The following is a 72,089-nucleotide window of genomic DNA, read 5'->3' as shown; positions in this document are numbered from 1 at the left end:
GTGACCTCCTGCGCATCCCGAGCTCCTTCCTTCTATTCCTCCCCGCGGATCTGCAGCCTCCACCATGACAAAGGGGCAGACGAGCAAGCTCGAGGCGCGGAAGAAGAAGAAGAAGGAGACTCCTGCTCAGCAGCGGCAGCAAGCACTGCCGGCGGGTTGGATACAGGGGGATTTCCTCCCCTCCACGGTGACGAAGGAGGACATGCTGGAGCTGGTGGAGCAAGGCATGATCGAGCACAAGACGTGGAGGTTGCCGGCGGAGGGCGAGACGGAGCTGGCGCCCCAGGAAGGGGAGCGTGTCTTGCTGCTCAGTCACGTGCACCGAGGCTTCTCTCTGCCTCCTCATCCCTTCTTCAGAGGTATAATGAACCACTTCGGGGCGCAGCTCCACCATTTTCCTCCCAACGCAATAGCTCATCTCTCTGCGTTCGTCATGCTGTGCGAGTGTTTTATCGGCTGTCCTCCCCATTGGGGGCTCTTTAAGCACATCTTCTCTGCTAGATCTCAAACCATCAAAAGACTTAGCCAGTCGGACGACAAAACTCACCTCCTCCAGCTCTGCGGAGGCTTAGGCTTCCAAAAGAAAAGTAAAAGTAGCTATCCCGCTCTTCAGTTGTCCGAATCCGTTAGGAACTGGCAGTCGACTTGGTTCTACTGCCAGGACGTTGCTTGCCCAAAAGCCGCAACTGGACTGCCACCTTTTAGCCTAGACCGACCGGCTCCGCCTAGGCAGCTTGCGCTCACGAAGATGGAGAAGATCCAGATCCAGCCTCTAGTCGATGTGTTGGTAGAGGTCGTCCGAAAGGGGGTCACTGGCATAGACTTGCTGGAGATTTTTCCGGGTAGGCGTATCCAGCCTTTGCAAGCTCGACACCACGCCATGTGGCACTACACGGGGCCTGAGGACTCCACTCGGACTAACCCCGAGTGCGTGACCGGGGAGCTTGTGACGTCGTGGGTTCGCAACATCACAGGCGTCTGCGATAACCCCATAGGAGTCCGGCGAGTGAAGCCCTTCCGCGCGGACAACCCTCCTCCGAATGAGGTGAGTGTAACTTGTCGAGTACACACAATTGTCTTAGATTTATCGCTTTTTCTTGTATCACTGTCAGACGTCTGATGTTGTCGACTGTATCTCGTGCAGGCGTGGACCAACTGGTTTTCTACTGTCTCGAACGGGAATCCGTCTGAGGAAGAGGAAGGAAGCCAGGAGGGCAGCGTGGAGAGCATCGAGTACGTCTCCGACAGTGGGGAGACGGAGGAGGAGTCCGAAGAAGAAGAGGGGGAAGATGAGGAACAGAACTCGCCACCCCCACCACCAGAGCCTCGAACTAAACGCCGCCACGAACCCGTGGCTCCGTCGTTCCTCCAGCGGCCTCGAGTGCCCCGCCAGCTCCTCCAGTGGTTCCGAGTGCCTTGCCAGCTTCTCCCGTGGTTCCGAGTGCTCGGAGCACAAAGAGGACCAGGGTCTCTGCTGCTGAGCTCGCGGGCCAGCCCTCTAAGGTGGCCAAACCGAGTGGATCCAAGCCTCGGAAGGCTTTGCCGCGGATGAGGATCGCCGTTCCCGTCGCCTCAGCGTCAGTGTATTGTTCTTCTATCTTCTTCTAGTATTTGATTGAACTCATGCTTATTGGTCGAGTGAATTTTACTCGACAGAGCTGCCACCTCCGCCACTTCTCTGCCACGCCAGGGGGACGATCCCATGGATACGGACAATGTTGTCACATCCCAGCAAGGTATGTCGTGGCGACTCCGAGAGCTTACATTATTGTTTCACGAATTCTGTCTTTGGTCTTGTCCTTTTTCCTAGGGTCTCACGTCATTTGTTCGGGCTTCCTTCAGAGGTGATCCATGTGGAGGAGGGCGATCAGAAGAGGTCCGAGCAAGCTGCGGCGCCTGTCCTTGAGGCTGTTCCGTCTGTTACTACTCCCGCCATGGACGCGCCGCCAACCGAGACGATGTCGTCGACTGACACGACGCTCATCGTTGCTGAACCGACTGGAGCAGGACTTGGGATGCCCAAGGAGTCTCTTGTGGTGCCAGGTCCGTCGACCGTCCAGTTCAACGCCCAGCGCCTTCCGGAAGATCAGGTGGGAGCTGCCAAGGGGGCCATGGTGCATGCGGAGTTGATGGCGGGTGATGCCAAGAGAGCGTACGACTCCATCGCGTCTGTGTACAAGCGAAGTTTGGAACTCCGGGACGATATCCGAGTAAGTGGGCTAGTAAGTATTTGCTTTCCCCTTGTAACCCAGTGGGTGTTTAAGCAATATACTCGGATGCAGGATGATTATTAGTGAACCCAGTGGGTGTAGTCCCCGAGACTTCTATCGAGTGCTTGCACCAGCAGTTGTCTTTATATACATTTTCTTTAAGTTGATCAGATCAAAACTAATATGTTCGCATGTTACCGGTGGGGGCACTCCGAGTGCACCTACTGGATTAGTCCCCGAGAGTAATTTTACTCAGGTCGAGTAGTAGTAGCCTCATAGGCTTGTTTGTGTTATGTATCTCAATAGGGCGGACCTGTTTGAGCTTCATGCCAGTGGGGTCACTCTTAGTGAATCCACTGGGTGTAGTCCCCGAGACCGCTGTCGACTGCTTACGTCGGCAGGGGTCTGAAGAACTTCGAGTTTTTATTGTTTTCCTTGTTGAATTTTTCTGATCGTCTCTTCGCGCGGACTTGCAGAAGACTTGCGAGATGGGATCGGCGTACAACACCGTGAAGGCTGAAAAGATTCAGCTTGCTGCGGAACTGGAGACAACAATGCTTGCCTTGGCTGGTCTGAAGGGTGCTCTGGCTGAACGAGAGAAGTCCTTGGAGGAGTCCCGGGAGGCGAACAAGGCATTGGTTGCCGAAATGGAGAAAATGGGGAAACAAAGAACTGAGCTGATGGGGCAGATGAAAGTGATGAACACGCGGTGCATATCACAGGAGAAGTACGTTAGTGACTGGGCAAGGCAGATGATTGCGCTTCTCGGTGGTAAGTTCTGTTTTTCCGAGTGCTTGTTGACTGTGTAGTTCATTCTGCGCTTACTTGTTGCTCGTCTTTTCTTTGCAGATTTTTGTATGGACGCTGAGGCTGAAGCAGCTGACGTTGAGCGGTCGGTTATTCCGAACGTTCCACTCGGCGACGACGCCAATCGAGACATGCTCCGAGCGCACATTCGCCTGGGTAAAGTGGGACCTTTCATCGGTTGACTGAGAGAGGTCGTGGGCCGAATCGACAAGGAGCTGTGGCCCGAAGACGAGTGCCGGCAAGATATGGAAGGGTTGATGACTCGGCTGGAGGACGTCCCGAACCGAGTGCAAGCGTGGAAGAAGTCTGCTGCTCGCTGTGGTGCGGACGTGGCGCTGTCGCTGGTCCGAGTGCACTGCAAGGAGGCTCGCGAAGAGAAGCTGAAGGCGCTGCAGGTCGCAAACACCAAGAAGCTTCGATTCGAAGATTTCATGGAGACCTTCCTTGAGAGCGCCACTCGCATCGCTGACGGGATCGACCTCGACACTTTCGTGGAGCCTGCCAGTCCCAGTGCCAGTCCTGACGACGCTTGAGAAAACTTTTACCTCGGTATGCCGAGTGTTAGTTGTATGAAACTTTGGCCACTGCTGTTGGCCGTCACATTCGTGGTTCGGTGTGGATAAGCTTGATCTACACCGAACCGACTATCTTTAGACGAACTTTGAATTTGAATCGAATCTTTTGCTCTTCCTTTGCCAAAGAATTGTTGACACGATTTTGGCTCGTGGTTTTTGTTTGGCGTTTCTTGGTGAAGCCAATGGCAAACATGCAGAGCATGTAATTGTCAGTTGTCTTGACATCTGCATGAGCCTCACTGAGGGTCTGCTGAGTCTCCGAGTGGATCTGTAGGATACACTCGAAGGCAATTGTGTACTTACGCGATTCGTGATCGCGGCTAAGTCTTCGAGTGCGACTGTAAGGTCGTACTCGGAGCGAGTTGTTACTCATGTAATTGTCAGTTGTCTTGACATCTATATGAGCCTCAATGAGGTTCTGGTACTCATGTAATTGTTAGTTGTCTTGACATCTACATGAGCCTCAATGAGGTTCGTGCTACTCATGTAATTGTCAGTTGTCTTGACATCTACATGAGTCTCAATGAGGTTCATGTTACTCATATAATTGTCAGTTGTCTTGACATCTAAATTAGCCTCAATGAGGGTCTGCTAAGCCTCCGAGTGGATCTGTGAGATACACTCGAAGGAAGCTTTCCCCTTAGGCGATTCTTGGTCGCAGACAAGTCCCCGAGTGCGACGTTTATTGCACACTCGGAGAAAGTTAATACTTAGGCGATTCTGGATCGCGGCTAAGTCCCCGAGTGTGACGTTTAGTGCACACTCGGAGAAAATTAATACTTAGGCGATTCTTGATCGCATCTAAGTCCCCGAGTGCGACGTTTAGCGCACACTCGAAGAAAGTTTGTACTTAGGCGATTCTTGATCGCAGCTAAGTCCCCGAGTGCGACGTTTAGTGCACACTCGGAGAAAGTTAATACTTAGGCGATTCTTGATCGCATCTAAGTCCCCGAGTGCGACGTTTAGCGCACACTCGAAGAAAGTTTGTACTTAGGCGATTTTTGATCGCAGCTAAGTCCCCGAGTGCGACGTTTAGTGCACACTCGGAGAAAGTTAATACTTAGGCGATTCTTGATCGCATCTAAGTCCCCGAGTGTGACGTTTAGCGCACACTCGGAGAAAGTTTGTACTTAGGCGATTCTTGATCGCAGCTAAGTCCCCGAGTGCGACGTTTAGCACACACTCAGAGAAAGTTTGTACTTAGCGATTCTTGATCGCAGCTAAGCCCCCGAGTGCGACGTTTAGTGCACACTCGGAGAAAGTTAATACTTAGGCGATTCTTGATCGCATCTAAGTCCCCGAGTGCGACGTTTAGCGCACACTCGGAGAAAGTTTGTACTTAGGCGATTCTTGATCGCAGCTAAGTCCCCGAGTGCGACGTTTAGAGCACACTCGTAGAAAGTTATTACTTAGGCGATTCTGGATCGCAGCTAAGACCCCGAGTGCGACGTTTAGTGCACACTCGGAGAAACTTAGTACTTAGGCGATTCTGGATCGGAGCTAAGTCCCCGAGTGCGACGTTTAGTGCACACTCGGAGAAAGTTTATACTTAGGCGATTCTGATTCGCAGCTAAACTTTTTTTTAGACCGGAGTCTACGAACGCGAAAGAATTTTGAATCTGCAAAAACTCAATCTGTTTTGTATTACTTCAACGATACTTGTTCTTTACATTGCTTCAGTCGACGGTCACGTGTAGAAGCGCTTCAGGAGATCTCCGTTCCATGCTCGCGGCTCGTCCGTTTCCCTGTCGAGGTTGTAGAGTCGATATGCTCCGTTGTTCAGCACCTTGGGGATGATGAAGGGTCCTTCCCAGGTGGGAGCCAACTTGTGAGGTCTCTGCTGATCCACTCGAAGCACCAGGTCGCCTGCTTGGAATGTATGACTCCTGACGTGTCGCGCGTGAAAGCGCCGCAGGTCTTGTTGATAAATGGTTGAGCGAGTCAGTGCCATCTCGCGCTCCTCCTCTAGAAGATCCACTCCGTCTTGCCTTGCTTGCTCTGCTTCAGCTTCGGAGAAGAGTTCAACTCGTGGAGCATTGTGAAGCAAGTCACTCGGAAGGACTGCCTCTGCTCCGTAAACGAGGAAGAACGGGGATCGCCCTGTAGACCTATTTGGGGTTGTGCAGAGACCCCAAAGAACCGAAGGCAGCTCGGTGACCCATGCGCCGGCGGCATGTCCCACTTCTCGCAGGAGTCGAGGCTTCAAACCTTGCAAAATAAGTCCATTCGCCCGCTCTGCTTGCCCGTTTGTTTGGGGATGCGCCACAGATGAAAAATCCACTCGGATACCTTGGCCTATACAGAAACCTTTGAATCTGTCCGAGTCAAAGTTTGTTCCATTGTCAGTGATTATGCTGTGAGGTACCCCGAATCTGGAGATGATGTCCCTGACAAACTTGATGGCCGTAAGGGCGTCGAGCTTCTTGATGGGCTTGGCTTTAATCCACTTTGTGAAATTGTCGACTGCCACCAACAGATGTGTGAATCCCCCTTGGCCTGTCCTGAATGGACCGACTGTATCTAATCCCCATACTGCAAACGGCCAAACAAGAGGGATTGTCTTCAACGCAGATGTTGGTTTGTGGGACTTGTTAGAGTAGAACTGACAGCCTTCACATCGGTCGACCATATCTTTCGCCATTTCATTCGCCTGCAGCTAGAAGAAGCCAGCTCTGAATGCTTTGGCGACGATTGCCCTTGAGGAGGCGTGATGACCGCAGGTTCCCGACTGAATTTCTTCCAGGATTAACTGTCCCTCCTCATGGGAGATGCATCGTTGAAGGACGCCTGAAACGCTTTGTTTGTACAACTGGCCATCAATGACAGTGAACGACTTTGACCTGCGGACGATCTGTCTGGCTTGGACTTCGTCTTCTGGTAATTCTTGCCTCAGGATGTATGCAATAAACGGCACAGTCCAATCGGGGATGATAGCAAGAATCTCCATGATCAAATCAACCACAGCAGGGACTTCGACTTCAGTCGGATCTGTCGAGCTCTTTGGTTGTACTGGTTCCTCTGTGAAAGGATCTTCTTTAACTGAGGGAAGGTGGAGGTGCTCGAGGCAGACGTCACTCGGGACTGGTCTCCGAGTGGATCCGAGTTTCGCCAACTCATCAGCTGCTTGGTTTTTCAGTCGCGGAACATGGTGGAGTTCCAGACCTTCAAACGTTTTCTCGAGCTTCCTCACTGCATTGCAGTATGTGGTCATGGTAGGGTTCCTGACGTCCCACTCCTTCATCACTTGATTAACCACCAAATCCGAATCGCCATAGACCATCAGGCGACGGACGCCGAGTGCGATGGCCATGCACAGTCCATAAAGGAGAGCTTCATACTCTGCCTCGTTGTTGGAGGAATCAAAGTGTATCTGCAACACATACTTGAGTTTGTCACCCTTTGGTGATATGATCACAACGCCAGCGCCGGAGCCATTCAACATCTCGGACCCATCGAAGAACATTGTCCAATGAGCCGAGTAGATGTGGGTCGGTTGCTGTTGTTCTACCCATTCTGCTATGAAGTCAGCCAGAGCTTGAGACTTTATAGCTTTCTTGGCCTCGAACTTGATGTCGCAGTATAACATCTCCATTGCCCACTTCGCCACTCGGCCCGATGCGTCCCGATTGTGTAGGATTTCCGACAACGGAGCATCAGAAACGACGGACACCGAGTGGTCTTGAAAATAATGAGCCACCTTCTTCGCAGTCATGTAAATCCCGTAGATAAGTTTTTGATAATGGGGATACCTCTGCTTGGAAGGAGTCAGGACTTCGGAGGCATAATACACTGGCCGCTGAACCTTGTATGCTTTGCCTTCTTCTTCCCATTCGACTGTGAGAACAGTGTTGACGACTTGATTTGTAGCCGCGATGTACAGAAGAAGGGGTTCTTTACTGAGCGGAGCAGTAAGAACCGGCTGGGTGGAAAGTAGGACTTTGAGGTCGTCGAATGTGATTTGGGCTTCGTCTGTCCACTCAAAAGTATATGATTTCTTCATGAGTCGGTACAGAGGAAGTGCCTTCTCGCCGAGTCGACTGATAAACCTGCTCAAAGCCGCTAGGCAACCTGTGAGTCTTTGAACATCGTGTATTCTGACCGGCCGCTCCATTCGGACGATGGTCCCGATATTTTCGGGGTTGACATCAATCCCTCGTTCGGAAACGAAGAAACCGAGTAACTTTCCGCTGGGAACGCCGAATGAACACTTGGCTGGGTTGAGCTTGATATCGTACCTACAAAGGTTGGCGAATGTTTCTGCCAAGTCAGTCAGCAAGTCAGAACCTTTGCATGACTTGACTACGATATCATCCATACACGCCTCCACATTCCGACCGATCTGGTCGAGGAGGCATTTTTGGATCATGCGCATAAAGGTTGCTCCTGCATTCTTCAAACCAAATGGCATAGTGATGTAGCAGAAGCACCCGAATGGGGTGATGAAGGCTGTTTTTAATTCATCGGGGCCATACAGACGGATCTGATGATAGCCCGAGTAGGGATCAAGGAATGACAAACGCTCGCAACCCGCAGTCGAATCGACAATTTGATCGATGCGGGGGAGCGGAAAATGGTCTTTCGGGCAGACCTTATTGAGATGCTTGAAGTCGATGCACATTCGGAGCGACTTGTCTTTCTTGGGCACCATGACAACATTGGCGAGCCACTCGGAGTGGTGTACCTCGCGAATGAAGTTGGCTGCCAAAAGCTTAGCCACCTCTTCTCCGATTGCCTTCCTCTTGTGCGCGGCGGACCGACGCAGGCGTTCTCGGACAGGCCGAGCGGCGGGATCCACATGCAGTCGGTGCTCAGCCAACTCCCTAGGTACACCTGGCATGTCAGCGGGCTTCCATGCGAAGATGTCCCAGTTCTCACGGAGGAATTGGATGATCTCGGCTTCCTATTTAGGATCGAGGGTGGTGGAGATGTTCGTCGGGGCAGCGGTGTCGTCCGTCGGGTGGATGCTGACCTTCTTCGTCTCTCCCACCGACTGGAATGTGGACTCCAAAGCTGGCTTCTTCAAACGCATCAAGTCAGCGGGGTCGACTATTTTCTTGTACTCGTCAAGCTCGAGGACAGCCATCTGCTGATCGGCGATCCTCGATCCCTGCTGCAGACACTCCTCGGCCCGCTGCCGATTGCCGGTGATAGTGATCACACATTTTGGGCCTGGCATCTTCAGCTTCAGGTACACGTAACATGGACGGGCCATGAAACGTGCATACGCCGGGCGGCCCAGAATTGCATGGTACGCACTCTAGAAGTCCACCACCTCGAACGTCAGCTTTTCATTGCGGAAGTTCTTGTCGGAGCCGAAGACGACGTCCAACGCGATCTGGCCGAGTGACTTGGCCTTTCGTCCAGGGACGACTCCATGGAACTGCATGCTACTCTCGCTAAGTTTGGACATCGGAATGCCCATCCCCTTGAGAGTGTCAGCGTACATGATGTTCAAGCCACTGCCGCTGTCCATGAGGACTTTGCGCAGTCGGACTCCTTCCACCACCGGGTCAACGACTAGAGCCTGCCTCCCTAGGGTGGGTACGTGTGCTGGATGATCCGACTGGTCAAAGGTGATCGCAGTCTGAGACCATTTGAGGAACGTGGGGTTGGTCGGCGTGGCCATGTTCACCTCCCTGTTCACCAGCTTCAGTCGACTCTTGCTCTCAACGTCAGCAAAAATCATCAGCGTTGCATGGACTTGGGGGAACGGATCCTCCTTGTCCTCCTCATCCTGTTCATTGTCCTTTTCACTCGGCTGCCCTTCGCCGAACCCCTGGATCAGGAGGCGACATTGCCGAGTGGTATGCTTCGGAAATATGGTGTTGCCCTCTTCATCCATCTTCATGTGAATTGGACATGGCTGGTCCAGGATGTGGTTTCCGAACTGTTTCTTCTTGGGGGTGAACTGAGCCTTCCTCTTGCCCTTGAACTTGCCCTTGAACTGTTTCTGCTTCTGCTTCCGAGCGTTGTTCCCATCTCCATCGGCGACTGCTTTGTGCTTGCCACTACGAATGCGGTCCTCTTCTTCGCCATTTGCATAGCGTGCCGCTATCTCCATCATCTTACTCATGGAAATGTCGCCTGTTCGACTGAACTTCAGGTACAGATCTCTGTACCGCACGCCTGCCTTGAAGGCGCAGACTGCTTGGTGCTCTGTGACGTTCTCCACCGTGTGGTAGAGGGTCGTCCAATGCTGAATGAAATCGCACAGGGGCTCATTCTGCTTCTGGACACAGTGCTGGAGCTCCACGAGACCAGCAAGGCGTTTGCACGTCCCTTCGAAGGTCCTGATGAAGACTCAGGCCAGACCTTCCCAGCTATAGATGCTTGAGGGAGCCAACTGGTTCAGCCACGCTCGTGCCGAGCCGTCGAGCATCAGAGGGAGGTGTTTCATTGTGACGTGGTCGTCCCCTCCTCCGATCTGGACTGCCACTCGGTAGTCATCCAGCCACGTTTCTGGCTTGGATTCTCCTGTAAACTTGATGATCCCCGTCGCCAATCGGAAGTTAGGAGGGATGTCAGCCGAACGGATGGCTCGACTGAAACACTCGGGACCAGAGATGATGGTCCTGCTTCCACTCGGACGGTCCATATCGTGGCCATCGCGGTGGGCCCGGCCCCTGTCGACCCTCCTCTGGGCGATATGCCCTGTCGCGTCGGGCCTTGGATCATAAGTGTCACCGACTGAACGCCGATTATCATGATGTCGGGGCCTATAGGGCCCACCCCGCGGAGGGGTGCGTGAACGGCGACGATCTTCGGGATTCATGGAACGGCTGCCTCCCTTGTGTCGCTGATGAGAACCGGGGCTGTGAACTGACCGATGCGTGTTCGGGTGAACAGAACTATTGTGGATCATGTTGTGCGACTGGGAGACCGCCGAATTCTGCTGCTGCGCCGTGTGCAGCAGGGCACGTATTTGCTCGATCCCTCTGCCAGCCTCTGAATCAGTCAGCTGGAGGGAATCGGCTATCTTGGCGGCGGCAGCCAGGTTGAGGACGGGTGTGCGGAACACCTCCATGTTGCTCCACCGAGTATGCCGACTGGCAGAACGGCGGGGTTGACGGCGAGCGTCGGATGTTTCGCCGACCTCGTGCTCGTTCCGGCCGGTCTGGCGGGGACTTTCATGGGAGTTGGCCATGTGCACTTCGGCTGCAGGCCCGCGACCCAAGTACTCGGAAGGAAACTCAGTCGGAACTGAGTCCGAGCGCTGGGACGGCGGTGCCACTATAACCGACTCTAGGACCGCCACTTGTGAGGACGCGTGCTGGCGCGCCTGGGCGTGTTGCAGCCAACGCTGGAGCCGCGAACGGCGGGACCGCTTATTGCGGCGTGCAACTGCGGCGTAGGTCGACACCGGAGCCGACTACTAGAGAAGAAGGATACCGCGGGCGCCGGCACGGAAGTGCGTAGCCCCGCGACTGGGGAGCGCCTCGACGTCTAGAGGGGCGTCCCGAAGCCATGCCGAATCGTCGACGATGAAGGAGAGAGCGCCGAAGAGGATCTCGTGACCCATGCTCAAATCTCCACCGAATGACATGATGAAAAAATGTAGTCGCAAACTCGCCAGAAGTCGCTTAGACGCCTGCCCCACGGTGGGCGCCAACTGTCGTGGGTATAAGTCTGACAGTAGATGTGTAGGGTACGAAAGGATGGGCAGAGCCTTAGCTACGGCGAGGTTGTATGAGTTCAGGCCCCTCTACGGTGGAGGTAAAAGCCCTACGTCTCAGTGCTCTTGGGAGCTTGTTGTCGAGTGGAATATGGATTACAGTGAATTGCTAACCCCTGCACCAGTGGGGAAGGGCGGCTTATATAGAGTGCGCTACCCTTCACAACGGTTCGGTGCACAGGGGTGGAGTAGTGGCGAATAAATGCCTACGTTACATGTAACGTATGTCTTAAATGCTAATAAAGGTACATGGAAACGTATGACCGTTGCCCTCCAAGGAGGTTACGATGTACAGAGTGGAATCCAGTCGGTAAGTTTGATACGCTCCGAATGCTCATCTCCGACTGGATGATGGAGGATTCGTCACCGACTGGATGATGGGAAGTCCTTAATTCAGTCGGAACTGACTAAGGGCCTTATCCCTTATGAAGGGTAGTCCTTGGGTAGGACCATGGGGCAGGCCTATGACCCTACCCTAGGACTATAACGCCATCAGGAGTCATCTTTAATTCTAATGCGGCGCTGCTTATGGAGTCATCTTTAGTTCTAATGAGGCTCTACCTTTGGAGTGGTCTTTAATTCTAGGACCAATTCCATTTTCCCCTAACTTTGTCCCGAGCTCATCTTTACCCCTAAAAAAATTAGTGCTCAACTATATCCCTCTTCCATTAAATGGCATTGTGAAAATATCCGTTTGCGTCGTTTCCCTCCAGTCAAAGGGGTTTGACCATCAGTGAGCTGTTATGTGGACACTTTTACCCTTATCTACCTATGTCACATACATGTGGGACCCTATACCATTTTTAGAGAAAGCAACCAGGTCCTTGTACATTTTTAGGAAAAGCAATCGAGTCCTGAGGACCCACAAGTATAGGGGATCTATCGTAGTCCTTTCGATAAGTAAGAGTGTCGAACCCAACGAGGAGCAAAAAGATCTGACAAGTGGTTTTCAGCAAGGTAATATCTACAGCCACTGAAATTATCGGTAACAAGTGGTTGTATGGTGAGATAATTTGTAGCAAGTAGCAAGTAACAAAACTAACAACAGTGCAGAAAAGTGGCCAATCCCTTTTGTAGCAAGGGACAAGCCTGGACAAACTCTTATAGGAGGAAAAATGCTCCCGAGGACACACGGGAATTTCTGTCATGCTAGTTTTCATCATGCTCATATGATTCGCGTTCGTTACTTTGATAGTTTGATATGTGGGTGGACCGGCGCTTGGGTACTGCCCTTACTTGGACAAGCATCCCACTTATGATTAACCCCTCTCGCAAGCATCCGCAACTACGAAATAAGAATTAAGACAAAGTCTAACCATAGCATTAAACTAGTGGATCCAAATCAGCCCCTTACGAAGCAATACATAAACTAGGGTTTAAGCTTCTGTCACTCTAGCAACCCATCATCTACTTACTACTTCCCAATGCCTTCCTCTAGGCCCAAATAATGGTGAAGTGTTATGTATTCGATGTTCACATAACACCACTAGAGGAAAAACAACATACAACACATCAAAATATCGAACGAATACCAAATTCACATGACTACTTATAGCATGACTTATCCCATGTCCTCAGGAACAAAAGTAACTACTCACAAAGCATAATCATATTCATGACCAGAGAGGTAATGAGTAGCATCAAAGATATGAACATAAACTCTTCCACCAAGTAATCCAACTAGCATCAACTACAAGGAGTAATTAACAGTACTAGCAACCTTACAAGTACCAATCAGAGTCACGAGACAAAGATTGGTTACAAGTGATGAACTAGGGTTTGGAGATGAGATGGTGCTGATGAAGATGTTGATGGTGATGAGTCCCCTCCGATGAGAGGAGTGTTGGTGATGACGATGGCGACGATTTCCAACTCCGGGAGGGAAGTTTCCCCGACAGGATCGTCCTGCCGGAGCTCTAGATTGTTCTGCTTAAGTTCCGCCTCATGGCGGCGGAGAATCCTCCGAAAAGCCTCCTCTTGAGTTTTTCCAGACCGAAAACCTTCTTGTAGCAAAAGAGGGGGGCCAGTGGGCAGTAGGGAGCCCACAAGCCCCCTAGGCGCGGCCAGGGGGTGGCCGCGCCTAGCAGGCTTGTGGCCACCTGCTGGCGCCCTTCTGGCACTTCTTCGGCCCAGTATTTTTTATAAATCCCAAAGAAAATCCACGTTGATTTTCACGGCTTTTGGAGTTGCGCAGAATAGGCATGTCAAATTTGCTCCTTTTTCAGGCCAGAATTCCAGCTGCCGGCATTCTCCCTCTTCATGTAAACCTTGCAAAATAAGAAAGAAAAGGCATAAGTATTGTACCGTGAAGTGAAATAAAAGCCCAAAAAGCGATAAATATCAACATGAAAGCATGATGCAAAATGGACGTATCAAGTCCCTATAACTTTTTTAAAAAGCAATCGGGCCCTGCAGCCATGGCGGTGCCGACCGTGGTGGTCGGTTATGCTGCTTGCGCCACTCGTTGTTAGTGGTGCTTGCAGCGGCCACTGCTTCTCCTTGTGCAGCCCACGGCCGCGCTTTTTCCTTGTGCCACCCACCACCGTTCCTCCTTGCACCGCACCGTTGTGCTGTTGCTGCTCCTGCTGCCGTGCTGCTGCTTGCGCCACCACGCTGTTGTTGGTGTCGTGCCGCCGTGCTACTTCTACTACTTGTGTGGCCGCGCTACTGCTGTTGTCACCGTCACGCCGCTGCCATGCTGTCGGGCTGCTCCTGGTGCTTGTGTCATCACGTTACTGGTGCTGCCATTGCCGCCGTGCTCTCATGTTGTTGCTATTGCTTGTGCCACCGGGTGATAAAGAGGGGAGAGGGAGAGCGCAGAGAAGGGACCGGTTGAGCTCGCGGCCATAGTGGCGCAGAGCTGGGGCATCAGGTCCACCGGAGTTGGGGGAGAGAGACGCGAGAGAGATAGAGAGTTTTCCTTTTTTAGGCCCACATGTAAGTGAGACAATAACTAGTGACACAGAGACAAAAGGTGGTCCCACATATAAGTGACATACACAATGAGGGTAAAAATGTCCATAAAATGTCATGTAGACGGTCAAAGGCCTTTGACCGGACGGAAATGACACAAAGGGGTATTTCCATAAGAGCACTTGACGGAAGAGGGGCAAAGTTGAACACCGTTTTATTTTAGGGGTAAAGATGACGTCACGCCAAAGTTAGAGATAAAATGTAAATGTCCCTTAATTCTAATGAGGCGCTGGAGGCACATGTACATGCACTAATGCAATGAATGTCCCTAGCTTTTCAACATACACATTGATCAATAATTGTGCAATCTGATTCCTCCGTAGCACTTTCAATCTTATCAAGCGATAGTTTGACTCCTTCAGCCTATGAACAATTGGTAGCAGAGATCAAGTCATTGATGAATGATAGGGAGTTTGTCCTCATACGATTACTAGAGCCAAAATAGGGTAGGAGACTGTATGGCGAATTATAGTCGTGTCGAGTCTTGTACTACAGTATGGATGGGCAGATGTCTTCCATGTTGCAAGAATTTATTGCCTCTCGGTTGTACTAATAGTGTGACATTGAAATAACACTCCCATATTTCACAAAATAATAATAAATGCTAATATTTATTTTTTGATGAACCGTGCATTTATTGTTATTTGTTGCTTATCAAACATGTTTGAAGGGTATATTTTAACATAAATAAACTTTGGAAGGTTGGACGAAGAATTTAACGTAAGAGAAACAATATTTTCTTTTTAGGTAAACTAGTACAAGAGTTTGTGCATTGCAACAGGAGAAAAATGTATCACACTCATCTAACCCAAGAACCATGGCACAAGACCCCTATAGGTCCATGTAATTTATTTCAACACATGAAATTCCATTTGTGTTGCCATTTATCCTCCTTCGCCTTGCTGATCGTCTCCTTAATTCTCCCACAATCATAACACATTTAAAGTTGCAGAAATAATTTGCTATCCAGGGTGGTAACTACACACGACCCAATTTTTTATCACTAATTATTTTGGTAAATTATTTTGGACTATGAAAAATAATTTTATAATGAAAATATCCTGACTTTGGACCAATCAAGTAAGCAAACAGACAATTATGCCAAAAAGGCAAGCAAAAATGCTAAAAGAAGTGAGAAACGTCATTTCTACACAACAAAAAGACACTTGTATCAAAAAGGTAAATAAAAAATACAAAGAAAAGTGAGAAAAGGTCATTTCTATATAACAAACATGCACTTGTGCCAATGCCTTTAAAACCGAAACATCATATATCAAAAAAGGCACTTATGCCACACGGTGTGTAGCTACCACCATGCATAGGAAATCGCCTCTCTTTAAAGTTGTCAATCCTAAGGTGTATCTCTCTCTCTCGGCATAAGATGAGAAATCTGTTTTTTGCAAGGTTTTGCGAGGTGTGCATGTGTCGCTATAGATGATTTATATCTTCTTCTGCCCTGGTTTTGCTGAGGCGTTCATTTTAATCCAGATCGACACCGGTATGAATTAAAGATGGATCACATATTATTGATTAAGTTTGCATCCTAAGTTGTATTTTTAAAATGGTTAACATACAAAAATAACCTCATATTCAACTTTTACACATTTTTTATCAAGTTTTATATATAACATGTTAAATTTAAAGTTAGGATATAAAATATATGAATATAAAAAATAATTTAACATGTATTGTGTGTTGATTAACTCAAATGTAAGGGGTTCTTACCGAAGCGATAATCTGACTTAAAACTGAGTTGCCGGTTGATTACCAGAAATATTAAAGGGCTTTCTGCAAAATAGCGTACGAGACGAAAAATACTTATTTTCTTTATTAATAAATAAATATATAGATATACATAGCCAATATTTTTAGGGAAGAAATTCGATACTTTCAAATGGAAATTGAATAACCGGAAGTAGGACACACCTTGGCCTTCGCTCCGGCTCATCATAAGTTTGATGAAATGTCGCGAATCAACCGGTGCTTTGATGATTAAAGGATAATGGTATTTAAAAAATTAAGTTTCAGACTTAAACATTGGTGCTAGCATTTTACTAAATTTATTTCAGGTTTTTGATGATGTGTGTTCAGCTGGAGAAGATGCTCCTGTCGGCTATGAGACGCCATGAAAACTTTGTCAATTTCAAGATACTATATTAACCTAGTATTTCAAAGATGCTCACAAAAATTAAAATGTGCATGAGTGTGTTTGTAGGAATGAATGTATGTTTGAAGGATTTTGATTTTACTGTGTTAAAGAAAAAGTTTGACCAAATGCCACCTTCACTCCCACCTCGGACAAGCTACTCCGCGTATACGCCCACCCCTCCCCCACTGACACAGCCCGGAGGGGAGCTAGATGAGGAACATCTATAAAACACTCAGATCTGGCGAGGTAGCACGGGAAAGTAGTCAAGCTAGGGTTTGTATTTATGTAAGATGTATGATTGTCTGGATTGATCCATAGAATATCCCATACCATTACACACTCGTGCTGCTAGCTATATAGCTCAGCTAGCCAGGGAATGACAGCTACAGGTAAAATGAAACGGTATAGTGAAACAGTAATAACACTTCGGTAGAATGGCGAGCCATGCGAGCCGTTGGATCACTTGTTCGTCTTCAATCGCAGCTGTCCCGTAGCTGAAGGAGAGAGACACTGATAACTGAAGGTGCGGTCCTGACAATACCCCCTGGTGAGAGCGAACTTATCCTCAAGGAGAGGATCAATTGAACCACTTGTCGACGGTTGCTTTGAAGAAGGCGGGGAAGGTTTTCTTCATGAATTCTGCGTCTTCCCAAGAGGCTTCATCTAGAGGGAGGTTAGCTCACTACACGAGCAATTGTACCATTGGTAAGTTGTTGTGAGGAATCTGGCGAGTCTCCAACACCAGAACATGTTCAGTCAAGATCAATCGTTTGATCGGACCAGGGGTAGACCAGAGCATGGGATTGTTTTTGGTCCCACGTGCTTCTTCAATTGGCTGACATGGAAGACCTGGTGGATGCCCGTGCTGTCCGGCAATAGAAGTTTGTAGAAAACATGCCCTACTTTAGCGGGGATGCGGAAAGGATCGTAGTACTTACTTTGAAGCTTGACGTGGGTACGTAGTTTGAACGCATTTAGATGGTATGGTTGCATCTTAAGGTAAACCATATCGCCAACCTCCAAGGTCCTCTTGGTGCGCTTTTGGTCTACATATTTTTTTCATACAAGCTTGTGATGCAGTTAAGTTACTTTTCAGGTGCTGAAGAAGTGCCTCCCTGTCAGTAAAAAACTGCCGAGCATCCTCTGTCATACTGTGTGGTAAGATGTTTTCACAAATGTTTGGGGGAGGAAATCCATAAGCTGCTTAAAATGGTGTCTTCCAAAGTGAGTTGTGGTAGGAGGTGTTGTACCAATATTCTGTCATTGATAGGTGTTGTGCCCATTTCTTCGGTTGCATTGAACCGAGGCAACGCAAGTAGTTCTCTATACATTAGTTTACTCATCCAGTCTAACCGTCAGACTCCGGATGGTAGGCAGAGGTGTAACACAATTTAGTTCCCATGCCCTTGAAAATGTCTTGCTAGAGTTGGTTGGTGAAGATACAGTCACAATGAGACACAATGGCCAATGGTGGGTCGTGTAGCTTCAAGACATTATGAATGAAAGCTTGAGCCACTGTGTGGACAGTGAATGGGTGCGACATAGGAATAACATGTGCATATTTGGATAACCTGTCCACTACCACAAATATGACATCATGGCCATTAGATTTTGGGAGTCCCTCAATGAAATCCATGCTCAAGTGTGACCAAACCATGTCAGGTAGTTGGAGAGGGTCTAAGTAACTAGGGTGTTGTCAATTTCCACCTTTGTTTTTCTGGCATGTAGGTCACTCTACCATAAACTTGTCCACTGCTTTTTTTAGACCCGACCAGTAGAAAATCTGCTTAATTATGTGGTATGTAGCATTCCTACCAGAGTGTCCTCCTATGGCATAGGCATGTAAGGTTGTCAGTAACTTAGTTCTTAGGTACAAATCCTTGCCCACATAGATTTTCCCTTTGTGCCTGATAATTCCTGAATGCAGAGTGTTCTGGTGGTCAGATTGAATTGGAGAGAGCAGTAACCTTTCTAAAAAGGACTGACGTGTGCTATCCTTGGTATATGACCATTTCACTGTAGAAATCCAATGTGGCGTAACCATGGAGATAGCCATGAGAGAATTTCTCCTTGAAAGAGCATCAACAAGAATGTTGTCCTTGCCCTTTTTGTATTGAAGAGTAAAATTTAACTCTAGAAGTTTCAACATGAGTTTGTGTTGAACACTAGTGCTGATATTTTGGTCTATCATAAATTTCAAGCTTTGGTGATCAGTTTTGATGATTATATCATTGCCTAAGAAGTAGTGCCTCCATCTTTTGAGAGCAGCAATAATTGCTAGAGCTTCTTTTTCATAGATGGAAAGGGCAGCATTCTTAGGACACAAGGTGGAGCTGTAATAAGCCAAGGGTCTTCCATTCTGCATCATTACAACTCCTAGACCAGCTCCAGAAGCATCTGTTTCCAGGGTGAAATGTGCAGAGAAGTCAGGGAGTGCCAGTACTGGTGCATTGATCATAGCTTCCTTCAGATTGTGGAAGGCAGTGGTTTGAGCATATATCCAATAAAAGTTGTCCTTTTTCGATATATGATGAAGTGGACGATCTATGGTCCCAAAGTTCTGGACAAATCTTGTGTAATAACCACAAAGGCCTAGAAATCCTCTGAGCTATTTAGGAGTAGTGGGAAGTGTTGGAAATATGCCCTAGAGGCAATAATAAAATGGTTATTATCATATTTCCTTGTTCATGATAATCGTCTATTGTTCATGCTATAATTGTATTAACAGGAAACAGTAATACATGTGTGAATAAATAGATCACAATGTGTCCCTAGCAAGCCTCTAGTTGGCTAGCTCGTTGATCAATAGATGATCATGGTTTCCTGATCATGGGCATTGGATGTCATTGATAACGGGATCACATCATTGGGAGAATGATGTGATGGACAAGACCCAATCCTAAGCGTAGCACTAGATCATACTGTTCGTATGCTAAAGCTTTTCTAATGTCAAGTGTATTTTCCTTCTACCGTGAGATTGTGCAACTCCCGGATACCGTAGGAGTGCTTTGGGTGTATCAAATGTCACAACATAACTGGGTGACTATAAAGGTGCACTACGGGTACCTCTGAAAGTGTCTGTTGGGTTGATACGAATCGAGATCGGGATTTGTCACTCCGTGTGACGGAGAGGTATCTCTGGGCCCACTCGGTAGAACATCATCATGAGCTCAATGTGACTAAAGGAGTTAGTCACACGATGACGTGCTACGGAACGAGTAAAGAGACTTACCGGTAACGAGATTGAACAAGGTATAGGTATACCGACGATCAAATTTTGGGCAAGTTCTATACCGATAGACAAAGGGAATTGTATACGGGATTGATTGAATCCTTGACATTGTGGTTCATCCGATGAGATCATTGTGGAGCAAGTGGGAGCCACCATGGGTATCCAGATCCCCCTGATGGTTATTGGCCGGAGAGGTGTCTCGGTCATGTATGCGTGTCTCCCGAACCCGTAGGGTCTACACACTTAAGGTTCGATGACGCTAGGGTTATAGGGAACTGTTATACGAGGTTATCGAAAGTTGTTTGGAGTCCCGGATGAGATCCGGAAATCACGAGGAGCTCCGAAATGGTCCGGAGGTAAAGATTGATATATAGGACGGATGGTTTCGGACACCGGAAGTGTTTCGAGCATCATCAGTAACGTACCGGGACCACCGGAACCACCGGAGGTGGCCCCGGGGGTCCACCGGAAGGGGGCAACGACCCCGGGAGGCTAGATGGGCCAAGTGCGGGAGGGAACCAGCCCCTAGGTGGGCTGGTGCGCCCCCCCCCCCACTCAGCCCATGGCGCAGGAAGAGGGGAGAGGGGGGACCCTAGCGCGGGTGGGCCTAAGGCCCACCAGAGGGGTGCGCCACCCCTCCTCCCCCCCTTGGCCACTGCACCTCCCCCCATCTAGGGCTGCCCCCCCCTCCAGGAGAGGGAAACCCTCAAGGGGGCGCAGCCCCTCCCTCCCCCTATATATAGTGGGCACTTTTGCGCTTTTGGAGAACCAATCTTCCTCTCCCTCGACGCAGCCCTGCTCTTCTTTCTCCTCCTCTTTGCCGGTGTTTGGCGAAGCCCTGCCGGGAGACCTCGTCTCTCCATCGACACCACGCCGTCGTGCTGCCAGAGATCTTCCCCAACCTCTCCCTCCTCCTTGCTGGATCAAGGTGCGGGAGACGTCACCGGGCTGCACGTGTGTTGAACGCGGAGGTGGCGTGGCTCGGCACTAGATCGGAATCACACCGCGATCTGAATCGCCGCGAGTACGACTCCATCAACCACATTCTAGCAACGCTTCCGCTTAGCGATCTTCAAAGGTATGAAGATGCTCTCACCCCTCTCTCGTTGTTGGTCTCTCCATAGGAAGATCTGAATATGCGTAGGAAATTTTTTGAATTTATGCTACGTTCCCCAATAGGAAGTGGCCAATCAACAACTACTGTCACTTTAGAGGGGTTGGTAGAGACTCCTTCACGAGTGATGATATAGCGAAGGTAGTCTACTTGTTGAGTAGCAAAAACACACTTGGAATGCTTGACAAAGATTTGATGTTCTTTCAGAAGTTGCACAACTATTTGTAAGTGTTCCAAGTGCTCATAGAGGGACTTGCTAAAAATAAGGATATCATCAAAAAAGACCAACACAAATTTCCTCAGGTATGGGTCAAAAATGTTGTTCATGAGGTCCTGAAAGGTGTTAGGGGCATTAGCAAGTCCAAAAGGCATCACTAAAAATTCATAGTGACCAAAATATGTTTGGAAAGCAGTTTTGGGTATATCATGTTCATCCACCCTCACTTGATGATATCCAGATCTGAGGTACAATTTGGTGAAGTAAGTTGCACCATGTAATTCATCCAATAGATCTTCAATCACAGGGATTGGGAACTTGTTTTTCATAGTGGCAGCATTCAGTTTTCTGTAATCAATGCACATTCTCCAAGTCCCATCTTCTTTCATGACTAGGATTGCTCGAGAAGAGTAGGGAGTTTCACTAGCTCTTATAATTTTATCTTTGAGCACAGAGTAAATCTGTCTTTCCAATTCATTCCTATGCATGTGAGGCACTCTATAGGGTCTGGAATTTGGTGGTACTGCCTCTGCTTTCATGGAAATTTTGTGATCATGTGATCTCTTGGGGGGTAATCCTTTTGGTTCTTGGAAGACTTCAGGAAACTGTTGTAGTACTTCTTGCAGAGGGGGTCGGATTTCTTGCTGGCCTGGTTTTTTCACTGTGGTGTCTCTGATGAGGTGGAGAACGTAACCAGGAGCACCTAGTGCTAGTAGCTTGTCCAGTTCAACTGCCTCAATAGGAGTGGCATGTGAAAGTGTTTCACGGGCTTTGATAGTAACAAGAGTATGTTTATCCAGCATCACTGAGATTTGTCGGGGGTTGTAATGGAAAGAGATAGAGCAGTGTTGGGACATCCAATCACTTCCTAGGACCATGTCATGCCCACGGAGATCCATGACTCTGAACTACTATTGAAATTTGGTGTTGCCTGCAATGAATGTTGTAGATGGGACATAAGATCCATACCACAGTGTTCCCCCTCCAGCAACTATGACAACTCTAGATGCGTCTTTCAGAATTGTGCACGATGTAGACAGAGCAAACTTGAGACTGATGAAAGTAGAGTTACTCCCCGAGTCCACCAGAGCAATGCCTTGTTTCCCCCAATCTAGACCAATATTGATATGGTGTTAACATTCTCAGGTCTCACGATTTCTGCATAAATAGTCATACAATGCTCTTCTGGTTGTGCTTGCTCTTGTACATATTGTTCTTCAATTTCCTCTGGTTCTTTGGGTTGTTCATTTGGATCTTCCCTAGTAAGGACATTGAGGACAGGGGCTAGTTTACATTTGTGTCCATGAAACCAAGCATCCCCACATCTCCAACATTTGCCATGCTCTCTAGCTCTTTGATATACAACAGGTGGTTTGGACCCTGTTGGTTTTTCACGGTAGGTTGTGTAGGTTATCTGATATTCAACAGAGCTCTTGTTGGTAGCAGAGTAGGTGTTGTATGATTTCTTCTCAGCTACTCCTTTTTCCAGATCAATGGCTAGCCAGTAAGCTTCAGTAAGGTATGAAGGTCTTAATGGCCTGACTTGAAACTTGATTTGCGAACGCAACCCATTGACATAACATCTCACAAACCACTTTTCATCCATGATTGGGTTTTCCGCTTGTACCTCTGCCATCAATTCTTCAAATTGATCAGTGTATTCTGAAAATGTTAAATTGCCCTGTTTTAGATTGTTGAATTTGTCAGTTAATTCGTAGGAACTTGCTGATAAGAATCGGTGCAAAATTTCTTCACAAAACTATGCCCAAGTCAGTTACTTCTTCAAAATCCCAGAACGACGCAACCAAACATCAGCCAGGCCAGCTACATATAGGTGTGCCGAATTGATTTTATATTCGGCAGGTGCACTTTCCATCTAGAAGTACTTCTACACTAGTGAATCCAGCAAGCAGGGTTATCAACATCAAAACGAGGGAAATACACAGGAGGGACTTTGGTGATGGTCTTGAGGAATTGCGTTTGCATCTCTTGATCGTATTGCTTTTGGAAGTCATCCGAGTTTTGGCGAATGCCTGGTGGGTGGAAACTGTGGAACCTTGGGTTGCAGGCTGTTTTGAATGCTGTAGTCGGGGTGACATTGCCTGAATGGATTTCCACCGCAGTGCCAGCTCCAAAGCCTGGGGGAAATGGTTTAGGTACTTGAATTGGTGGTAGGTGAGGTGCGATTTGTGAATCCACCTGCCTAGTTTTCTCTTGTTCCAGAAGGAGATGCCTTCACATTTCCTCAGTAAGTGTTATGTCCACTGTTGTGACTTCTTTCTGTTGTTGCTGTGCAGGAGGGATAGTCGTTTGGTTTATGGATGGTTGGCCTTGTTGTGCTGAACTGGAAGCTTCACTAGGTCGAAGAGATTTGAGCACCTCAGCCATGGTTGATAACTATGAAGTTAGTGAGGAAACTATTTTTTGTACTCCATCCAACATCGAAACCATGGTGTCTTGTTTGATGTTGATGTTGTGCACTTCCTTCCATAGGTCATCCATTTCAACCCACAGATCTGCCGTTTCTTCACGTTGCTACATGAATTCGTCCTTCATAGCAAGCAGACCGGCCACATCCGAGTCATCCAGGCTAGCTTTGGAACGCCCTATCCCGATTTGGTGGTGCAGAGAGGAATTTTACCGTCGGACATCGTCGGGAATCCGATCTGGTCACCGAATCCTGTCACCGCCATCGATTGCACCGGCGAAACAACACCACCCGTCGCTTGACCTAGGATTTTACTGAGAGAGTGGTGTGCTCAAACAACCAGTCTCGCTCAGGGGGGCTGCCGTCGAATGGGTCTACCGCTGCCATGCCGCCAGAACTCCTCTGTCGCCTTTTACCACGCCACCGCCATCACCGAGAAAAGGGAGGGAAGGATGGGAAATCACGGCGACTTTCGGCAGTAAAATTCATGATAACAATTGTCACACCCCGGAGGGGGGCTAGACGAGGAACATCTACAAATCACTCACATCTCGCGAGGGAGGAGGGGAAAGTAGTCGAGCTAGGGTTTGTATTTCTGTAAGATGTATGATTGTGTGGATTGATCCATAGAATATTCCATACCATAACAAACGGGTGCTGCTGGCTCAGGCCTGGTCCTGAGACTTTGGGGGCCTGGGGAAAAATTAGAATGTGGTCCCTTATTTTTTTTGTATATATAAATTTTCAACAATGATGGTAACAAAACAATGATAATTTGAGTTATCCATCTCTGAAATCATGCCCTCGAGTTATCGATGACTCACCTCTCATTGTGGTCAGGTGAGGAGTGGTGATCGAGAGTATCCACACACGGAGCATAGGAGATCAAACGTTGGCCTATTGGCAGTCATAAAGGGGTCGCATAGGACATGCAGACAAATTGCATTACGAGTTAGCAATCAAAATTATGCTCACGCCATGAAGGCCAAACTTAATTTTCAGTATGGTGAAACTAATAGTATGGGGAGAAAATTTTGTACAATTTTTTTCAATCAGCTAGATAACAACTACAATAACTAATTAGCCTATGCGAACATATTAATCCCAATGTAGATTATCAATATACATCACAAAATAAAGTTGGTGAACTATCAGCCATCAATCTATAACATAGAATGAACCTTTTAAAACTACATATTTTTTGGGGGATAAAATAAATAAATTAGTCCAGGCTCATTTAGGTTTTCTCTTTTTCTTTTAAGTACTTATAGTGTGGTAGTTTATTTCTTGAACTGGTAGGTATTATTAGTGTGATATATTTGAGCACCAGTTCATGTGAAAACATGAAAATATCCATATCAATGGATAATTCCAACACCAATTCGGGTTGAAACTAATTTTGTTAGAACAATCCATGTTGAAACTAGTGTGCTAACTTTAGAAAAAAAAACAGGTTATAATAGCACATTTTCTTCCCAATCAGATAGAGCCCACAACCACCCAACGCCATAAGAAAGAAACAAAAAAGGCCCAAGGCCCAGATCGCTAAAGAAAAAGGCTTCACCCTTCTTCCTCGTCAAAGACACAGGCAACTTTCTGTGCTCCTCTAATGGCGTTCGATGGGTCCTCCTATTCGACGCCTATCAGCGCCAGATAGGGAAACCGGCGCCTGCAGCACTCCTCCTCATGGGTCGGCCCATGTAAAATTGCGTTGGTCATTAAAAATTTCAAAAAAGTTCACATAATTTCAAAAAGTTCTGATTTGCAAAAAAGTTTAATTATTATTAAAAAAAGGTTCACCAATTTTTTTAATATGTTCATGGATTTTCAAAAAAGTTCACAGAATTCGAAAAAAAATCATTGATTTTGAAAAAAGTTCATCAATTTTTAAGAACAGTTTACTGATTTTGAAAAGAGTTCATGAATTTTAAATTATGTTCATCGATTTTCAGAAATGTTCATGGATTTCTAAAAAAAATCATCGTTTTTAATTTTTTTTACCGATTTTAAAAAAGTTCACGGACTAAAAAAATTTCATGAAGGCTCTCTACATGGGCTGACCCATTGCGAAACGCTGCAGGTGTCAGTTAGCAAATTTTACCTATAACCAACGCGTGTGATGCTAAATAGGGTTTCCGGCGTTCGACAGTTAGTGTTAGGTTTCGTCCGTTCTGACACACACGTGGCAGGGAGGCCCCTAGTTTTTGCGGACCCGGGGTGGCCGCCCCGCTCGCCCTCCTCAGAGCCGGGCATGTGCTGGCTATATAGCTCAGCTGGCCACAGACAGCTACAGGTAAAACGAAACGATACAGTGAAACGATAATAACGTTTCGGTAGAACGGCGAGCCGCGCGAGCCGTTGGATCACTTGTTCATCTTCAATCGTAGTCGTCCCTTAGCTGAAGGAGAGAGAGACACTGATAACTGAAGGTGCGGGCCTGACACCCACCATTCCCACGGTGGAACCGTGGAGGTGCTCCGGCGAGACACTACGATGGTGCTCAAAGAAGTTCTGCTGCGCGTGCGATATGGCCTCGGCCCTCGGGGATCCTCTGCGCCGCAGTTTAGGAGAACGTATGAGGATAGAGGGCTAGGTCAAGGCGAAAGCGCCCTACCTACGAGGCTGCAGGCTTGCCTATCAACGTACTATTGGGTGAACGTCTGGTTGGGCGCTGCTCACAAGGTGCTCGACCAAATGCCCAAGTATGGTGTGTCGACTGGAATCTTCTCTTTTTTTTGTATTATTCTTTATCTCACAATGGAATTAAGCTTGACGTTGAAGTTTTTAGGGTGTAAAATCTACTTTTCATATGATAGTTCTGTGAAAAATATCAAAAAGCTTCTAAGTTTTGTCATGATATTCTGCCATTTTTCTTTTACTTCTGATGCATCACTATTTGAAGGCTGGATGGCAGTTCATTATTTGCTGTTTGATGTATGTGCATTAGTTGTAGAATTGCTTGTGTCCAGTTGCAATTTCAAATATTTTATAGCAGCATTGGCAGTAAATATAAGAAGTGCACAGTCACTGTAAATAAAATGAAAAATCTACACCACTCTGAAACGAAAGGTTGCTTTTGTTCTTCTTTAAAATGTCTGACATGTATCTCTTCTTCCATTGGATTCCATGCTGAACAATTTAACCAGATCAGAACAACAAGTCTGCTAATCTAAAAATAATAATGCCTCTGCTAGTGACAGGTTTTTAGTATTATTATTTTCCACTGGATCCCACCCCAACTTGTTTGGGACTAAAATCTTTGTTTTTGGTGATTATTTTCCACTGGATCCCACCCCAACTTGTTTGGGACTAAAATCTTTGTTTTTGGTGATTATTTTCCACTGGATCCTATGCTAAAGAATGTAACCCAATCAGAAGAACAAGCCTGCTAATCTAATCTGCGAGTGACAGGTTGGTAATATTATATCCTGATATGAATTTGGCCAACCTTTCTGCCTTTCCATTGTCTGGTATGAAGATAGAAGATAAGAAAGCATGCTAACCCTACCATTGCTGCTGATAATATAAGCAGCCAGAAGCCCAGAAAAGACATCCCGTTGATCATAGAAAAAAGAAGTATTGAACTTCCAGTACGTTTTAAGCGTTGTCATCCTAATTGGATTCCTGCAGATCCAAGATCTGGTGTTTAGCCTTGCTCTAAGCAAAGCCATAGCCTCGAAACAGATGGTGCATATGAATCAAGGACAAGGGGAAACAAGCTATGCACACAACTCCAGTATCCAGGTATGTTCCCCTCTCGATTAGTTCACTAATACCGTTTCTATGGGATGCTGATATGTCCTTGACACTTGGTTTTTCAATACTGTTTCGTCAAGCACTCGTTCACAATATATATAGCTTATGTTACTGACATTTAAAAGAAGAGCCGGGGAGGTTAAAAAGCACGACACTTGGCTAAAACATTAGACTCGATATTCTGACGAATTATAACTCGATCGAATGTAGAGCGCTCAGCAGAACAGGATGAAGCCCCTGATAGAAGCGGACATCATTGACTTGTGCGGCAGCAGAAGCACCTTATTCCCCGAAAAAATGCTGATTGCGGACTTGGGCTGCTCTTCGGGACCAAATGCGCTAGCACTGGTATCGACTGCCGTCAAGGCCATCATCAACCACTGGCTTCAGTTCCAGCAACCACCACCAGAAGTGTGTGTGCTCCTCAATGACCTTCCTGACAATGACTTCAACACGGTGGTGAAGAGCCTGGTCATGCTCCGTCAAAGTAACAACAAGCCTGTTGTTGTGAGTTGTGACTGGTGTCGCACCGGCCGCACCGGTGTCGTTTTACGAGAGGCTCTTCACTAGTGACTCCTTGCATCTTGTCTGCTCGTCCAACAGCTTGCATTGGCTCTCCATGGTGTGAATTTATCACCCTTCAATGGATCTATCTATTGCATTACTTGTTGATTTATAAAAGAAAAGCCTTATCCTCGCAGGCTCCCGAAAATCTGACGATGAACCAGATTCATGCACATGACATGGATGAGCATGCTAGGCGTGAAAGACTCCCTATGGTCCGTGAGGCTTATGCACGGCTATTTAGGAAAGATTTCATGCTTTTCCTGGAGCTGAGAGCCAAAGAATTGGTCCCAGGAGGCCGAATGGTTGTTTCCCTTGTAGGGCGTCCTTCTAATGTAAGAATCCTCCAAATTCTTTCACCTTTGGGAAACTGTAGTTCAGATTCTAAGTGTCATGGCTTTAGAGGTACATTCTTTTTCTAGTATCGCACTTTATCATTTTCAAATGAATGTGTGAGTATTTGAGCTCCCGATCTTATTGTATGGTTGACAGGGTGTGATCGATAAAGCGAAGTTTGATTCTTTCTGTGTGCCGGTGTATGGACCCTCTGGTGAAGAGCTGAGGGAGATCATCCAAGAAGAAGGCTCCTTTTCTATCAGGGATATGCGGGTATATGACGCTACAACTGATTGGAGAGGTCATGGATGAATTTGTGAGGACGGCAGAGCAGCGATGGAGTCTTGAGGGCAGCATGCAAGACGAGCGTGCCAGAAATCCGTGAGCTATGCTGGTTTTATCCCTTGCAAAGGCATGATTATCAGGTACCTATATTTGATTAGGTTTATTGCTTTATTTGAGGTGACAATGTGTGCCAACTTCATTGTGTAAACTACATCCTGTATGGTGTTCTGTAAAGATATTCATTGATGCACAAGAGATTAAGAATGAACTATCATTTATATAGATTAGCAGAATGTTGTTCCCCACCAACTTGCTCAGCTAGTTAGGCCTACAAAACAGTATGATGTATTGCGCATGCAAATTCTGCCTGAGTTTGTGTCTTGTATCTGTTTTAGTAACTGCAATGCGATTGAAGAAGACGGAAGACAAAAGTACCGATGGCCCCTATTAGTACTGCTCACGGTATGATCCATATAAATTATGTGATGCTACAACTTTAGTGAATGTTCTTATCACAGAAAGATCTAGAAATTCACAGAAGCCGATCTAGGTCTAGGTGCACTTGGTCTGGGCTAAGCTAAACCAATATGAACATTAGCTAAATACACTCACAAGTTGGAATGGCAAAAGCAGAACCAGATTGCTAAAAAGAAAAGAAAAAGGAGAACTGGAAGTAGGACTTGGATTGGCTCGACTGCCCGCCATCAGTTCAACGAAATGCGGCGTACCCTCCTCCTTGGGTGCCGCACATGGCGGGGTCGCTTGTGCAGGACACACTGATAGGTTGTCCTGCGCAAGAAGTTCTACTGCTTGGTAACATGTCCTTGTGGGGATCGGAGTTGAATTGACATATCGTCTGACACACTGCTCGGGGAAAAAGATAGATGGATTGCAGTGTCTGGACCTTGAGCCGAACACACCCGTCGCTAAGGCTTTGTACCCTATTACTACCTCTGAAGAGGTTGATTATGTCTGTTGGTTCATGGGAGGGTTCCAGGAGGATGTTCAAGCAGGTACTCCCTCTGTTCTTAAATACTTGTTGTTGGGGAGAATTAGATTAGTTCTCCCCAATAACAAATATTGTGGTATAGAGGGAGTATAATATAATGCAAATGTAACAAGTTGTTTGCAAGCTGGAGGAGGTCCTAAGGCAACGTACATGGGTCCCTTTAATTTGTGATGTACGGACGCCTGCCTCTCTGAGTTCTTCAAATCTGGGTGCATCAATGGGCATTCCTCTGCCAGCTTTGTTTCCTGCTAATCTTAAGTTCCTTTTGCTCTGTTTCGAGGAAATGTCTGGACTTAAGATTAACTTTGATAAGAGTGAGGTTGTGGTCCTCGGCTACTCCGACGAGGAGCAACATAGGATCGCGGACAAACTGAACTGCAAGCTGGCTGTCCTCCCCATCTCTTATTTGGGGATGTCCCTGGCTGAGTCCAGGATCTTGGTTATCGGGTTTGATCCGCTGGTGGGACGAGTAGCGTCCCGTGCGGAGCCCTGGTGCGACAGGTTCACGTCTAAGGGCAGCAAGACCGTCCTCATTAGCGCTAACCTTGCGAGCCTCCCCATGTATATGATGGGGATGTATATCTTGCTCGAAGGAGTGCATAGCTCCTTCGACAAGGAGCTGGCTAGGTTCTTCTGGCAGGCAAGGGATGGTAGGCCCAAATACCACATGGTGAAGTGGGCCGATATTTGCTTACCAAAGGATCGAGGGGGCCTGGGCATACCTGCATCCCGCCGCATGAACGTTGCCCTGATGCTGCGTTGGGTGTGGCGGATCCTGCAAGGAGATGGGGGTGTGTGGCTACAATTGATTGAGGCCAAGTACCTTCAGGGTAGACCACTCTTGGCCTGCTCGCTCGCGACTGGGTCGCAATTCTGGAAATCTATTCAAGGCATCAAGCATGATATTAGGTTGGGCCTACGGGTCTCGGTGGGCAATGGGTCTGGAACCCAGTTTTGGTTGGACCCCTAGCTGGATGGGGAACCCTTACGACTGCGATTCCCGAGGCTCTTTGCTATTTGTGGCGACCCAGCCGGCCTTGTCTCCACGTCTGCTCGGGAGGACGGATGGCATGTGGCGTTTCGACGCCCCCTTGGTCCAGTCGAGGTCCACGAGTGGGAGATCTTGAAGGAAGTGGTGCCTCTCCAGTCTCGTCGGGAAGAGATTCTGTGTCTTGGGGTCTTTCTCCTTCGGGAGAATTCTCCGTTAGCTCGGCATATTTGGCTCTGTGCAGGTTGCCGGTCCTTCTGTGGTTATCCCCACTTTGGAAGGCACCGTTGCCCCTGAAGATTAAGATTTTCGTTTGGCAACTTCTCCGCGACCGCTTGCCTTCAGGGACCGAGGTGCTGAAACGCGATGGTCCGGGTAACGGCATCTGTCCCCTGTGCCACGTCCCGGAGACTGGAACCCACATTCTATTCTCATGCGTTGCGGCACAAGCCCTTTGGTGCTTTGTGCGTGAGGCTCTGGGACCTGAGTGGGAGGCCCATGGTCTTGCAGAATTTCTGTAGGTAAGGGCCACCCAGGCTGGCCGTAAGCGCCGACTGTTCTGGCTGGTATTCGCAGCGCTGACGTGGAATCTTTGGACGACTCGCAATAAGATGGTGATTGAGCGGGTGTTCCAGCGGCATGCATCTGACTCGTTCTTCAAATTCCTTGCCTTCTTGCAGCATTGGCATCCGCTAGTTAGGCCCCAAGACCGCGACCGGCTTCAAGGCTATCTAGACGCGCTGCTGATGTCCGCCCGGCGGCTCTCCCCCCGCTCCCATGATGCTTAGCTTGCCCCTTTGTTGGCGTTTTTTGTTTTCTTGGGCATGACTGTGCTGTTGCCCCAGCGTTCTTTTGTTTCATCACTTTGTTGGGCTGGGCTGTGGTTGTATGGATGCTGGAACTATTGCTTTATCTATAAAGCGGGGCGAAAGCTTGTTTCGAGAAGAGATAATAGTGCATCTTGACATTTTTGAAAAGGTGGACAATGAATGCATGTGAACTCTATTATGTAAACTACTCCCTCCATCCGGAAATACTTGTCGGAGAAGTGTTCTGTGTGTTTTCATACAGGCACAAGCAGTTTTGGATGAACTGTCATTTATATCCATTGCCAAATGCTGCTGCCCATGAACTCACTCAACTAGCTAATTACGTGTACAAAACACTGATGTATGACTTCTGCGAAGCTTAAGTTATGTTGGTCAGTTGATTGCTCGAGATAGTAACACATACTTTTTTGTGTGGCAACACAGTCCTAACGTGTTATTTGTTTCCAAAGATTCTATTCGATTAGGTGATTAGGACTGAAACACAGACAAAAACTTAGAAGAGATTGGAGGGAGGACAACATCAGGAACAGAACTGAAACTAAGTGCTCAGACTGCTTGAGATTGTAACACTTATTCTTAGTAGTCAATAGAGCTCTCGTTTCTCATAGAAAGATATGAAAATGTGTTGTCTGTTCATGTAATTCCTTACTGGTATGTTAGTTTTGGTGATAATTGACACTACTGTGATATTCACTGTATATTCCATGACAATATTTGAACGCTCCAATTTATTGTTCTTATTCAGTAAAGCTCATGGTGTTCGTGGTAATGCTTATGATGTACTGGAAATTATGGTAAAAAATATTACACCGGAAGTTCAATTAATATTCTGTTGCTATGCTCAACTGGAAGTTTAACCATGCATGTTCCTCCTGTATTCACTCTCCTAGGAGGGCTGTAACCAAACTCTTCTTTTCAATGCAATGAAACGCAAAATCTCTTGCGTTTTCTCGAAAAAAAAAAGTTTAACCATGACAAATAACAATCCTGTTGGTCTAAAGTCTAAACAAATATCATCTCTAGTAGTGTCAAGCTCTTATTCTAGCTGGCCCTAATACTAGTGACTGATAACAGATTGAGAAGCACGCTGACCTTTTTATTGCCCCAAATAAGCAGCCAGAACAGTCATTCCCAGTTGAGCATAGAAAAGAAGAATTGAACTTCCAGTGAAAGTGAAGCCATGGCATCAAAATAACAAGTCTGCTGGTATAAAACAAACTCTAGTAGTGGCAGGTAGTTGATGTATTATATATCCTGATGATTTGAATTTATTCTAATCTTTCAGTAAACTTTTCTATTAGCTGTCCCTAATTAAGATTGATAAGCATGTTGACTCCTATTGTTCCACTCAATAAGCAGCTAGAACAGCCATCCCCAGTACGCATAGAAAAAGAAGAGCTGAACTTGCAGTAAATCGTTACCATCTCATCCTAATCTTGCTCTTTCAGGTTGAAGGTCTTTTGAGGTTAGCCCTGCTGCAACCAGAGCCATGAATCAAGGGCTCAAGGCCAAGGGCATACAGGTAAACAAGCTATGCTCCCAACTCCGTTATTCAGGTATCTCCTGAAATTGGGCTTCAGGAGACTGCCTTGTCAAGAATTTGATCTTAGTATGTAGGAGTATCTTATATTACAGAATTTTGAAATAACACCATAAAGAAAAATACAGTTAGATTTTTTTCCTAGGACATCGCAGGAGTCAATATATTAAGGGTGTGTTTGGTTTGTGTCACCCGGTGGAATGTAACGGGTCCGTCCCGTCCCTAGAGGTCGTTCTTCTGTTTAATTGGGTCCAGGAATCGGAACCCACTCATTCCCTGGAATGGCATATTCCTCCCAGATCCGGAACGCGCTGGTACCTCCGAATCGGTGGAACGACGCGGAACGCCTCGCGCTCTCACATTTCCCCCGACGCTGCCCCCTTTCTCAACCTCGCTGGCCACCTCCCTCCCTAAGCCGCACCGCCGGCCACCTTCTGCCGCGCCGGCGGCCTCCTTCTGCTGCGCCGGCGGCCTCCTTCAGCCGCGCCGCCGCCGGGAGCACGCACCGCCGCCGCCGGGAGCACGCGCCGCCGCCCCCTGCATCTGCCGCGCCGCCGCCCCCTGCATCTGCCGCGCCGCCTCCCCTGCATCTGCCGCGCCGCCGCCCCCTGCATCTGCTGCGCCGCCGCCGGGAGCACGCGCCGCCTCCCCTGCATCTGCCGCGCCGCCGCCCCCTGCATCTGCTGCGCCGCCGCCGGGAGCACGCGCCGCCTGCCGGGAGCACGCACCGCCGCCGGGAACAAATCCATTCCATTCCGTTCCATCCCTCCAACCAAACATCAAAATGTAACCATTCCGTTCCTTTAAATCTCCTCTACCAAACACAAGGACGGAACCAACCCGTTCCAGTGGAATGGAACCATGACATTCCATTCCACTTCGTCCCCGAATGAAACACACCCTAAGATAGAGAGAAAAGTTCATTTACAAGAGCTTGGTAAGTCTAGGCATCACAAATCGTCACCTCCCTGGCCCTACTCCACCTAGCACCCAGCCATCATGATATTACTCTATTTATTCTATCTCATTAAAGAAAAATAAGATCGCTATTATGATAAGTTGAACTTGATTTTCTCAGGCTACAAACAAAACTCACCAGCCACCGTTTCCAGACCGCTACCTCCATCTTCAGCCGAGGACCAAATGGAACAACTTGAAGCAATAACAGTATGAAATTCAAAGGTAGCAATACCGAAGCAAATTAATGCCTCACCACACTACACCACATTTCCAACTGATCAAGACCACTAACCAAGCCATAGGTTGTCATATTACAATCATATGTATGGAAATTAGCTCCAGACCTGCTACAGCTCACCCATGCCTTATTGCGTGCAAACATATGGTCAAGTTTCACAGAACATAACACAACATAAATACGTAATATCTTGCCCTAGCATGACAAATAATTCAGAATCAACCGTTGTAATGAAGACCTTGCAATCCCACAAAAAGAGACTAGAGAGTAGAGACCCATCCACGATGCAATGAAACACATCTGCGTAATCGCAGCCTCATCTTGCCGATGGTCCAAACTCTGACATCGGGGCATCAGTAGTACTTGCGATGCTCCCTATGACACTACTGTCTTCGCGAGCTTCCTCCAGCGCAAGGCTCTCTTTCAGCTGCGCTACCACAGCGGCCATTGTCGGCCTGCGAACTGCAGCATCCGCTGTGCACGCCATGGCAGTGTCGACAAGTTTCCACATGGAGTTGACATCATATTCACCTCTAAGATGGGCATCAGCCACCGTGGTGACATTGCCGGTGGCAATCTTCTGCTTCACACGCTGAACAATGTGGCCATGGCCCGGCAGTACTGGAGGCTCACCGGTGGCCACCTCAAGTAGAACAACACCGAAGCTATACACATCGCTGCTCTCACTGAGCCAGCCAGTGTGATAGTACCTAAAAATACAGTAGGTAAACCACATCTTAATTAACCTAATTTGGATTAATTAAGCGATAATGCCATACATGAGAAACAGGTACGGAAGTATATTATACTATAGGAGACATACTCGGGGTCCATGTAACCTGCTGTCCCAGCTGCATTGGTTGATATGTGGGTCTGCATGTCGCTAAGATAGGTCTTGCAAAGTCCAAAATCAGCTATTTTCGCCTGTAGGTTTTGACCTATGAGAATGTTGTTGGTTTTCACATCCCGGTGAATTATGGGCAAGCTACATCCTTTGTGCAGATAATCCAGGCCTGCACATATCATAGCAAGTCAATGAAAACTTGACTGAAAAGAGCAGACCATCTATAACACATTCGCTTACGAGAGCTATATGTATCTTTCCATTAAATCGTACCTTGTGCTGCTTCGAGCACGACTCGTACACGTGTCGCCCAATTCAAGGGTTCATGAACACCATTTTTCCCTTCATATATGAGCATGTAAGAGTTAGAGCAGAATTGTATCAACATCTTGACATCAACACCATTTATGCAATATTTCTTTGTTTGCAATTCCGTATCTCACAGAGTCACCATCTTCTATGCCGGAAAATTGATTAAATTAGATGCATTAAGGTCGTTGTTACTTCGTCAGCAAACATTGGCAAAAAACTATTCCTCACGAGAAGCAATATAAGCAAACATTAGTAGCTGTTACTGACTATTGCAGGCCCTTCAAAGGAACAGATGTGGACACCCTCAAACTATTTTAGATAATAAACACATTAAAAACACTCAAGATATACAGGCTTTCAAGTTCAAACAATGCTGGTAGAGACTAGGGTTCTACCAGGTCTCGGACGTAGGTTGTAGGGGTGGAAGTGCGGGCTGCGAGGTTGGGGACGCCGGCGCCGGCGGTTGGGCGCCGTCGCGGGGTGAGAGAGAGAGAGAGAGGCGGCTAGGGTTTGGGGCACTCGTCTCCTGATGGAGACGACAACAGAATATACTGTTTATTGTCTGCTTAATATCGAAGGGGTACATGTGTTTATATAGGAGGACAGCCTCCACTAAACCCTAGATAACTTGGACTCTAACTTGGACTCTAATATAACTTGGACTCTAATATAACTTGGACTCTAAGATAGGTAAGATAACTTGGGCTAAGCCCGTAATTAACCCTGCCCATTGGGCCTCCTCCGTTGGTACGTTGTACCGGTCATAACATCTCTCCCCGCCTTCTCAAACAGCTCGTCCTCGAGCTGAACATCTGGGAACTGCTGGCGGAAATCGTCGAGCTTCTCCCAAGTCGCTTCCTCCTCTGGCAGGCCGGTCCATTGTACCAAGACATGCCAGACGCCGCGACGCTGCTGCGCCTGTAGCACCTTCGCCACCTGTGCGGAAGCTGGAAGGAGGCGGCCATCCGAAGTAGGAGGAAGGGCCGGTGTCGCTGCAGGAGGGTCCCCGCGGTAGGCCTTCAGTAAGCCGACATGGAAGACGTCGTGGAGGCGAGAACCAGCTGGCAGCTCCAAGCGGTATGCGAGTGTGCCGACACGCTCCAGCACACGAAAGGGACCGGCGTAGCGAGGTCCCAATTTGCGCTTGGAGCGCGGGTCCAGAGACTGCGTGGTCCTGTGGAGGAGGCGCAGCCACACCCAATCGCCCACCGCGAACTCCGCCTCGCGATGATGAGCATCGTAGTACTTCCGAGCCAGCTGCTGTGCTTGGAGAAGACGCTGGCGTGCCTCAGCCAGAATGTCGTCGCGGGTGCGGAGTAAGTCGCCCGCCGTCTCGGACCAAGCCGTCCCAGGCTCGTAAGGGAGCATCGCCGGAGGTGGGCGCCCGTAGACCACCTCGAAAGGCGTGGTGCGCAGGACGGAGTGATAGGAGGTGTTGTAGCAGTACTCCGCCCACGCCAACCAGTCCACCCAAGCTCGTGGACGATCACCAGTAACACAGCGCAGGTACATGGCGATCACCTTGTTGACCACCTCGGATTGGCCGTCTGTCTGAGGGTGGAACGCCGTGCTCATGCGGAGCTTCACGCCCGCCAGTCGAAAGAGATCCCGCCAGACATGTCCCGTGAACACGGGATCACGATCGCTGACGATGGACGAGGGAAAACCGTGGAGGCGGACGATGCCGTCGAAGAAGGCCCGCGCCACGGAGGCGGCTGTATATGGATGACCCAGGGCGATGAAGTGCGCGTACTTGGAGAAGCGGTCAACCACCGTGAGGATGACGGACTTGCCGCCCACCTTGGGAAGGCCCTCGATGAAGTCCATGGAAATATCCGCCCACACCTGGGAGGGTACGTCCAGCGGCTGCAGTAGACCCGCGGGTCGTAGTGTCTCCGTCTTGTTCCGCTGGCACGTCACGCATGACCGCACCCAGTCGCGGACCATCGCGCCATCACCGGGGATGTAAAAATCAGCACAGAGACGATGGAGAGTCTTCTGCACGCCCTCGTGCCCTGCAGAGTGCGCCAAGGTCAGGACCTGGTGGCGCAGGTCGCCATGGTCGGGCACGAAGATGCGGCGGCCATGTAGGAGTAGCCCCTCGTCCAAGCGCCAGGGCGCGTCCAGCTCGCCGGCGTCAAGGCGCTGGCGCAGGCCCTGGGCGTCCACGGCCGTCGAAGTTGCCCGGCGAATGTCGTTGATGAAGGCGAAAGATGGCCCGGAGCGAATGCACATGATAGTGCCACCCATGGCGACGTCGTCCGCAACATCCTCAGTGTCGCGGCGGGACAAGGCGTCGGCGACCGTGTTGAGACGGCCGGGGCGGTACCCAACGGTGAAGTCGAAGCCAAAGAGCTTGCTGATCCACTGGTGTTGCGAAACTGTGGAGAGGCGCTGGTCCAGCAAGAACTTGAGGCTGTAGTGGTCCGTGCGCACACGGAATGACCGGCCCCAAAGATAAGGCCGCCAGTGGCGCACCGCCTGAACCAGCCCAATAAGCTCGCGCTCGTAGGCCGCGAGCTTGTGATGGCGAGCGGCGAAGGGGCGGCTGAAGAAGGCGAGCGGTCCCTCGCCCTGGTGAAGGACGGCGCCGAAGCCGATGCCAGAGGCGTCGCAGTCCACGATGAACGGCATATCAAAGTCCGGCATCTGGAGGACGGGTCCCGTCGTGAGCGCCCGCTGGAGAGCCTCGAATGCCGTAGTCACCTCCTCGTCCTAGGAGAAGGCGTCGCGTCGAAGGAGACATGTCAGTGGCGCGGCGATGAGGCCGAAGTCCCGGATGTACTTCCGGTAGTAGCCGGCGAGGCCCAAGAAGCCGCGGAGCGCCCGCGGTGACCGCGGGATCGGCCACGCGGCGACGGCGGCGACCTTGTCCGCGTTCATCGCTACCCAGTCCGCCGAGATGACGTGCCCCAGGTACGCGACGGAGGTCATGCCGAACGAGCACTTCGAGCGCTTGAGGTGAAGATGATGCGCTCGAAGCTCGTTGAAGATGATGGCCACATGTTGTAGATGCTCCGCCCAAGATGCATTGTAGATGAGAATGTCATCAAAGAAAACAAGCACAAAGCGGCGCAAGTATGGGCTGAGCACGTCGTTCATCAGGGCCTGGAAGGTCGCCGACGCGTTGGAGAGGCCGAACGGCATCACCAGGAACTCGAAGTGGCCATGGTGAGTGCGGAACGCCGTCTTCTCGATGTCGTCAGGGTGCATGCGCACCTGATGGTAGCCCGAGCGAAGGTCGAGCTTGGTGAAGAAGCGCGCTCCGTGTAGCTCATCCAAGAGCTCATCCACGACGGGGATGGGGAACTTGTCCTTGGACGTCAGGGCGTTGAGGGCGCGGTAGTCGATGCAGAAGCGCCATGTGCCGTCGGGCTTGCGCACAAGGAGCACCGGGGCGGAGAACGGCGATGTCAAAATCCGGATGATGCCCTGCGCGAGCATGACCGCCACCTGACGCTCGAGCTCGTCTTTCTGCAGCTGAGGATACCGGTACGGACGCACGGCTACAGGTGCCGTGTCCGGCAGCAGGTGGATGCGGTGGTCACAGGGCCGCACGGGAGGGAGGCCCTGTGGCTCGTCGAAGATGTCGCTGTGCTGCTGCACGAGGTCGGCCAGGAGGGGATGCGCCTCGTCCAGTGCGGACGCCATCAACTGGAGCTGTGGAGTCACGGCGCCGGAGCCGCCGATGCCTGTCCACTGAACGCGACGGCCGCCCTCGCGCCAGAAGATGAGGGACAGCACATCGAGGTCCCAAAGGATGGGGCCGAGAGTGGACAGGAAGTCGATGCCGAGGATGAAGTCGTAGCAGCCCAGGTCGATGCTGACGCAGTCGATGGAGAACGGCTCGTCGCCGATGAGGACGAGAACCTGCCGCGCCACCCCCTGGCAAGCAAGGCGGTCCCCGTTGGCGACGGTGACGCTGAACTTCTCCGAGCCCGCCGGTTGGAGTGCGAGGCGGCGCATGGCGTCCCCGGACAGGAAGTTGTGAGACGCTCCCCGTTGATCGTCACCGGAAGCAGAATCGTCTTTGCCGTCTTGATGCCAGCCATGGCATGAAGGGAGACGACGAAGGCGGTCGCGTCGACCGGCCCGTAGGTCGTGACGCCGGCCTCGGAGAGTGTGGTGGCGTCGAGCTCCGCGGTGAGGGCCTCCACCTCCGCGTCGTCGACGGTCTCCAAGTAGAACAGGCGGGCGCACGTATGACCCGGCGCATACGGCTCGTCGCAGTTGAAGCACATGCCCTTGCGGCGCCGCTCGAGCTGCTCGGCCGACGTCAAGCGCCGGAAGGTGCGTGTCGGCGCGGGGGCAGCCGCAGTAGCGGCCGGCAGGGCGGGGCGTGTCGGGGTGGCGGCCGCCGGGGCGGGGCGGGTCGGGGACGCGTGCCGCGGCCCGGGAACGCCTGCTGTAGGGCGTTGGCGCGCTGCTCGTACGCGCGTGCGTAATACATGGCCGTCTGCAGGTCCTCGGGGTCGCATCTCGACGTCGATGCGGATGTGGTCGGGAAGGCCGCCGACGAAGAGCTCGGCGCGTTGGCGAGCCGTGACGTCAGGCGCATGGCAGGCCAACGTCTGGAAGCGGTCGGCGAAGTCCTGCACCGAGGTGGTGAAGGGAAGGCGACCGAGCTCGGCCAAGCGGCTCCCACGTATGGGGGGGGGGGGGCGAACCGGAGGAGACACAGGTCGCGAAAGCGCTCCCACGAAGGCATCCCGCCCTCGTCCTGCTCGAGGGCGTAGTACCAAGTCTGGGCGGCGCCACAGAGGTGGTAGGAGGCGATCCACGTGCGGTCGGACGCCATGGTCCGCTGCCCCCTGAAAAACTGGTCGCACTGATTGAGCCAGTTCAGGGGGTCGACGGTGCCGTCATAGGTGGCGAACTCCAGCTTGGTGAAGCGGGGTGGCTGCTGCACGTGTGGCGAGGCCGCGTAGGTGCCCTCGTGATGACCCAGCGCGGCGGAAGGAGAGTGCTGCGGCACCACGGAGCTCCCGGCGTACGGATCAGTGTACCCGCCGAACCCCCCGAAGATGGGGGCGGGTGGCTGCAACACCGTCGGCTGTAGTGGCGCCGTCGTGTAGGTCGGCGTGTCAATCCACGTCGGTAGCGGGGACGGCGACGGCGGCCACCGGACCTGGGTGATCGGCAGGCCCTGGGGCACGACAGTCGCCGGGGGCGGTGGCGCGAAGGGCGCCGCCGGCGGAGGCGGTGGTGGCGGGGTTGCGTACGGAGCCTGGAGGAAAGTCCGGAGGTTCGAGACCGCCAGGTTGAGGTCACGGATCGCCGAGGACATCTCCGCCGGGGAGAGGACGGGGGCGGGTTCGGCCGCCAGGGCCGCGGGACCGGAGGCGGCCGGACCTGAGGTGGCCGGCGGCGGCGAGTGGTGCGGCGGCGGCGGCTGCTGTGAGGTGGCGGGGAAGGCGGTGGTGGCGGCGGCGGTGGTGGTGGGAAGGTCCGACAAACTCATCGAACCCAAGCTACCTGATACCAAATTGGTAGAGGCTAGGGTTCTACCAGGTCTCGGACGTAGGTTGTAGGGGTGGAAGTGCGGGCTGCGAGGTTGGGGACGCCGGCGCCGGCAGTTGGGCGCCGTCGCGGCGTGAGAGAGAGAGAGGTGGCTAGGGTTTGGGGCACTCGTATCCTGAGGGAGACGACAACAGAATATACTGTTTATTGTCTGCTTAATATCGAAGGGGTACATGTGTTTATATAGGAGGACAGCCTCCACTAAACCCTAGATAACTTGGACTCTAACTTGGACTCTAATATAACTTGGACTCTAATATAACTTGGACTCTAAGATAGATAAGATAACTTGGGCTAAGCCCGTAATTAACCCTGCCCACTGGGCCTCCTCCGTTGGTACGTTGTAGCGGTCATAACAAATGCACATATATTTTTTATGGAATTTTAAGACAACCGCAAATTTCTTATCACTTAATTAGATTTCCGAACGGACAAACCTCTTAGATGATCACAAAGATTGCCCTGGGACATGTACTCATAAACCAGTGCTAAATGCTCCTTCTCCCAGCAATAGCCAACCAAAGAAACTAGATTCCTGTGATGCACCTTTGTCAAGCTATTGACCTATGTAAAGAGGCATAGCAGAGGGAAAATATCTTAATTTGCATGTAAGCTTACTCTGATAGTAAGTTGTGAGTTGCCGTACTTACATTTCAAATTGAAAATTTTATGAACTAGGGGAGAAAATACCTCCGCTAAGAACTCGTCAAGCCCATGTGACGATGATTCAGAACGCATCTTGACAGCAACCTCACTATTGTCTTCTAAACGGCCATAGTACACGTTCCCAAAACCTCCTTTCCCAATGGACCGTTGGAATTTATTTGTAAACTTCTCCAGATCCTTGTATGTGAATCGTCGATTCTCGGTATTTTGCAGGTGACCACCCTGATTTTTTGTGCTTCGAAGGGCACTCTCAAGTTCTTGCTCTCTGGGAGTATTCTGTACAGAAACTGGATGCACAAATGTCAGTTACATTACAGAAATACTGAATATAGTAAACCTTACAAATCAATGGATCTATTAATCACATGTTATTAAAAGAAAATAACAACACACATTTTGGCTTTTTCTTCCCTCTCCAGATCAAACATGACAGAACAAGCACAACCACTACCACCAAGGGAACCACTACTGAAATAGATATTATAGCTGTTCTATTTTTTGATGGAGTCGAAGTTATTGTTTTGTTGCACATATCTTCACCAGACTCGTATCTGAAACAGGGAAATTACATCAGACAAGCAATTCAGTATTACTTTGGTACAACAAGCAATCTGGAATAGTCAGTTGCCTAAAGATCACAGAAGATATGCATTCAAGTACAATTCGAATGTATTTCACATAAAATGGAACCTCGGGAAGGAAACCCAAACCTGAAAACGAGCGATCCTGCATTCCTTTTACAAAGGGAATATGGGATTGGTCCATTCAGACTGTTGCCAGATAAATCTCTGTAGAAAGTGGCATGCACTAGTTTAGACACTCAACGATGTTCTTAGCTTTGTAATAATTGCAACGGAATCTATACAAAATTCCAAATAGAAGTCCTCTCAAGTGGATTCTCTTGGTTTTCTGCACCCATCACTACAGAGTTTTATGCACTTTTATAATCTCTTGTTCTTGGCTCCCCATTCATGTCAAATGGAAATGTCAGATAGGAGTATTATGGATTGTCGGATAGAAATACAAAAGGCAAGTATTGTGCACTTTTATACGCTTTCCCACTATCCACTAATTATCTGTCAAGATGGAGTGCTTTACTGAAAAAGGCTTTGTAATGGAAGCATGTTGGTTATGAAAAAGTCGGTAACTTTTTGTGACAAATTTATATATACATAGTTATACTCATTATTTAATACTTACAGAAATCGGAGTTCTGTGAGCAATGTGAAGTTATCAGACACCAATCCACTCATGTTATTGTTGGACAGATCACTGCATGGAAATTAAAATTCCAATATATGAGGGAAAGGCTACATATTAGCACATACAACATGAAAGACCACCAAAATAACACTTACAGAGATATTATCCTCGTAGTGTTATCGTTACACTTCACGCCATTCCATCGATATTTGGCCGGAAAACATGGATCACCCATCCAATTTTTCATTAATCCATACTCAAGTTTGATAGCCATCATTGCGTCAACTGCCATCCAAAGTAAGAAAGAGGAGTAAAAGTTTGATCATACTCGTGAAGAGCTTGTTTGATCACTGAATACAAATGAGCAATTTGACAATGGTTTGTCAGGCCAACTGCATCCAGATTTTATTTTATTTTGCAAACTTCGGACACATGCACCAGAAAAGTACTACGGGTTTAGGACATCCGATTCGCACGCGGCTGCCTCTTTCAGACGTATTCTTCTTAACTTTATTTTAAAGCAAAAAACCCGGCGACGCTAAAAAAATTCTTTGTGAAACTTTCCTTCAGATCCTATCATTTACCTATAATTGTTTTCTTTTAAATGTCTTTTCATATCAACTAATCATATATACTGCCCTAAATAGAATGTTATATACGCTGACACAATTTAAGAAAACCATTCTCTTCTTAACTGCTATATCTGCATGTTAATAAAAGACTATAAAACACAATATTGTGAAGAAAATTAGCAATGGTAAAACTAAAGAGGTGAAATGATAGAGCTGTATATGTTCACAAAACGGAGTAAATGCCCCCCCCCCCCTCCCAAAAAAAACAGAGTAAATGTGTTTTCGAGAAGCAATTAATTACCAATATTGTCTACAGTAACAATAAATGAATTGAGCAGGGAAATAGATAGAGAGAGGGGAGTCATCTCACAGTCTTTGGAGAACGTCCTCGGAATATCGTGGGGGATGAGTTTGTAGCCCTCGTATGCATTGATCATCGGAGGCAGCACGGATGTATTGGTGGCTGCAAGAGTGAAACTGTGCTGGCCGTCCGTAGTCTTATACCATTCAGAACTACTCACGTTACCAGCGGCCAGGTACGGAGGGCTGTAATTCGTGTACCACTTCTCGTTGTTTAGGTAGATGTCAAATTGCCGGAGCTGGGCGTTTTGAATGTCGGCGAAGTGTAGGATGAACTTAAACTCGGATGGTGTTCCCTGCGATACCCATGTATTGACGCGTAGCACCGTGCCATTGTTGATAGGAGCGACGGCTGTCTGAAGAACGGGGATGGGTACCACGAAGTCGTCGTGCTGCTTGATGGTATCTTTGGTGGAAAGTTTTGCCCATGATGACATGGTTCCCGAGCTCCAGTAGCGGTCATATGGATCGTCAGGAAACCTTCATGCAGAAATGATAATCCATCATTGCGACACTAAAGTGATTCTTTTTTCATTACAATGTATGGAACTTAAAATAGTTCTACTCATTAATTATCCCAACTTCAACGGAACTTAAGAAGAGCTTAGCAGATGATGTGAGGAATCAAACACATGTATCAGGAAAGGTTTAAAAAAGTTTTGTTGACTTCTGTAATTCAAGGAAATAAAGGTTTTAAACAAATATGAGAGTTTCATTCAAATTATGAACAAAACTCACACTAGTTTCTTTCAACGCCAGTCTGTTGAAGGGCCATAGGCCGATCTTTTATTAGATAGAAAGGGAAGAGTACAACAAGGCTAGACAGTCTAGGCGATCTAAAACTGTCAGCCGTTAGAGTTTAAACTCTGGATAGGCACTGAGAAAATAGAGGTGAAGCCCAACCACAAGAGGCAAGCACAAAACAGTAAAGAAGAAGGAAAACAAGTCAGTAGAGATTGCCAACACATCCAGCAGGCTTCATGTTGCAATATCTTCTCCGATTAGTTCGAGCATCCTATCCACGCTGCTAGCCACATGCTCAAATATCCGAGCGTCCCGTTCTTTTCAAATCCTCCAGTGTAGTAGGATTGCGATAGTGTCAAAATCACGACATTTCGGCTTGGAATTTTTGAAGTGTATATGTGGATTGCCTAGCCTTTTTCATAAGTTTGGGTTTTTGATTGCATTGACTAGTGCATGAAGTTTAACATGATATCAAAGCCTAAGGTTTTGAGTTCAAGTCTTGGCTTTCGCAGTTTATTTAAAAATTGTCGTCGCCCCTATGTGTCCATGTATAAGCCTCTTGAGCCATACCTCCGAGTCCGCCCACGTGTTAACTTTCCGCATCATACATGAGAGGGGGTGTTGAAGTGTATATGCGGATTGCCTAGCCATTTTCATAAGTTCGGGCTTTTGGTTGCGTTGACTAGTACATGAAGTTTAACATGATATCAGAGCCTAAGGACTTGAGTTCAAGTCTTGGCTTTCGCAGTTTATTTAAAAATTGCCGTCGCCCCCTATGTGTCCATGTATAAGTCTCTTGAGCCATACCTCCGAGTCTGTCCACGTGTTAACTTTTCGCGTCATACGTGAGAGGGGGTGTTGAAGTGTGTATGTGGATCGCCTAACCCTCTCCATCAGTTCAGACTTTTGGTTGCATTGGCTATTGCATGAAAACATGATATTAGGGCCCAAGGTCTTGAGCTCTAGTCCGGACTCATGACACAGAACTTGTGGCCTTCACTCCACCTCCAAACCAAGCTACCTGTATCTTCCACCGACAAGGAAGTACTTCGCCCAATGTCCCATATTTTAAGATATTGAGCCATAGTCTGTACCGAAATGCCTCCAGAGATATCGCTCATCCAATTCCTGTTGCGCAGAGCGTCCTTGATAGATTTTCCCGATTCTTTGATAAAAGAGAATAAGGCAGGAGCCACATCTTGTATGGAGTTCCTCCGGGCAGCCACTTGTTCGGAAACAAACACGAAGACTTCCAAGTTGTCATCGACATGGTCAAATAGGCTCCGATAAGGGAGCGATGACAACGACACATTGATGGCTTGTTCTGGCGGCTATAGTGGTCGTTCAATGGTATGAAAATATCGATGTAACTTATTTATGTTTGAAGGTTTTTGTACTCTCGGTGAACTTTTATAATAGATTCGAATCTTTTCCCTAAAAAAAGAAGATTTTTGGTCGAGGCTCTATCGTCTCAATATGTCTTTGGCTTTGGTTTTCTTCATCGACCATACCTCGACAAATCAGGTTGTTGGACAATTTTAATGAAAGATTTTGTTCACAGCTCATCCCTAGCTATGGTATGCGGATCACAATACAAAATTGGACGAACCTACCCCAAGCAAGCCTGCCTTAGAGCATCTACACCCATAGTTTACAAATCTGAACCGTCAAACGCCCGCGGACGCATCAGAAACGATGTTCGCTAGGAGTGAAAGGACACACCTCAAATAAAGACTGATGCAATCGGACATCTGATACTAGGTTTTCAAACCCATATATACGCATGCAAACATAAAATTCTACGCACTACCTACAAACTAACTACTTCTCGTCATAGATTTTGACGATCTCTGTGCCCTTCGATGAATAAATGTGCGGTAGCTGCAGCTTCGCCTCCATCGGCGTCTCTGCTATGGCCCCTTCCAATGCCTATGGTTGTTCTGCTGCGACTTCCTCCATCGCTATCTCAGCGTCGAGCTCGTCGAAGAGGGCGTCGACCTCCGTCTGCCTCTGCCGGATGAGCCAATGGTTGGCCTCCATCACCACCTCATCCTGGATGGAGTCGAGGATGGCCTACTACTCCGCCATCTCCTCGGCTTGGGCGACGGCGAACTCCGCCTCCGCCTTCGCCATGTTCAAGCCCGGGCATGCATCTCCACCTCGTCCTCCTCCATCGCCTCCGACAGCTCCTCCTCCTCCTCCGGCTTTGGCGAGTCCGGAGACAGACCCGCAACAATGCGGGCGCCACGCCGAGCCTGGATCTCCACCTTGATCTGCATCCGACTCTCCGATGTGAGCATAGCATACGTGGTGATCCTACGGCAGACCATACTGTCGGAGAGCGGGGGAGAGGAGGCAGACGAGCTCGGTTGGCGGCGAAGGAAGGGAGGAGGTAGATGTGCTAGGGTCGGGGGACGCAGGCCCACTTAAATTGTTGGCTATGGCCTCTAGCGCAGAGCCGGAGCGGCGCCACGTGATGTTCACACCGCGGTGACGGCCGAGGCATCCGTCGGACCGTTGGGTTTTCGGGCTAGTCCGCATGGGGCCCCGCCATCAAGCTGACGTGGTGGGCGTGCTCGTGCATGCCCCGGCTCATCCCATATCCGCTCCATATTTGTACTAAATATGAGGAGTCCTGGTCAGCTCGGACGTTTGAGGCCCGTTTGAGGCGTCTGGCTAGATTTATTTTTTGTGGCCGGTCTGTGACCGGACGACCTTTCCGGACGTTTGAGACGGGTATGAGGGGTCCGGTTATAGATGCTTTTAGAGGCAAGATCTCCAGTCATAGTGCATTTAACAGTACAAAATTGTCTTAAGCTTGAGACATTTATAGATGCTTTTAGAGGCAAACTCCCTCCATCCTAAAATAAGTGTCTTAAATTTATACTAGCTCTAGTACAAAATTGTACTAAGCTTGAGACATTTATTTTAGGACGGCGGAAGTATTAGAGTGGGCACCTCAATTAGCTCCCTCGGTCTTGGAAGGTACGTGGCCGCAATTTAAAGAAACGAGGAAGGAGGGGAATTAGATGCCACCCGTCGCTTTATAGGATAAACTTCATATGTGGGGCTAACCCGGACTGACGACATCACCTTCTGTGCTGTCTACTAGTACGCCCCGAGATTTTTCATGCTTATGCAGTTTTGGTATTCTATAGTATTCACGTTAAAATTTGAGATGCAAAATGTGAAACTAGCTAGCTAGTACATGCGAGCATGACTTTGAAAAATCATGATATAACTTCCAGTCATATCGTGAATCTGATAATTATTATCTCAAGTTTCCTCAAGTTTGACCAAATTTGTTGACAAATTACTAATATCCAAATAATCAAATACTCCCTCAGTCCGGAAATACTTATTTTAGAGATGAATGTATCTAGATTTATTTTAGTTATAGATACATTTATTATATTTATTTTTAGGACAAGTATTTTCGGACGGAGGGAGTATATAATATGAGAATATATTTTATGATGAAACTAATTTAATGTTGTAAATGTTGACATATTTTGTTATAGACTTGGCCAAATATAAAGTTTGACTTAAGCGCAACCTAAACTGGAAGTATTTTAAAACGAAATGAGTAGCATCGATCCAGACGAAACAGTTGATAAAAAGGGAAACGTACGTACCGAGTAAAATCCACCCCCCCGGTATTTATCCTTCCACCATCCAAGGACATGGACTCGTTGATGGCGAGGTCCGGATAAAGCGAGACGCCGAGCGGCCTCAGCTCCACCGTACTGACGAACGGCGTACCACTACCTGTGTTCACCAGGCACACCGGCACCGAGCTCGCCCACGCGATGAAGATCGCCTCGTGAAACCAAGGCGTGTTATCGGTCGTGTTTGGGATCAACGTCGTATCCCAGTAGTTGGTGCCAAGGTGTAGTTCGAACTTGACCGTCTTGCCATCGTAGTTCCCGTGGAAGAATACCATCCGGATGAGGTACTTGGCGCCGCTCTTGGTGGGGAGCGTGTAGCAGTTCCGTAAGCCGGATGGGAAACTCCTGAGCGTGTGGAGGTCGACCTCGGGTCTGGCGGTAAAAGTATCGAACTCGGGGGCTACCCTGTGGTTTTCCCCAGCCCCAGCGTCGATGTACGGACCGTCGGAGACATAGGTGATACCTGTGTATGTGTCCTTGCGCGGGCTGAATTTGGGATCCAGGCCGCAGTCGATGCTCAGGAAACCTGATTATTATAGGTGATACACAACCAGGACAACAAGAGTTAAGAGTTACCATCAAAAGCCAAGCCGGCTCGTAACGATGAAATATATATGGCCGTTTTTGGTGTGGATATATATATATATGGACACGATATATCCTTGTAACTGAGATGAAAAATGGACGGACCTTCTTGCTGACCGGTGACATGAACTGCTGTGATTCCCAATGCAAATGCCCCAAACAAGACCCACAACGACCCCATTGAGAGAGACGAAGCAACTCACTTCATCTCATCAATGGCGATGGAGAACTAGGCCACGCCTCCCGTATATATATTGCGCAACAACTTGGGATGCGAGTTGTATGCCTACGTCATAACGCTTCAATCAGCATTGCAAGTTGGATAACACATTCAAAACCGCCGACGACTGCAAGCTTAGGCCACATGTGACACAACCAGTCATCTGCTACTCTTATTATATCTTGTCACACTTGTTTATCAAAAAGACTTTATTTCCGCTTTGTATATATAAAAAAACAATCATCAACAACTTGATACAAACACACATCATCGCAACACACGTACACATCGAAGACATGATACATAGGCGTTGAGGACAGCAACACCATCGCTAACACTACACGCCAATGCAAAAAGATGAATCCGCATACGACGAACCGTGGGCTTCAAGGCGACGCCTTCAGGAAGATTATGACACCAGAGTGTTGTCATCGGCCGATCCAAGGATCAGCGTTTTCCCCTGAAGCAACACGACGGACAATGAGAGCCATGACGACGCCTTAAAAAAGGGAACGAGCTTTGCCGCTCCCGGTTCGTCAGAAGATAGAGCAGATTTCACCCCAATCAATACTTACTGCCACCGAACGCCACACCCCGGCTATCACACCGCCCACACCGTCATTGCCACCGAGCAGCACCAAGCCATGAGATCTACCCATGAGCACCACGCTACCACCACCTGGATCGCCACCCCGACATCCAAGACCTTGACACCACCTCACCCGACACCTGCCTCTATCCAACCAAAGAAACAAGCGGAGGGTCCCGCCTTTCACACCCCTGGGCGGCCTCCAACGCCAAGACCCAATTGGCCGGTCAAAATTGGCCTCCATCGACCCGTCCTGCAGCACCGAGCGCGAGACGAGGTCAGTCCTGCTGCATCGGGCGCATGACGAGCAACGGACCTCAGCTAAGAGAGTGCCAACCCTTTGACGAAAGTAGCGCCCGGACAACGAGAGAGGGATCGAAGGAGGACACAAGCCGCCTATGGACGAGCCAACGCCGAAAGATGCCAGCCGTCGCGGCAGCCGTCCTACCAAGCTGCCGTTGAGCTACCCACGGTTGGAGCAGCAGCCACACCGGGACACTGTCCAACCCACGCCGCTCGGCGAGCTCCAACCGTCGGAGCTGCTGATACGCTCATTTTGCATCATGAATTACTATTGATATTTGTGTTGATCCTGCCCATTATCCCTTATTATCATACAATTCTTATGATTTTTTCTATCAGAATATGGAAGGTACAACACTAAGAGGAAAATATCTGGAAAGTGGAATTCTGGATAGGGAAACCGGGAAAAAGGGAGAAAAATCAACTTGCCCAGCCAGCGCCCCAGCCAGCCTCTCTCTCCTCTGTCGATCTGGGCCACAGCCCGCAAGGTGAGCCCCGCAGCCCCCCTATATTGCGCCCTGGGCGACCTTTAGTTAACCTGCGCCAGTGCTCCAATTCAGCCAGTAACAGATTCGGCCCATAGGATTTTTATTAATTTCGGCGAATTTATTAATTAAAAAAAAACATATTTTCAAACGCCCGTAGTTTTTAAACCGTGCATCGGATCGAAATAAATTAGATATGTAAAACGTGTAGAATTTCGCATAGATTACTATTTTCAAACTCTCATGCATATTTAAAACTGTTTTAGGTATTGTTTGCATCGGTTTGCGTGTCGACATGATATAAATGGTTTAGGTCATAGTTAATTAACCGTAGCTCCGTTGAAGATGAGCCATATATGTAAATGGACTAGAACGACGAGTAGAATCACGTGAACCACTTTATTTTACCTTTTAAGAAACATAAAATGTGGTTAGGACAAATCTGGACAGATTACAAAGTTAACGTGTGGGGTCAGTTTGGAGATGCTATATGTCGTTTCCGGACTCATTTAAAATGCCTAAATAGTTAGATTATTTGTGCTTCACCCTTGTCATGTGTTTAACAACATTTAATATTACCATGTACCTAAATGAGAGTGAATTTAATAATTAAATGTGGAGTTTCGTCAATACGCAACTCGTGCATATTGAGCTTCACTTAATGTGTAGTGTTTGATTGTGTGAATTGCCATGCCATGCCTTGCGTATTTAAAACCGATCATGCATCATATGTGTTGTGCATCATATCGTGCATGTGCTGTGGTGTTATTGTGTGTTGATTGTTGTTTCGGTTTGCTTCGTCTTGATAGAGTTCTGCAAGCGTGTCGGAATGTGAGGATCCGTTCGACTACGTTGGTTCTTCTGCTTCACGGAGTCGTTCATCTTCCAAGCGGGATCTCGGGCAAGATGATAATTTCCCTAGATACCATTACTATCAATGACATGCTAGTTGTCTCGTTTCTTTCGTTATGTCTCGCTGCCTACCACCTGTTAAATGTCAGCCTCTCAACATTGTCATGAAACCTTCAACCTTTCAACAACCTAGCAAACCACTGATTGGCTATGTTACCGCTTGCTTAACCATGTGTTAGCGTTGCTAGTTGTAGGTGCAGTTGCTTCCATGTGATAACATGGGTTCCTTGTTATATCACCATATTAATTCTATTTAATTTAATGCACCTATATACTTGGTAAAAGGTGAAAGGCTCGACCTTCTAGCCTGGTGTTTTGTTCCACCTTTGTCGCCTTAGTTTAGGCTACCGGTGTTATATTCCATAAATGAGCGCTCCTAACACGATTGGGGTTGTTATGGGGACCCCCTTGATAATTCATCTTAGTTAAAGCTTGTCTGGCAAGGCCCAACTTTGGTACTAAATTTGCCTAATAACTAATAAAATGCATAGGGACCCGCCGACATCCATGGAGTAATTAATCAACCCCTGGGCCAGTGCTCCTCATGAGTGTTGGTCCAACCCAGAGCACTGTGCGGGGCCAACCCAGGGCAACTTTGGTGGTTTCTATCAGGCCACCGTACGCTTAGCTTATCTGTCGTGTCCTGAGAACGCGATCGTCGACACGTCGGGCGGCCTTGCTGGATTAGTTTTACCTTTGACGGAATATCTTGTGCATCGGGATTCCGGTGATGCTTTGATTCTTATCAGAGTTGAGGTTTTCCACTAAGGAATCCGAGGAAATCACGAGTTTCGTGATCGAGGTTTTTGTATGTGGCTTGAGGTAATTTGTGATGGACGAGTTGGAGCACACATGCAGGGTTAAATCTTTCGGAAAGTCGTGCTCACGGTTATGTGGCAAAGTGAAAACTTTGTTTAACATCCGGTTCTAGATAACTTTAAGTACACTTAATTAAAACTTGTCAACGTAACCATGACTGTCTCTTTCATGAGCCCCTTCTCCGATTGAGGACACCGTGGGGTTATGTCTGACGTAAGTAGGTGTTTAGGATGATTCACTTGATCATCAGTAGTTCACGTCTGCTATGCATAGATCATCCCCCTCTTTTATTCTTGTATTCGTAAGTTAGCCACCAAATAAATTCTTAGTCGCTTGCTGCAGCCTCACCACTTAACCTTACCTCACCCATTAAGCTTTGCTAGTCTTGATACCTTTGGAAATGAGATTGCTGAGTCCCTGTGGCTCACAGATTACTACAACACCAGTTGTTGCAGGTACATGTAAAGAGTTACTTTGATGTGAGCGCGCTGATTGTGCTATTTGGAGTTTCTTCTTCATCATCATCATCGATCTAGGATGGGTTCCAGGCCGGCGGCCTGGGATAGCAAGGATGGACGTCGTTCTTTTATCGTTTGTTTTCGTCCATAGACGGATCCTTTTCTTCTTCATGATGATTGTATGTATTGAACTGATGTGACTCTGATGTAGCTTGTGGCGAGTGTAAGCCAATTCCATATACTCATCTTTTCAGTACATGTACTTGTAACGATATCCATTCTTGCGAAACGACGAGATGTGCTTCTATCCCTGTCGAGGCCCTCGCGCCAAAATAAGGATAAGATCGCACCTTGGGCGTTACAAGTTGGTATCACAGCAGCACCGACCTAGGAGCCCCCTTGATTGATCGAACTTGACCGAGTCGAGTCTAGTAAAAACTACTTTGAGTCTAGTTACATATCGAAGAGTAGGATTCTTTTTTCTCCTCTTCTGTGCTCTGGTGAGGAATCTTGACGTAATAATTTCAATTCTACTCCTTTTCTCACTCAAAAAAATTTAGGATCACGCGGATATTTTTGGAATCTATATGATGTCCATGTGATGGAGTTCTATCTTGGTGCCTCCTGTCTGACTTGATTTCTTCCGGGGAATTGAGCTCCAAGGGATTCTTGAGCACATCCTTATCATTCAGATTTCTTAGTATCTCAGGACAGAGGATGTTCGAAATTGCTTCAATACTAGTAGTGGCGAGAAGAGTCTGGCTTCCCCAGTACTGGTGCAAATAGGTCTGGATGTATCGCCATACTTAGTATCGTTGTGATTACGAGGATATGAGATAGATAAGTTTCCGAGATTCTGGTTATGTATTGATGGATGTGATATAGTGGACGGGTTGGATGCTAGGAGTTGAGTGATGAATTTCTCCTTGTATCCGTGGACCTGATTGCATGACCAGAAATTTCAGGAGTTCTTAGGTGGGAATTCAAGTAGTTACTTATAGGACAATCTTCCAACAGATGCACGATGTAAATTGGGGTTCGACATCTAGTGGATTCGTTTGTTCACGGTCATCTTACACTGGTTCTCGTTGTGTCTTAAAGAGTCCTTGTAGCTTGCTACGACTCGAAGACGCTTCGTATGTCGTGTGCACTGCCTTGTACATGATGGCTACTGTAGGATAGAGCCCGTGCGATCCTATCCACGAAAGTATCGGACGAAATCTCTGTCATGAATTTGTCCCGGTTTGTTCTATAATCCTCATCCTTTGTTTTGTTGGAGTATGGTAATTCGAGTTGCTTCGATGTCAAGTTGTGAATTCATAACTTTCCAAGAGGTGTTCTCATATTTCTATGGGAATGCAATTCTTCTGCTCAATCAAGTCAGCATTTCAATTCTTCCCAACCAGAGTCGTCGTGTCAATTCTTTTTCAACCGGTGTGCTTCTCTTCAAGTGAATCCAATCTTCTCCAATATTTGCAAGATCAATCCATCATTTCTTTCCGGAGTTCATCTGATCTGTCCCAAGTTGTCTTGTTTTCCCCCGCCCTCCTGCCCTTTTCTTTAGGGATTCAATTATCATCCAAGTGTATTCATTTCATTCTTGCTTCTGCTATCTTCTCTTCCATGTTGTATCCGATGATTCTTTGTGAAGATTCCCAGGAGTTCGAGTTCATCATTTCTTCATATTTTCTCTCTCTGGTGGAGTCAATTCAAGATTTTGGTGTCATCATATCCTTTTCATCCTTTAAATTTTTTTCCCATGTTGAAAATTCTTATCAGGCCTCTCGTGTTATTCATCTCTCTCTGTTCTATCCGGAGTGTTGAAGATATCACAGAAGTTTCTTGTTTTCAATCCTTTCAATTATTTCGAGGTTCTCACCTCATCAAGTTTTCATTTGTACCGGTGCAATCTTTTTTAATCAATTGTTTCAACGGAGTTTTATTTTGAGTGGGCCCATAACCCACAGGTTCTTTCATGGCTCTTCTAATCTTTTCTCGGAGATCTCTAATTTTTTTTCAAATATGACGTAAGTATGCATTCCATCAGTCATATTCCTTCTACAAGGTCGCTTCAAATTTATTTTCATCGTTGGCTCAACCTTTTCCTTATTCATTATTTTGGAATGTCTTAGTTATTCTTGGTGGTGTTCTCCTCATCATTCTCCGCATTGAAGACCGAAGAGGTGTTTTTCTCAAATCTTTTCCATTCTTTGAAGATTGTCATCTCAGCTTCATGTGATCTTCTCAATTGTTTTCAATCATGAGAATCCCTTCCATATTTATCCGGTGCATTTCAGAGTTGTCTTCATTTCTCGATTCTCCGAAGGTCATCATTTCAAAAGATTTCTTCGTTCTCAGCTTTCAGCTTTCATCCTCAAATTCTTCTCAATTGTTGTCTCTTCGTTCGTCTCTCAATTAGTCCGGTGCGTTGTTGAAGTGTTCTCTCAGGTGGATCGTGGTCCATTCATTCTCATGTATCTCCGTTCATTCTTTGTATTCCCATTTTTTTGCAATTCTTACCGGTGCTTGGTTGAAGACTTTTTCAAGTTTGTGCTCTATATCTCTCTCTCCAATCTTGTCAAGAAGAATAAGTGGTATGTTAAATCCATTGCTTGTCATCAATGTAACTTGATGAAGGATAAACATAACATAATTCTTATTCTTATTTCATCAGCTGATTTCAATTCTTCTTCTGGAGTGGCTCATGATATTAATTCTTTTCTCAAGTGCTCTTCTTTTCTTTTCCGAAGCTCCAAGTTTTCTTAAGTATCTCTTCGTGAAGCTTCATCTAAGTCATGGAGGGCCTGAATCTTATTCTTTTCATCCTTCATATATTTGTATCATTCTTTTGTAGACGGAGGTTTGTCATGGTGGTTCTTCATAGGTTTCATTCATTCTCGGGTGTTCTTCAAGATTCTTGTGGTAGTACCTCAAGTATTCTATCTCTTGCATTTCGAAGTGCAATTCTTCCTCGTTTATCCTTTGAGGTGGTGTTATATCATTCTTGTTAGTGGAGGAGTCTCGAAGAAATTTTGTTTCAAGAATGAGATATTTAAACCCACCGATTCTATGATCATGGGATATTTTTAAACCCATGGTTTCTTCATTGAGCTATCTTGGTTTAGGTTTCACCTAAAGCTTTTCCTAGGGATTGTTGCTATTATGGTGATTATCGTTGATCCAAGTTCTCAATATATCCGCTTGGTGTAAGAAGTTTTGCCTTTCTTGTTGCATCCAATAAATCCTTGTTTCTATTAGTGGCTGGTTGTCACCTCATTATTTTGAAATGGTTTCCATAAGCCCACAACAAGCTTGTTCTTTTCGTTGTTGATTTTTCCAATAACTCCATGCAATCCTCCTTTGTATGATTCTCTACAAGTTCAAATGTGGTGGAAGTTTTCATTTTCTTATCCGTTTTTTCTTTTTCCAATAATCTAGTTTATATTCTTTTATTCCCGAGGAATTGTGATATTGCTCTTTTGAGTCAATCATCTTCTTTCCTTGCTTATCAATTTAGTTTGTTTGTTGTGAATCTTCTCATGATCTTTCCATCTTATCAAATTTTGCCCTCTTTTCCTACAGAAGTGCTGCCGAAATTTTGTGTGAATTCTTGCTTGTTTCTCATATCATTCTTCATCTCTTCCAACCTTCAAGGATCGTTGGTTTCACTCGTTTGTCAAAGAAGCGACTAAGTTTCACCTATTGCTTGTTCTCTTCCTCTCCCCCTTCATTCTTAGATCTCGGGGCGAGATCTCTTGTTAGTGTAGGAGAGTTGTGACAGCCCGAGACCGATGCTCCAGAAGAGTCCCCTTTTATTCCGTTCTCATCATGTGATTCGTTTCGTTGTCACATTCATCATGCGCATCATCCACATTGCATCGGCACTCCGTTGCCGCCAATTTTCAAAACCTGCATCCATTATTAGGTGTCGGTTCTCCCCGTGTTCGTCGTTGACCATTTTGAGCTCGACCACACACGCACATGCCCGCGACATCGATAAAATATTGTTTTTAATGGTGTCTGAAAAATATTCTTGGATTGGGTTGAAACTTGGCGTGTGGCCTTATTATAATGTAGGTAGGCCGCCTGTCAAATTTCGTCCCAATCGGAGTCGGTTTGATACCAGAACGGTCGACCGTAGCGGCACCATCTTCGGTTTATCGTCGAACGATTTTCGTTGTTTTAAACTCTGTCGCCGGGTGCCCGTTTTCCCTCTCATCTCCGCCTAGCCCGCTGTGCACAGCCCACCAAACCATTCCTAGCCAACCCCACGGCCGGAGCCGTCCGTTCGAGATCGACGCTCCGAAAACGAACAAAAACCCTAGCTCTAGACCTACCTTCTATAAAAGGAAGGGTCTCGCATGCCATTTTAGTCTCTCCCTCTCTCCTCCTCGTTTTCTGCGCCCCTCCAGCCACCAACCGCTAGCCGCCGCAGTCTCTTTCCTATTCCTCAGCCGCCAGGGCCCGCGAGGCCCACATTCGGCCCGCCCCGGGCCTAATCCGGGCCAGGCAACTGCCGCTGCCTTCGCCCAGGAGCCTCCCGTGCCTCGAGCTCGAGCGTTGCCCGAGCCTGGGCCTCGTCCAGGCTCGTCGCCGCCTCAACCTTGCCTTGCCAGAGCTTGTCGGACGCCGGCCGAGCTTTCCAGGCCGGACCCCGCACCCCCGACCTCTCCTCCTTCCTCTCAACGTCCCTTTCTAAGGCTCTCTGTTTCCCCACGCAGGTCACCGCCATGCAGCCAAGTCGCCGACCCGTGCTGCCCGGTCCGGGCCGAGCCGGTGCCCCAGCCTCCACCTCCGATCCCGTGAGCCGTCCTGTGCCCCGATCCGGCCAGATCCGGTCCGGGGGAGTCTTTCCCGCCTCGCCATGAAGCTTCCGCCCGCCGGAGTGCCCCACCGCCGTGGGCGTTGGCCGCCGCCGCCCCAAGCCTTCTGCCTGAGCAAAGGCACAAGGGAGACGACTGAGGAGGCATGAGCTGCCTCTCGCATGGGTCGTTCGCCCAGCGCCCGCATGGGCCAGGTCGAGGCCTAGCCAGCGCCCCCAGCCGGCCTCTCCCTCCTCCGCCGATCTGGGCCGCAGCCCGCAAGGTGAGCCCCCACAACCCCCCCTATATTGCGCCCTGGGCGACCTTTAGTTAACCCGCGCCCGTGCTCCAATTCAGCCCAGTAGCAGATTTGGCCCGTTGGATTTTATTAATTCTTGCAAATTTATTAATTTCAGAAAAAACATATTTTCAAACGCCCGTAGTTTTTAAACCATGCATCGGATCGGAATAAATTAGATATGTAAAATGTGTAGAACTTCGCGTAGATTAATATTTTCCAACTCTCATGCTTATGAAAATTTGAAGTTATTTAAATAAAAGGTTAAAAGATGGCATGGAAAAAGAATTCAAAAACAAGAATTCAATATAGGAGACTTAGTGCTTTTGTACAGTTATCGTTTTAGATTTTTTGCAGGGAAACTCCTCTCCAAATGGGAAGGACCTTATGTTGTCAAGGAGGTTTATCGCTTCGGTGCTAAAAAAAATAATAACTTTGAAGGTAAAAACCCGAGAGGGGTGAATGGGAAAAGAATCAAACATTATACTCGAGGTACGTTCATTAATGAGGAAACTAATGTCATCCAAGTAATAACACCGGAGGAGCACATAAAGGAAGCCTCCCGGAACACTCCAGAAACCTGAAAAAGGGCTAGGTACGTGGTATGGTAAAGTAAAATGACTCCAGAAATTCCAAAAAATATATTTTTTTACTGGTTTTGGTATTTTAGAAAAAAATACAAAAATAAAATGGAGTATAGAGGATCCACGAGGGAGGCACAAGCCAATAGAGCGTGACCCCCTTGGTCGCACCCTGATGGCTTGTGAGACCCCCGTGTGCCTCCCGGACTCCGAATTCTTCCCGAGTACATATTCTTAGCTGGAAAATTCATTATATATACTCCCGTATGTTTTGACCACCACATCACGAGATTTTCCCCTGTTCTAGTTTTCAACTGTTTTTTCTGATAGATTTAGATCGCCATGACTTCAGCAAGCCCTTCTAGGGACAAGTTCTTAGAGAAGGTCATCAACCCCTACCTGACGGAGGTGATGAAGCACCTTCAAGCCATTGAGATGCATGAGGGGTTTCTTCACATCCGGGATGTTCAAGGTCCCAAGAAGGAGGGAAGAGAGAAGGCCAAGCTTGCAGCGGTGGAACAGGAGATCTTTAAGTGCCTAGGGATGGTTGAGCATGGTATGAGTGCTAACCAGTCCATGACCACAGATTTCATCCGGGAAGACAAGCTGGACACAAAGAACGTGGGTGAGATTCTCTCTAAGCTTCAAGATTAGATGGACCACCTCTAAGATCAAATCTATGAATTCCAAGGCCAAAACTGTGAGTATGAATGTAGGTTTTATAGGATGAGCTTCGCTACTGGTTTCAGGACTCCTGGTACATAAATTTTTTCTATGATGGGGAGTCTACGCCTGGAGTACTGAGGACACTCCTACTACACCACCACCATCACCTGAGAAGGATGCTTGAGTACATGGGTATGGGCACCACCCTTGGCTTGCCCCAAGCTTGGGGGGAGGTGCCCCCGTATTGTATCACCATCACTTCCATCTTTACTATCAATCTTAGTTCAGTCCTTAGTTATTTAGTTATTTGGAGAAATAAATTTCAGATTTTATTTTTTTATAATTTTTGCTCTGAGTTCCATCTATCCTTGTAATCGAGTACACGAGTTATATAATAAAGATTAGTTCAGTTTTTGTGGTTACCGTGTGGGCACCCATCATCTTAGCATGCCAATAAAAAGAAGGATAAATACCATATGCTCATCTCATGAGAAGTAATGACTTCACACAAAAAGGGTATAAATGATAAAAGTTGTTGATAGTAAACAAACATAGTATTAGTCATTGTTACAATCTAAGTAAGATTATGATAGAAGAGAGGAGACTCACATATAAATACACTATCTTGGACACCTTTTATGATTGTGAGCCTTCGTCAAATATTATATAATGATCAAGTGTTGATGTTGGACATGGAAGACAATGTAATGATCATGGTAGTTTATATTCACACAAAAGTTATATGATCTTGGATCCTTCAACATGTGATGCTTGATTTAGATTCTTTGCTGGCCCAAAAATTCCATACTAATTATAGATACTACTTGTGCATCCATAACCCTGAAACCCAGTTTCTTTCCATGAGAGTCGACAATACCTACCTATGGATTGAGTAAGATCCTACAAGTAAGTTGTCATCGGTGCATCAAGCAATAAAAATTGCTCCTAAATATGTATGATCTTTTATTGCAAGGGAAAATAAGCTTTGTACAATCTTGTGATGGCAAAGAAATAAAACCGACAGAGTGCATAATAAAGTTTGCTATCATAAGGGGCAACATAAAGTGACCTTCCTTTGCATTAAGAGTTCACACATCCAAAAAACTAAAAGTGCATGACAACCTCTGCTTCCCTCTGCGAAGGTCCTATATTTTACTTTCAAGAGTCTAATCATGTGCCCGAATCAATATAGTTTATGCCTCTTCCAACCTTTTAATCCTATAGTGGCAAGCATCAAGTGTTGGGGAACTATTCTGATTTTTATATCCAAATGGATGTAGATGATCATGATTCATTATTGTTGACATTATCCTAGAGGTAAATAAGTTGGGTGATGAGCCATTTAAGCCCCTATCTTCCTATGTGTCCTATGGAAACATGAGCTCCAAAAATATGCCTTGAGCGTGAGCAATCATAGAAGATTAAATGATAGTTGAGTATGTGAACTTGCCAAAAAGAAAGCTCTAACATAGACTCTCCTTTGTATTATGATGAATTATGATTGCCCCAATGACTGAGAACATAGTCTATTGATTATCAATAAAAGTTTATGCTTTATACTCCAATAGTTATGAATGGATTGTTACTTGTTTATGAGAAGTTATATGATAAAATACTTGCTCCTCTGCCAATATTCATGATGCTCTCATGCTCGTATTCTGTTTTTATCGACATCTCTCTCTCAAATCATGTGGTCATTATTTTCAAGGTCGGCTTCTGCTTGAGGACAAGCGAGGTCTAAGCTTGGGGGAATTGAGACGCTCATTTTTCATCATGAAATACTATTGATATTTGTGTTGATCCTGCCCATTATCCCTTATTATCATACAATACTTATGCTCTTTCTGTGTGAATATGCAAGATACATCACTAAGAGGGAAATATCTGGAAACTAGAATTCTGAACCGGGAAACCAAGAAAAGGCAGTAAAATCAACTTTCTCCAAATGACCTGAAACTTTATAGAGAATTTTTCTGAAATATTTGAGAATTTTTGGGCCAAAAATATACTGGAGAGGGGACACCATCTGGGCGCAAGCCAACATGGTGCGCCCCTTTGGCTACACCGTAATGGCTTGTGGGGACCCAACTAGCCCTCTCGCGACCATATTCTCCTATATGGTGTGTTTAACCTAGAAAAAAAATCATAAGTCATCTTTCATAAGAAGCTCCGCCATCTCGAGGCGGAAACCTCGGCAGAGGCCCTTTTGTTCTCCGGCAGAGAGATTCTGTTGGGGAAACTTCCATTCAGGAGGGGGAAGTCGAAGCCATCGTCATCACCAATGCTTCCTCCTTCGTGGGAGTACCAATCTTCATCAACATCTTCACCAGCACCATCTCATCTCCAACCCTAGTTCATCACGAGTATTCAATCTTTGTCTCAAAACATCATATCGGTACCTATGGGTTACTAGTTGTGTTGATTACACCTTGTAGTTGACGATTGTTGGAATACTTGCTGGAAGATATTATGTTCAGATCCTTAATTATTATTCTTACACCTCTAATCTTCAAGATGTCGATGATATGTGAGTAGTAATTATTGTTCCCGAGGACATGGGAGAAGCCTTGTTGTAAGTAATCATATAAAGTTGGTATTCGTTCGATATTTTGATGATATGGATGTTGTTACTTCTCTTAGTGGTGTCATGTGAACGTCGACTACATGAAACTTCACCATGTTATGGGCATAAGGGAAGTCATTGTGGAGTAACAAATAGATGATGGGTTGTTAGAGTGGCATAAGTTTAAACCCCAGTTTATGTGTTGCTTCATAAGGGGATAATTTGGATCCACTTGTTTCATGCTTTGGTTAGATTTATCTTAATTCTTCTTTCGTAGTTGCGTATGCTTGCGAGAGGGGGTAATCATAAGTAGGTTATTAGTTCAAGTAAGAACAATGCCTTAGCATCGGTCCACCCACATATCAAATCATCAAAGTAGCAAACGCGAATCAACTTAATATGATGAACATGACTAGACAAAACTTTCCATGTGTCCTCCGGAGCGCTTGTTTTGTAAAGAGAACTTTCAGGACCATCCTTTTCTAAAAAAGGATTAGGCTACTTTGCTACACCTGTTCTACTATTTTTACTTGTCACTTGTTACGAATTATCTTTCTACAAAACTATCTATCACTATTACTTACCACACTTGCAGAGAATTCCTTACTGAAAACTACTTATCATTTCCTTCTGCACCTCATTGGGTTCGGCACTCTTACTTATTGAAAGGACTAGGATTGATTCCCTATACTTGTGGGTCATCAACTGTGAGGCATGCACCGACGTGTTGAACCGTTGTTGCAAGCACCATCCGCCACGGGGCGACTGCCACCAAAGGTTGATTTCGCTCGTAGCCCCCATCGAGGGACAAGCCACCGACACCGGATCTAGCCGAATCTGGCCCAGGTCGCCCGACGCACTGCCATCTAATTTTGAGGTCACACGACAGCGATCATGCACCATCCTCGCCCCAGGGAGCCGTCACATCGCTACCCCGCGCTCCGAGTGTGGTGCCACCGGGACCGCGGTCACCCGAAGCCCCCGTGCCACGTATTGTCCCGTGCCAGCCATGCCCCCATGCCCCCGTGCTAGCCATCGTCCACGTGTAGTCCTGCGCCAGCCGCCGCTGCCCCCGTGCCATGTCTTGTCCCGCGCCATCCGTTGACCGTGCCGAGGGGGAGAGGCTCCCCGCCGACATCTATGTCGGTCGTGCTTTGCTAGGCGGCGCCTCACGTCGGCTACGGGGGAGGAAGGTTGGGAGGAGGGGGCGAAGCCGTGGCGGCTAGGGTTGCCACCAAGGTCGCTCACGGGTGTGGCTCGTGGTAAGGGAGCTTTTCGTCATAGTAGTTATTTAGGCTACTTGTACTAAAAAAATTCTTACGCTACTTGCATCGAGGAGTACTATATAACACCATTGCATTATATCACCTCCATAATGCAGTGATGAGTTGGTAAACATTTCAGGGATCTTATTTATTGCCATGCATGACACATAGGATCATAATATTTAATATGATAGGTTATAAAAATTCAATCCCTCTTTCTTAATGTATTACACTAAATTTACTTAATACTCCCACTACCAAAGATCTATATGTTTTGAATATAAGTTGGGTAGAGTTTTCCAAGCAAAAGGGCAAAGGGCAACATATTAGTGATACGTCTCCAACGTATCTATAATTTTTGATGGTTTCATGCTATTATCTTGTCAAACTTTGGATGTTTTGCATGCCTTTTATATATTTTTTGGGACTAACTTATTAACTCAGTGCCAAGTGCCAGTTCCTGTTTTTCCATGTTTTTGACCCCTTTCAGAGGAGATTTTGAAACGGAGTCCAAACGGAATAAAATCCCCAAAAAGATTTTTTCCATAACGGAAGAAGATCAGGAGACTTCAGAGCCAAGGCAGGGGGGCCCCAGGGGCCCCACAAGCCTCCACCCCACGTCCAGGGGGGAGGCCGCGGCCCTCAGGCTTGTGGGCCCCCTCGACCTGCTTTGCCATAGGTTTTGCGCCTATATATCCCCAAAAATTCCACAAAAAATCACGAGATCATCGAAAGTACTTTTCCGCCCCTGTAGGCTTCTGTCTCCGCAACATCCCATCCGGGGTACGTTCTGGTGCCCTGCCGGAGGGGGATTCAGATACGGAGGGCTTCTTCATCAACACCATGACCTCTCCGATGATGCGTGAGTAGTTCACCATAGACCTACGGGTCCATAGCTAGTAACTAGATGGCTTCTTCTTTCTCTTGGATGTTCAATACAAAGTTCTCCATGATCTTCATGGAGATCTATCCGATGTAATGTTCTTTTGTGGTGTGTTGTGTCGAGATCCGATGAATTGTGGATTTATGATCAGATTATCTATGAATCTTATTTGAGTTTCTTCTTATCTCTCTTATGCATGATTTCATATCCTTGTAATTCTCTTCGAGTTGTGGGTTTTGTTTGGCCAACTAGATCTATGATTCTTGCAATGGGAGAAGTGCTTGGTTTTGGGTTCATACCGTGCGGTGACCTCACCAAGTGACAGAAGGGGTAGCGAGGCACGCATCGTGTTGTTGCCATCAAGGGTAAAAAGATGTGGTTTTCTTCATTGGTTTGAGATTATCCCTCTACACCATGTCATCTTGCTTAAAGAGTTACTCTGTTCGTCATGAACTCAATACACTAGATGCATGCTAGATAGCGGTCGATGTGTGGAGTAATAGTAGTAGATGCAGAAAGTATCGGTCTACTTGTCTCGGACGTGATGCCTATATGTATGATCATTGCCTTAGATATCGTCATGACTTTGCGCGGTTCTATCAATTGCTCGACAGTAATTTGTTCACCCACTGTGATATTTGCTATTTTTGGAGAAGCCTCTAGTGAACACTATGGCCCCCGGGTCTAGTCCGCACCATATTTTCAGCCTTACACCTTTTACTTCGTTGCACTTTCCGCCTTTAGATCTCACTTTGCAAACAATCTTGAAGGGATTGACAACCCCTTTGAAGCGTTGGGTGCAAGTTTGTTTGTGTTTGCGCAGGTACTCTGGACTTGACGAGACCCTCCTACTGGATCGATACCTTGGTTCTCAAACTGAGGGAAATACTTACTGCTCCTGTGCTGCATCACCCTTTCCTCTTCAAGGGGAAAACCAACGCAAGCTCAAGAGACGACAGAAGGATCTCTGGCACCACTGCCGGGGAAGGACTCTTGTTGCGGTAGCAGAAGGATTTCTGGCGCCGTTGCCGGGGAGGATCAAGTCAATAACTCATCGAAGTAAGTGTCGCAAACTCATCTCTTGCATTTACTTTGTTTGCCAGTTGCCTCTCGTTTTCCTCTCCCCCACTTCACAATTTGCCTTTTTCGTTTGCCCTTTTATTTCGCTTGCTTTCTGTTCGCTTGTGTTGCCATGTGCCTTCAATATGCTTGCATCTTCGATTGCTGAAAATCTAGTGATATGGATTCTCATCCACTTGCTAATCTCTTTAAGAGATCGAATTATGTTGATCCAATTGCTAGTGAGTTGAGTGCACTTGACTATCTTTATGGAGTTTTGCTTGAGATGCGTGAATCTGAAAATTGTGAGGAAGAAATTTATGAAGTGATTCACGAGGGCTCCTTGGATGAAAAGCATGATTGCAATGGTTTCACTATAAATTCTATTAGTGACAATCATGCTAAAAATATGCAAAACCCTAATCTTGGGGATGCTAGTTTTGCTATGTCCACTACTTGTTGCAATGATCATGAGTGGGGCGATGATTTTTCTTATGATCTTGAAAATTTGTTTAAGCCTCATGATGAATATGATATTTGCAATATTATTGAAAGTGGGTTTGGAGAAGTCATGACTTTAGTTGATGATAATCCCACTATTTTTGAAGAGCGTCAACTTTGCATGCAAGTGGATCATGAAAAGAATATCTTACATGATAGTTACATTGTTGAATTCGAATATAATCCCAGATGTAATTGCTATGAGAGAGGAAAATATTGTGGTAGAAACTTTCATGTTACCAAATTACCTCTCGTTATGTTGAGATTGCTATTGTCTCTTTCTTCTTCCTTGCATTTGGTAACTATTGGTTGTCTTGCCAATTTGTTCTCCTATAAAATGCCTATGCATAGGAAGTATGTTAGACTTAGATGTGATTTTCACATGCTTTATGATGCTCTCGTTGTGCTTCAATTCTTGTCTTTTGTGTGAGCATCATTGATTTATCAATGCCTAGCTAAGGGCGTTAAACAATAGCGCTTGTTGGGAGGCAACCCAGTGAATTTATCTTTTTCTTTCTGTTTTGTTGCGTCCACACCATCATAATTCTGTTATGGTAGTGTCTTTTGTGTTTCTTTTTGTGTTTGAGCCAAGCAAAACCTTTATGACTAGTCTTGGTAATGGTTGTTTGATCCTGCTGGAAAAAGACAGAAACTTTTCGCTCACGAGATGATTTTTCATTTTTATTCAGAAAGATCTTTTGAGTTGATTCTTCTTGATGCTGGTTGATATGCCATTTTCCCAGGCAGTCGTAATTTTTCAGATTTTTTGAGGTACCATAAGTATACGAAGTATACAGATTGCTACAGACTGGTCTATTTTTGACAGATTCTGTTTTTGTTGAGTTGGTTGCTTGTTTTGATGAAACTATAGTTAGTATCGGGGGGGGGGGGGGGGGGTACTAGCCATGGAAAAGTGAGAATACAGTAGCCCAACACCAATATAGATGGAATTCAAGTTTGCTACAGTACCAAAAGAAGTGGTAGTTTGTTTTCTTGTGCTAATGTTATCACGAGTTTCTGTTTAAGTTTTGTGTTGTGAAGTTTTCAAGTTTTGGGTGATGTTCTCATGGACAAAGAGATAAGGAGTGGAAAGAGATCAAGCTTGGGGATTCCCTAGGCATCCCAAGCCAAATTCAAGGACACCAAAAAGCCTAAGCTTGGGGATGCCCCTGGAAGGCATCCCCTCTTTCGTCTTCAATCTATCGGTAACATTACTTGGAGCTATATTTTTATTCACCACATGATATGTGTTTTGCTTGGAGCGTCTTGTATCTTAGGAGTCTTTTATTTTTTGTTGTGTCACAATCATCCCTGTTGCACACCTTTTTGAGAGAGAGAGACATGCACTCATCGTGATTTTGCTAGAATGCTCATAGTGCTTCACTTATATCTTTTGAGCTAGATACTTTTGCTCTATGTGCTTCAGTTATATCTTTTAGAGCACGGCGGTGCGTGACTTGGTAGTTGGCCTATGCTATGAAAGTAGTCGCAAATGTGATAGGTACCCAAAGAGGATGCAAAAACCTCCATCTTCATGTGCATTGAGTAGAAAGAGAAGTCTTGATTCCTCTCAATTAGTTTTGAGACGTGGATTTGGTAATATTAAGAGCTATGTTAGTAGGGTGTGGTGAATCTAGAAGTACTCGTGTTCAAGTTAGTGATTCCCGTAGCATGCACGTATGGTGAACCGCTATGTTAGGAAGTCGGAGCATAATTGATCTATTGATTGTCATCCTTTGTGTTGAGGTCGGGATCACGCGATGGTTAACACCTACCAACCATTCCCCTAGGAGTATGCGTTTAGCACTTTGTTTCGATTACTAATAAAAACTTTCGCAACAAGTATGTGAGTTCTTCAGGACTAATGTGAGTCCATGGTATAGATGCACTTTCACCTTCCACCATTGCTAGCCTCTCTAGTGCCACCCAATTCTCGCCGGTTCATAAACCCACCGTATGCCTTCCTCAAAACAGCCACCATACCTACCTACTATGGCATTTTCATAGCCATACCGAGATATATTGCCATGCAACTCCCACCGTTCCGTGTCATGACTTGTGTCGTCACTCTCATATTGCCATTGCATGATCGTAAGATAGCTAGCGAGATGTTTCAACGTCATACGCCATGCTAGATCGTTGCACATCCCGGTACACTGCCGGAGGCATTTCCTATAGAGTCATCATCATTTTGAGCTTTGAAGCTGTGAGTAAATAAAAGTGTGACGATAATCATTATTAGAGAATTGTCCCATGTTGTCGGGACCCCGATCCTAAGCCATAGGAATCCAGCCTGTAACACATCGCATCCCTTTGTGGTCTCACGCACGGTTAACTCCACGGCTGCAGCCTTTCCTTAGCCGGGACCGTTTGCGTCTTTTGACTCACGTATGCGATAGTGTCGCTAGCAATCCAATGTCAAAGAACCCGGATCGACATGTCTAGTCATAAACCAAAGTGGCAGTACCGCACAAGGACAGGCATACATGACCCAACAAAGCAGGTGTCGGTCATCAGCGAACGTAGACGAGTCGTAGCAAGCTACAAGGACTCTATTACGTCGCGTGACATTTCCCCAAAGAGGACAGACACAACAGCTAAGAAGGACACATGCCGGTCAACCAATGTGTCCGGAGCAGTAGCGGACTACCAAGGCTCATTGGATCACAAAGGGGCATTTCCTTGTAAGGAGTGCTACCAAAGTTCACGACTAGGTAATCGAACCCCATACATATCAAGTACAGCACACGTACGCATGGCATACCGATATGTATAGATACATCGATGGCATCACAACATAACCATAAACATACAACCTTTATTTAAGAGGCTCGGAAGAGCCACACACATAATATTACACATTAAGGTCTCCCGACCCATAATAGAAGTCATACAAATACAAGCCAGCGGAAGAGTTATAAACTGTCTGGGAACAGACATGGCAACTAGAAGGCACATGGCCTGACTATACTACAGAGCAGACGTAGGGCCAGATCGTAGCTGGGACACCAGCTACTCGTCGTCGTCGATGTCTACGAAGAACCCTCCATTAGGGTCATTAGCAACCTCTGCAACATTTATTAAGCAAACATGAGTACGAAGGTACTCAGCAAGACTTTAGGAGAACTAACTACTCATGCAAGGTATCAAAAGGTATTGTGGGGTTTCATGCGGGAAGCCAGCATTTGACTCGTGGCTAGACAACTTGCATTTTGAAATTAGTTTTGACAACTTGATTTCTCGCACACGAGTCCACTAACACCACAACAATACACTATCGTGGAATCATTCCGTCTCCATACGGAAATGCCGTCCACGACACTCACGCTTATCTTGACAATTTTATAAGTAGCCATTGAAGTTATATATGAACAACATATGTCTCCAAGTAGTCCATATCCGCGGACGCGACTATTCGAATAGATCATAACCCTGCAGGGGTGTACTTCGTCACACACGCTCTCGCCACTTATCGCTATGTGCACGTCATGCACCTCGGCAACCTTCAAGCGGAAGCCCAGCGAGGGAGTCGGCCACGACCGTTAACCACACTAGTACCTAGTCCAGGTTTATCGCCTATCTGAGAGTAACCCGTACGGAAGTCCGGCCGAGGTTTCCGCCACGGCCTCAAACGATGTGCGCAGGGTTCCCAATCCCACCATCCGGGTGCCACTTGGTACACCATGCCACTGCCTACCGCATCACGGCCCACCTCTCAGGTCAGCACCATGCACGGCCTCCAGCATTTCTATAAACACAAAAAACTACTTGCAACTCCTGGACCGAGTACTAAGTGATTAATAGGCCGAGCGGGGTCATATTTCAGGGCCCAGCATGTGGTAGTATCTAGTCTTGGAATACATACACGGAACTCAGTTCCTAAGGACGGTTCCAATGAAACAACCCGCCATGTACTCCTACACGGCCTTTCACCGGTACCTTTACCAACTCAAGTTCAACACACAACCTTTGCTCACCAAACACGTTCCACAATTCTGTTCATCTCCCAGATGACAGACCATACACAACTCTAAGCATAGCATGCATAGCAGGATAAGGCACATCACAGCTCAAGCAACTACCAGGTATGCTAGGTTGCAAGGTTTGGCTATTTACTGTGACAAGGTTAAGTCATGCAAAGGAAGTGGGTTCAACTATCGTGGCAAAAGCAGTTGAAGCATTTGATCTTAAATGCAATAAATAGGTGCAGGAGCAAGAACATGGGAGTTATCAGAATGATCAAAGGGGTTGCTTGCCTTGTTGCTCAGAGGAGGAACGATATCCGTCAGACGGATATTCGGTGGAATCCGGGGGTGCGGAGCCTACCGAAATGAATGGCAACATTCAATAACAATCATATGCACTCAAAATGATGCATGAGCATGGCATGAGAATGCAAGGTGATAAGTTATTATTTTCAACATGTATTAGGTTTAGAGTTGATTTGAATCACATTCGAATAGCAATTCAAACGGGGTATTCTCGGATACCGGTTTAATTGATTCGACCTGATGCTCAGATCAACTTGATGTTAACATGCATGAAATGCCATGTTATGGTACTGATTTGTAATTAGGACAGTGGTGAACATTGTATATATAATGGAATTTGAATATTTTTGCAAATTCCATTTATAAAGTGATTATAAGAATTGAATTATTCCTTATTCCACAATTTAGGGTTCTGTAACTTTTTCAAACATAGTTGAAAATATCATAATCAGAATCCTTGAATTTTTTTGATACTTTTTCATATATAAATTATTTTCGTTGGAGTTACAGATTAATTTCTATGATTTTACAATTTTTAGCAATTTCCTGAATTAGTTTTATACTGTTAATTCTAATTATTGCATCAGACTGACGTCAGCAGGTCAGCCGACCTGTTCAGGTCAAACCTGACAGGGGGGCCCCACTGGTCAGCCTCTCTGGGACTAATCCCGCGCTGACCAGCCCTAACTGAGGTTTGACTTGGCCTTGGGCCCACTTGTCAGCGAGAGATTAAGCTCCTAATCTGCTGGATTAGCTTTGCCACGTCGGCATCCACCGGCGACGAGGTCGTCCTCGCCGGCGGGGAGCCTCCGGCGACCACCAGCATGGCGGAGGGGCTCGGAAACGGCGCACAGAGGGCCAAATGCTGCGGGGAGAGCACCACAGGAACGGCACGTCTCCCGCAGCTTCATTTCTGCACCTAGCCGGGGCTGATCTGGCCGGAGATGACGCCGGCGACGAGCTTGGCGGCGGCCAAGGCTCGGGCGTCATCGGGGTCTTTGAATCAGAGGGATCTACGCTCGGTTCTTAGCTACTACAGCATCTACGCGTCGACCTGGAGCTGCTGGTGCCCTCGGAAGGACGAGCTGATCATCGGAGGGCTACCGGCGACGAGCGGCAGCGGCGGTCCTCGTCGGGCTCCGGTGAAACTAGAGCTAGAGGAGGGGATCGACGGGGAAAACTTAGGGGAAACGACCGCATTCTCACGGGGAGTGCAGAGCAGAGCTTAGACGGCTCGGGGAAGGCCTGGGGGCGACGAATCGACGGGAGAGGTCCGGCGGCCGGAGGTGGAAGACGACGGCGTTGCCGGCGTTGCAGGGCTCGAGGAAGCGTCAGCTTCTGCAGAGATGACCAGGGCAACGAGGCGGAGCTAATGGCGTGCTCTGGGAGGGAATCCTATGGCCAGGGGCACGGGCAGCTCGAGCTCGAGCTCGGCTCTAATGGCGGCAGCAAGGAGGAGGAGGAGATCCGGGAGGAGGAAGAGAACCGAGGCGGGGAATGGATAGGGGAGGCTCTGGGGAGCTTATCCCCGTCGTCGCTAGCGCGAGGCGGCGGCCAGGCAGGCACGCAGGTGCGTGGCCGCACCGGAGGGGGCGGCGGCCACCTCCTGCTGCCTACTGGCGCGAGGGAGGGGACGAGCCAGGGATGGGCCGGGCCAGGCTTAGGCGACACGTAAGGTTTTTCCATTTTTTCTGTTTTTGTTTTACTGTTTTGCTAATTATTGTTTTGCTAATTAATTCAGCTCCAAAACAAAAAGTAAAAACTATTTTAGACCTCCTGAAATATTTGTTATAATATCCCCAACCATTTCCAAGGTTTTCAACATTTTTGGAAATTTATAGTTTCTGATTTCAAATTTAAAACTTGAAACCAGTAGCCTTTTTCATTTAATCAAAAAGCTTAAAGTGTCAAGAAAATAGTTTTCTCCAATGCTCATTTACTTTCATGATTTATCAGAAAGTTTGAACATTTCTTGAGGCCATTTTGGGTTCATTGATTTTGAACTAGTTAGAGATTTCCTTTAATTGAAATGGTGGCTAGGGTTTTGAGTTTTTCCTTTGCCACTTTGTTGTTTTTGTTGAAACTTCTTAGATGCAAATGCAAGAAGACATGAGCACAATGCTATCTTGCTTAAGGGTTAGGGATGTGACAACTCACCCCCACTCAAAAGAATCTCGTCCCGAGATTTAGAAGTCGTCGGGAATAACGCCGGATATTCAAGTCGGAGACGATCCTCTCTTTCCCAAGTTGCCTCCTTTTCAGAATGATTTGACCATTGAACTTTAAGAAACTTGAGGTTTCGACGTCGACTGGTATGCTCAGCTTGATCAGGAATACGCACGGGGTATTCTCGGTAAGAAAGGTTATCTTGTAGATCAAGCGTTTCGTGGTCCACTTCACGGATAGGATGCGAGAAGCAATGCCTGAGTTGCGAGACGTGGAAAACATCATGAACCTTGGAAAGATGCGGAGGAAGTTCCAACTGGTAGGCAACTTCTCCTCGTTTGGCAAGAATGCGAAAAGGACCAATGTAACGAGGAGCCAACTTGCCCTTGATACCGAAACGATGGGTACCCTTCAAAGGTGTAACCCGAAGGTAAGCCTTCTCGTCAACTTCAAAGGTCACAGCCTTATGATGACGATCATATTGGCTCTTTTGACGAGACTGGGCTGTTTTCAACTTTTCACGAATAATGCGAACCTGCTCTTCTGCATCCTGGATCATATCCGGGCCAAAGAGTTGCCTCTCTCCGGTTTCTGACCAATTAAGAGGGGTTCGACATCTTCGTCCATAGAGAACTTCAAAAGGGGCTTTGCCCAAGCTTGATTGATAACTATTGTTATAAGCGAATTCGGTGAATGGAAGGCACTTCTCCCAATTCATACCGAACGAAATAACACAAGCTCGGAGCATAGCTTCTAGGATTTGATTCACTCTTTCTACTTGACCACTTGATTGAGGATGGAAAGCAGTGCTAAAAGATAAGTGAGTCCCCATGGCATTCTGAAAACTTTCCCAGAAGCGAGAAGTAAAGATACTTCCATGGTCCGAGTTAA

General features: G+C 47.2%; 1 protein-coding gene and 1 pseudogene across 1 annotated transcript; one reads left to right on the top strand and one right to left on the bottom strand.

Annotated features, from left to right (window-relative positions):
- Positions 1–25,628: 25,628 nt before the first annotated feature.
- On the top strand, positions 25,629–28,620 carry LOC123396764 (annotated as a pseudogene).
- Positions 28,621–33,464: 4,844 nt separating this feature from the next.
- On the bottom strand, positions 33,465–48,591 carry LOC123398290 (probable LRR receptor-like serine/threonine-protein kinase At1g51810). Its single transcript, XM_045092770.1, has 12 exons — positions 48,463–48,591; positions 47,740–48,298; positions 43,371–43,840; positions 42,584–42,713; positions 42,426–42,497; positions 41,936–42,013; positions 41,619–41,776; positions 41,250–41,512; positions 40,997–41,123; positions 35,001–35,069; positions 34,707–34,896; positions 33,465–34,593 (listed from the first exon to the last, which is right to left on the bottom strand). The coding sequence occupies exons 1-12, from the start codon at positions 48,536–48,538 to the stop codon at positions 34,200–34,202; spliced, it is 2,586 nt and encodes an 861-aa protein (XP_044948705.1). The 5' UTR covers positions 48,539–48,591; the 3' UTR covers positions 33,465–34,199.
- Between the last annotated feature and the right edge of the window lie 23,498 nt (positions 48,592–72,089).

This window comes from Hordeum vulgare, chromosome 5H, assembly GCF_904849725.1.
Source record: "Hordeum vulgare subsp. vulgare chromosome 5H, MorexV3_pseudomolecules_assembly, whole genome shotgun sequence".
Taxonomy (NCBI): Eukaryota; Viridiplantae; Streptophyta; class Magnoliopsida; order Poales; family Poaceae; genus Hordeum; species Hordeum vulgare.
The sequence above is the reverse complement of the archived record's forward strand: the minus strand, read 5'-3'. Positions and strand labels throughout refer to the sequence as shown.

Bases quoted from the DNA above. Each gene is read 5' to 3' on its own strand.
- LOC123398290 (XM_045092770.1), bottom strand. From the start codon at position 48,538: ATGGGGTCGTTGTGGGTCTTGTTTGGGGCATTTGCATTGGGAATCACA. The intron at 41,777-41,935 runs GTTTGGGTTTCC...TCCCTGTTTCAG, and splicing joins GCAGGATCGCTCGTTTTCAG to ATACGAGTCTGGTGAAGATA. The intron at 41,513-41,618 runs GTGTGTTGTTAT...TTGTGCATCCAG, and splicing joins AGGGAAGAAAAAGCCAAAAT to TTTCTGTACAGAATACTCCC.